The 60,915-nt window shown below is 49.5% G+C and overlaps 3 protein-coding genes across 7 annotated transcripts; 1 reads left to right on the forward strand and 2 right to left on the reverse strand.

Moving 5' to 3' along the window:
* Positions 1-9,354: 9,354 nt before the first annotated feature.
* Positions 9,355-13,016, reverse strand: LOC146272184 (gamma-interferon-inducible lysosomal thiol reductase-like). Of its 2 annotated transcripts, none has more exons than XM_084708242.1 (7): positions 12,701-13,016; positions 12,291-12,473; positions 12,085-12,159; positions 11,699-11,788; positions 11,435-11,587; positions 10,785-10,853; positions 9,355-10,076 (listed from the first exon to the last, which is right to left on the reverse strand). In XM_084708242.1, the coding sequence occupies exons 1-7, from the start codon at positions 12,839-12,841 to the stop codon at positions 10,008-10,010; spliced, it is 780 nt and encodes a 259-aa protein (XP_084564368.1). In that variant the 5' UTR covers positions 12,842-13,016; the 3' UTR covers positions 9,355-10,007. The 2 variants fall into 2 exon arrangements, with proteins under 2 accessions (XP_084564368.1, XP_084564367.1); XM_084708241.1 differs by having other exon boundaries at positions 12,760-13,014.
* A 3,641-nt stretch (positions 13,017-16,657) lies between these two features.
* On the reverse strand, positions 16,658-40,608 carry LOC146272185 (microtubule-associated serine/threonine-protein kinase 3-like). Of its 4 annotated transcripts, none has more exons than XM_084707234.1 (27): positions 40,181-40,608; positions 38,967-39,055; positions 38,423-38,495; positions 37,351-37,371; positions 36,153-36,231; positions 35,440-35,612; positions 35,256-35,331; positions 34,232-34,438; positions 32,912-33,013; positions 30,908-31,055; positions 30,738-30,793; positions 29,467-29,552; positions 28,625-28,833; positions 28,312-28,450; positions 27,806-27,938; positions 24,998-25,163; positions 24,805-24,906; positions 24,461-24,583; positions 24,179-24,300; positions 23,925-24,085; positions 22,641-22,759; positions 21,414-21,605; positions 21,121-21,341; positions 19,062-19,184; positions 18,685-18,821; positions 18,365-18,576; positions 16,658-18,130 (listed from the first exon to the last, which is right to left on the reverse strand). In XM_084707234.1, exons 1-27 carry the CDS (start codon positions 40,273-40,275, stop codon positions 17,205-17,207), a joined length of 4,290 nt encoding a protein of 1,429 aa, XP_084563360.1. In that variant the 5' UTR covers positions 40,276-40,608; the 3' UTR covers positions 16,658-17,204. The 4 variants fall into 4 exon arrangements, with proteins under 4 accessions (XP_084563360.1, XP_084563359.1, XP_084563362.1 ...); XM_084707233.1 differs by having other exon boundaries at positions 18,365-18,579; XM_084707236.1 differs by lacking the exon at positions 37,351-37,371.
* Positions 40,609-52,748: 12,140 nt separating this feature from the next.
* gdf15 (Growth differentiation factor-15) lies at positions 52,749-54,676 on the forward strand. Its single transcript, XM_084707721.1, has 3 exons — positions 52,749-53,034; positions 53,809-53,964; positions 54,048-54,676. The coding sequence occupies exons 1-3, from the start codon at positions 52,749-52,751 to the stop codon at positions 54,650-54,652; spliced, it is 1,047 nt and encodes a 348-aa protein (XP_084563847.1). The 3' UTR covers positions 54,653-54,676.
* Positions 54,677-60,915: the final 6,239 nt, after the last annotated feature.

A 60,915-nucleotide genomic window follows, 5' to 3' on the forward strand; every position in this document is an offset into this window, starting at 1 on the left:
CTTTTATTTACGAGAGTGAGTGAGAGAGAGAGACAGAGTGAGAGAGAGAGAGATAGAGACAGAGAGAGAGAGTGAGAGAGAGAGAAAGTGAGAGAAAGTGAGAGAGAGAGAGAGAGAAAGTGTGAGAGAGAGAGAGAGAGAGAGAGAGAGAGAGAGAGAGAGAGAGAGAGAGAGAGAGAGAGAATAGTTTCCGCATCTCCATGCAGGGTAAGCCTGCATGTGTCTGACCTCTACAGGGAGACTACAACCACTACACCACCACCTCCAGCCCAATACCACTGCCCAATACTAGCTGTGCTCTCTCTATGTGTGTGTGTTTGTGTGCAGGGCATGTCTGGAACAGTGAGTGTAGGCCTCAGCAGAGTTGGTCGTTGGTGGTGTGTGAGTGAAGCCAGCCATGCAGATATACAGAGCAGAAGATACAGAGCACAGAAGTGACGCACACACACCTGACTACAATCCCAGCCCCAGCCTCTAACCCCAGCCGCAGCCTCTAACCCCAGTCCCAGCCTCTAGACTCTAGCCCCAGCCTCTAGACTCTAGCCCCAGCCTTAGCCCCAGCCTCATCCGATTGACTATTCTGGGAGGTGGAGCTATTTTAGGGACCATGGATACTGACACCACTGTCCTGTGATTGTGTCACCTCATTTAACACGTCTGTCTCTCTCTCCCTCCCCTCCCCCTCTCCCTCTCCCTCTCAGCTTACCGGTTTACCCTGCATGGAGATGCAGAAACTATTCTCTACTCTCTCTCCCTCTCCCTCTCCCTCTCCCTCTCCCTCTCCCTCTCCCTCTCCCCCTCCCCCTCCCCCTCCCCCTCCCCCTCCCCCTCCCCCTCCCCCTCCCCCTCCCCCTCCCCCCCCCCCCCCCCCCCCCCCCTCCCCCTCCCCCTCCCCCTCCCCCTCCCCCTCCCCCTCCCCCTCCCCCTCCCCCTCCCCCTCCCCCTCCCCCTCCCTCCCTCTCTCCCTCCCTCCCTCCCTCCCTCCCTCCCTCCCTCCGTCCCTCCCTCCCTCCCTCCCTCCCTCCCTCCCTCCCTCCCTCCCTCCCCCTCCCCCTCCCCCTCCCCCTCCCCCTCCCCCTCCCCCTCCCCCTCCCCCTCTCCCTCTCCTCTCTCTCTCTCTCTCTCTCTCTCTCTCTCTCTCTCTCTCACCTGCTCAACAGCTCATATTGAGTTCCCAGGACTGCCACGCTATCCTGACACACAGTATCAAATAACCAGATAATAATACTGTAGCAGGTGGAGACCATCCTGCTTAGGCAGACACCCCACGTGGGTCTGTGTGTGTGACAGTGTAAGTACATGCATGTCTGTGTGGGTGCATATGTGTGTGCGTATGTGTGTGTGTGTGTGTGTGTGCGACGCTGGATGAATGGTGTCAAGAACCCACTAGAACAACATTCTGGCTCCCATTGTCATAGCAACACATCTGGAATGAAAAGGCTGCTTTGTCCTTACTAGGGTGTGTGTGTACGAAATACTGACAGAAGTTCTGATACTGCTTTATTTGTGCTCTTTTGGAATGTCACTTTGAGTAAAAACATCCTCTAACTGAATAAAAAAATCCCTCAAACCCCTTCACTCGGGCCCAGACGTCCACACACCGCCGGAACCTACAACACTCCAACAACCAGGGGGGTGTTTCCTCTGTTAGCACACTCTTCTACAAAGCAGCATCCAAATCATGTCAAAAGTTCAGCAGGAAATGGAGAATCAGAAGTGCACAGGTCTAACAGTTAGGTGAGCATCAGACAGTCAGGTACAGGTGTCCAGGGAAGCATTAGGAAGCAGACAGTCAGGTACATACCCAATGCAGGAGTGGCGCCGTGTGGAGAAGTTACCCTGAGCAGTCCTCCGGGGGAAACGAGAGTTCTTGTTCATCATGGAGGCTAGCTGGAGTGACTAAACTTGTCCTGGAGACCAGACACAGCTAGTCCAGCTAGTCCACAAGAAACCAGAAACAGCTGTACTAGTCCAGCTATATAGCTACACAGGTGTCTTAGAGGCTGATGGTGTTTCCTAGGAGATTGTTGTCCATCATGACAACAGTCTGATGCCGCTATCCTCCTTGGTATGTGTGTTGGGGGGTGACCCCCACAGGGTCAAGGGAGAAGCGAGGATGGAGAATGGAGGACGGAGGGAATAGGGAGGAGGGAGGGTTCAAGGTGCTGGTAGGCAGATGGTCATAGGGAGGAGGGAGGGTTCAAGGTGCTGGTAGCCAGATGGTCATAGGGAGGAGGGAGGGTTCAAGGTGCTGGTAGCCAGATGGTCATAGGGAGGAGGGAGGGTTCAAGGTGCTGGTAGCCACATGGTCATAGGGAGGAGGGAGGGTTCAAGGTGCTGGTAGCCACATGGTCATAGGGAGGAGGAAGGGTTCAAGGTGCTGGTAGCCACATGATCATAGGGAGGAGGGAGGGTTCAAGGTGCTGGTAGCTAACCCTAACCCTAACCACATGGTCATGCTTGGTCACGGGCTTCTTTCCCTCCCAAGAAAAAGGAATGAAATAAGAAGGTTTACCGGTCAACAAGAAGCAGAGATGCTGTTGGGAACTAGGGGCCCTGGGGAGTGTGCCCCTGCCCCTGCTCCAGGCCGGAGCCCTGAGGAGTGTGCCCCTGCCCCTGCTCCAGGCCGGAGCCCTGAGGAGTGTGCCCCTGCCCCTGCTCCAGGCCGGAGCCCTGAGGAGTGTGCCCCTGCCCCTGCTCCAGGCCGGGGCCCCAGTCCTCTGTGTGATGGTCCACCTCCTCTCAGCAAAGCACCTGAATCCTAAAAAGGCAACAAGCGCTGCGAGCCCAGAGCCGGTCAAAACCCCAGCTCAGAGAGAGAGAGAGAAACGAGACAGAGAGACACACCACCCTCCTCCAGGGTTATCATCCTCCCTAAACAGGAAACACTAGAACACAGGTCTTCCTGCCGCCTCGCGGACTAACCAGAACCCAACCCCCTCCGACACATCCAGAACTTGTTGGAGCTACACTCGGCTCGGTGCCCCTTTTCTCTCTGTCAGATGAAACAAACGGACACTAAAGTATGCTGTCCTCGATGGGAAAAGGAGAGAAAGTTGGAGAGACGAAAAACAAAGTGTTGTAATCCCTGGAGCATGCAGTCTCTTTGAGGTCGAGATCTCTCTTCTCCTCTGTCCACCTCTCTTCGATCCTGCCCTCTTCTCTCTAGAGACTGGTGGGACTAGACCCTGGCCTACAACAACAAACTGCACTGTCCGCAGAGAGAGAGGGAGGGAGGGAGGCCAGAGGGGGAGTGAGGGAGAAAGAGGGAGAGGGGAGGATTCTCATCCAAAAGGAGGCTGCTGAAGATACAGACTCTGTAACCTCTATCCTCTGACCTCTAACCTCTGATCATCTGTACCTTCTAGCAGCTTAATTTGTCACTTTCAATAAAAGCGTCTGCAAAATGAATACAATGTCAAATGTATTCATTTAGCATTAGAATACAATGTCCCCCCTATCCCTCCACCCATCCCTCCCTCCTCCCCACTCTCTCTCCCCTCACTCCACCTTCCCTCCCCACCCAGCCTGCTCGCAAGCTGGCTCAACAACCTTTACTGTAGGGGAAAAATACAATACATGTAGGGAGGGTGGGGGATGGAGAGGGAGAGATGGGCTGAGTGCTGCAGGGGGAGAGGGGCTAGCCTTGATAAAGAGCTCTTATATTTGTATGCAGCTTCTATGAGAGACAGAAGGTTTTCACATAAACGATGCCCCTGACTAGACCCACCAAGTCTGAGAGAAGATGTTTCTAAGTGCCAAGACAGGTTTCTAGGAGGTGAGACAGGTTTCTAGGAGGTGAGACAGGTTTCTAGGTTTGACAGGTTTCTAGGAGGTGAGACAAGTTTCTAGGAGGTGAGATAAGTTTTGTAGGATGTGAGACAGGTTTCTAGGAGGTGAGATGAGTTTCTAGGAGGTGAGACGAGTTTTGTAGGAGGTGAGACAGGTTTCTAGGAGGTGAGGAGGTCCTTCGGAGTCGCTTAGTGGAAAGACACAAATCAGTCAGGATGGACTGTAAGTGCTCCTTTCTGAGGCGCTCGTCTGGAGCGAGACGTGGAGGAAGATGTGTTTAACTCTAAAACCCTAACCCTTCCTGCCATAACTCATAACTCCAGCTGTTTCAGGTTGTCACAGCAAGACGATACATCCCTGGATCAGGAACAGGCCTCCCCTCCCCTCCCCTCCCCTCCCCTCCACAATGGCGGCCAGATCATCCAGAGTCCGATAAATGTAATACTTTCTGCTTAATTAATTGATTAAAAAATGATGTCTTGTTTTTTGTTATACTCAGTCCTGAACATATATATTTGCAACCATTTTCCTAATTGAAACGTTTCTAAAAATCGCTAGTTTGGTACGCTAATATTACAGTGCTGGATTGCACAACAGTCCTGCATTTCTTTGACTAGCATGTCTACAGTTTAAAGTAAACTCCATTAGCAGCGAATTTCGTTTAATATCAGTGCATAACACGACTTGCTTTGGAGATATTGATACTCGCTAGATGACGTACCTGTAACCAAGTGGTGTCCCATTTCTTAGGGCTATGTAGCCCTTACCCCTCAGTTTCGAGGGCCAAGGGCTAGGGGTAAACTAAGGGTAAGGGGTAAGGGGAAGGGGTAAGGGGGAGTATTGGGATTTGGCCTAACTCACTGGTCAGGTGTCTGTCACTGGCATGCTGCAGGCCTGACACTGGACTGAACAGTGGTGCAGTTCCCGATAACGATGGATCTTAGCAACGATCGAGCAAAAAAAAAAAAAAAAAATGGTTTCGAATTTTCGAGAGACATGGCCCATAAAACTAAGACTTGTTGTTCGATGGATTCTAAAATCAACTTAGGCTTACGACACTTTCGGGAAACGCAGCCCAGTCCTGTCTGACAACCGTGACTCCTGAATGACCCTGACACTCTGGACTGAACAGTCCTGTCTGAACGATCATTCAAGTTCAAGTCTTTTATTGTCAGATGCACAGAACAACACAGGGTCAGACTGGGCACTGAAATTCTTTAGATAAGACAACACAAAGCAACTTGGCATAACATGACATATAAGTACTCAGACCATAGGTTACACCTATGATAAGCTAACATATAATATAATAAAACTCCTAACTATACAAAATTATAAACAAAACAGTGTACTAAACCTATAATATACATAGTATCCTATGACAACCTTATAACCTATACTAACGTAGAGACAAGTAGGGTACAATTAGTGCAATATTGCTGATTGTGCAACCAGTAACTGAAAGTGAAAGCCGTAGCTGACCGTGACCCCTGAATGACCCTGACCCCATAATCACAGATAGAGGAGTCTGGAGTCTGGAGTGAGGGCGGTTGGATGGAGAACAGTTGGGAGCATGTGAAACAGTTTAATACTCACAGATGGAGGTTAGAAGTTAAACAGAGTTTTATATAGAGAGGTGGGGTTTAGAAGTTAAACAGACTTAAACACAAAGAGATAGATGTTACAAGTGCAACATACACATAGAGATAGAGGTTGTAAGGCAGTCAGGCAGTCTGGCTTGTCTCTGGAACATCTCCCGTCAACGCTCACCTCGTAACAGCCTTGTGTGTGTTAACAGGAACAGACTATTAACCACTACTTGCTCTTAATCTGGGTTATACATTAGGGTCTCTCTCTCTCTCTCTCTCTCTCTCACACACACCCAAATGTTGATGTGGTGGTGTTATCATGTCAGAGAGCCAAACAGACATCTGTACTGGGTAAACAATGAGATGGGTCTACTTCCCTTCAGCTGAGACACACACACACACACACACACAATACAGTACATATCACAGATCTACACACACATGCAAAAGGCACACATCCTTTCACTTATGACACTAATTCATCTGCTTCATGCTCAAATAACACATTACAGTAAACAACCCAAAACACTGAGAGGGAAGTATGGAAGGTTGCTATGTTGGTACAAAGAACCAGGACCTAGGTTCTGTGGTCTATCCATCTATTGATGGTTCGGCACCGCTGCCAGACAGCACTGTAAACAGCATGTTTGCATGCCAACCAACGAGCTAGCCAGCCAGCAAGCCCACCAGCTAGCTAGCCAGCCAGCCCACCAGCTAGCTAGCCAGCCAGCCCACCAGCTAGCTAGCCAGCCAGCCAGCCAACCAGCTAGCCAGCCAGCCAGCCAACCAGTTAGCTAGCCAGCCAGTCATCTAGCCATCCACCAAGCTAGCCAGTCAGCCAATCATCCTTCTATTCAGCCAGACAGCCAGCTAGCCAGCTAGCCAGCTAGCCATCTAGCCATCCAGCCAGCCAACTAGCCAGCCAGATAGCCAGCCAGCCATCTATCCAGCCAACCAGCCAGCCAGCCAGTCAGCCATAAAAACCAACTTGTATGTGTGTGCATCTGTGTATGTGTGTGTACCTGGGTGTGTGTGCCAGGGTAAAGCGTCTCTGAAGGCCAATGCTACGATTCAGCATCAGCTTCCTGAAGAGCAGGGGGGAGTTCCTGGGTGAGTTCCTGGGGGAGATGCGGGGAGAGGCTGCGGGGGAGATGCGGGGGGAGGCAGAGGATCCCCCCCCGGTCCTGGTCCTGGGCTGGAAGACAGGAAGCCTCCCTCTGCTCGCTGCCTCCTGCTGCTCCTCACTCATGCTGGACTGTGTGGGTGGGTGTGCCTCTCTTCCCCTCCTGACTCAGTCTCCGTCACACAACTGTAGTCAACTAGACCTGGAAGCAGTCTGGTCTCTCAGTGTTCCCAGAGAGAATGGCCGTGGACTGAACCGTAGTGTTGGTCCTCCCCTCCCCTCCTAGTTGTTTACACAGTCCCCAGGCTCTAAGTCTCTCCCCCTTCTTTCCGACTAAATATGGAGGTTAGATTTACAGAGAACCACCCCCAGCCCCCTTTTGCTCTTTCAGACGTTCCTACTCCAGAATAACTTCCTCTCTCCATTCCTCTCGTCCTCTCTCCACTCCCCAGAGTATAAACATTAACCATGCACACTTGCCCCTCCCCCTTTTTTGCCTTCAAGACTACATGCATTGTGATTGTATTAATGCTCTGTTGTTGTTAGGCTACATCCTTAGATATTGTAGGTGACTGTTACTGTCAACAAATGAGAGTTGTTAATATCATTTCACTTGTATTGGTACCGACCACTGAAAGTTTGGTACCATGACGACACTACATGACATCATACATGACATCACTACCTAATGAACTCCTTGTTCAGGGACAAACAAAGACATGAACACTCGGACTAAATGGTCAGACTTTAGGGTTAGAAGAAGGAGAGAAGCATGTGGCTGCAGTCTGAAACACTCAGAGCTGTAGGTGAAGCGTGTGGCTGCAGTCTGAAACACTCAGAGCTGTAGGTGAAGCATGTGGCTGCAGTCTGAAACACTCAGAGCTGTAGGTGAAGCGTGTGGCTGCAGTCTGAAACACTCAGAGCTGTAGGTGAAGCGTGTGGCTGTAGTCTGAAACACTCAGAGCTGTAGGTGAAGCATGTGGCTGCAGTCTGAAACACTCAGAGCTGTAGGTGAAGCATGTGGCTGCAGTCTGAAACACTCAGAGCTGTAGGTGAAGCGTGTGGCTGCAGTCTGAAACACTCAGAGCTGTAGGTGAAGCGTGTGGCTGCAGTCTGAAACACTCAGAGCTGTAGGTGAAGCGTGTGGCTGCAGTCTGAAACACTCAGAGCTGTAGGTGAAGCGTGTGGCTGCAGTCTGAAACACTCAGAGCTGTAGGTGAAGCGTGTGGCTGCAGTCTGAAACACTCAGAGCTGTAGGTGAAGCGTGTGGCTGCAGTCTGAAACACTCAGAGCTGTAGGTGAAGCATGTGGCTGCAGTCTGAAACACTCAGAGCTGTAGGTGAAGCATGTGGCTGCAGTCTGAAACACTCAGAGCTGTAGGTGAAGCATGTGGCTGCAGTCTGAAACACTCAGAGCTGTAGGTGAAGCGTGTGGCTGCAGTCTGAAACACTCAGAGCTGTAGGTGAAGCGTGTGGCTGCAGTCTGAAACACTCAGAGCTGTAGGTGAAGCGTGTGGCTGCAGTCTGAAACACTCAGAGCTGTAGGTGAAGCGTGTGGCTGCAGTCTGAAACACTCAGAGCTGTAGGTGAAGCATGTGGCTGCAGTCTGAAACACTCAGAGCTGTAGGTGAAGCATGTGGCTGCAGTCTGAAACACTCAGAGCTGTAGGTGAAGCGTGTGGCTGCAGTCTGAAACACTCAGAGCTGTAGGTGAAGCGTGTGGCTGCAGTCTGAAACACTCAGAGCTGTAGGTGAAGCGTGTGGCTGCAGTCTGAAACACTCAGAGCTGTAGGTGAAGCGTGTGGCTGCAGTCTGAAACACTCAGAGCTGTAGGTGAAGCGTGTGGCTGCAGTCTGAAACACTCAGAGCTGTAGGTGAAGCGTGTGGCTGCAGTCTGAAACACTCAGAGCTGTAGGTGAAGCATGTGGCTGGAGTCTGAAACACTCACTAACCCTAACACTAACCCTAACCAGGGGAACACAGAAGATTGAAAGGAACATACTGTCTGAGTTATTCAGGAGGTGTACATGTTGGCTGAGAGCTGGATTCCTGTGAGGGCTGAGCTGAGCTGTGAACCCTTTGCTTGACATTGACAGGCTCTTACACCAGTCTGTACACCACTTAGTGTTGTGTTTGTGGTTAGTGTTGTGGTCAGATCTAACAGGCTGGTCTCAGGTCAGATCTAACAGGCCGGTCTCAGGTCAGATCTACCAGGCCGGTCTCAGGTCAGATCTAACAGGCTGGTCTCAGGTCAGATCTACCAGGCTGGTCTCAGATCAGATCTAACAGGCTGGTCTCAGGTCGGATCTACCAGGCTGGTCTCAGGTCGGATCTACCAGGCTGGTCTCAGGTCGGATCTAACAGGCTGGTCTCAGGTCGGATCTAACAGGCTGGTCTCAGGTCAGATCTAACAGGCTGGTCTCAGGTCAGATCTAACAGGCTAGTCTAACAGGCTGGTCTCAGGTCAGATCTAACAGGCTGGTCTAACAGGCTGGTCTCAGGTCAGATCTAACAGGCTGGTCTCAGGTCGGATCTAACAGGCTGGTCTCAGGTCGGATCTAACAGGCTGGTCTCAGGTCGGATCTAACAGGCTGGTCTCAGGTCGGATCTAACAGGCTGGTCTCAGGTCAGATCTAACAGGCTGGTCTCAGGTCGGATCTAACAGGCTGGTCTCAGGTCGGATCTAACAGGCTGGTCTCAGGTCAGATCTAACAGGCTGGTCTCAGGTCAGATCTAACAGGCTGGTCTCAGGTCAGATCTAACAGGCTGGTCTCAGGTCAGATCTAACAGGCTGGTCTCAGGTCAGATGTAACAGTGTCAGGAATGCACTAACACCCAAAAGCAGACTCCTCTAATGTCTTTCCTTCTTTTATTGGAAGTAGAAAATATACAAAAAGCAGACCATCAAAAGCATAACCAAGGAACTCTAATGTACACTGTGGCATGTGAGAAAGACAAAGCACAGAACTAAGAACCCAGCCACTGAAAAAGCACAGAACAAACAAGGTGAAAACAATATGTCCTAATGAGAACAGATTAACAGAACCAAAACCAAGAACACACAGTGAGGGCCTCTGGTGGCCAACAAAGGGTCACAACCCTGACAAACAGGCTGGTCTCAGGTCAGATCTAACAGGCTGGTCTCAGGTCAGATCTAACAGGCTGGTCTCAGGTCAGATCTAACAGGCTGGTCTCAGGTCAGATCTAACAGGCTGGTCTCAGGTCAGATCTAACAGGCTGCAGTAGTGAAAGAATCTTATATCAAGGTTGCAGTACAGACATTTTAATTATGAAAGATACAGTACTTTATTTGCTAATAATTCATACTTTCCCATTATTAACCCTTTATAAAACATCTGATTACAGATTACACAACAGCTAAATCAGCAGCTGGTTAATTAAAGCCAGTTCTGTATGAGGCTATACAGATTAAAAGTGACACGAGGTGTCAGACCCCAAGCACACAAACACTCTTTCTCTCTCTCTCTGGGCGCCCAGGTGTGTTCTAATCATCATGGCAATAGCTCCTGTGTCTCCTAGTGGAAGCGGCTCCGCAGGCCTCGGGCTTGGTGCCCTGGACACACACACATTAGAACAGATCAGAACACTTCCAGCTGTTAGATACTGTTCTAAATGTTCTACTTTTATATTTTCTACATTTTATATTTAAAACTACATGTTTACCCTATACACCTTCCTGCCATAGTAAATTCCTTGTTTGTGCAAATTCACTTGGCAAATTGTTTATACATCAGGTACGTAGTCCCAGGCCTACACATCTGGTACCTAGTCCTACATCTGGTACCTAATCCTACATCTGGTACCTAGTCCTACATCTGGTACCTAGTCCCAGGCCTACATATCTGGTACCTAGTCCTACATCTGGTACCTAGTCCTACATCTTGTACCAAGTCTTAGGCCTCCACATCTGGTACCTAGTCCTACATCTGGTACCAAGTCTTAGGCCAACATATCTGGTACCTAGTCCTACATGGTGCAGGTCCTACATGTGGTACATGGTGCAGGTCCTACATGTGGTACATGGTGCAGGTCCTACATGTGGTACATGGTGCAGGTCCTACATGTGGTACATGGTGCAGGTCCTACGTGTGGTACATGGTGCAGGTCCTACATGTGGTACATGGTGCAGGTCCTACGTGTGGTACATGGTGCAGGTCCTACGTGTGGTACATGGTGCAGGTCCTACGTGTGGTACATGGTGCAGGTCCTACATGTGGTACATGGTGCAGGTCCTACGTGTGGTACATGGTGCAGGTCCTACCTTGTAGAGGCTGCACACCAGAGGGAATAGGGAGGACATGGCCTTGTCCTGCAGGTCATCAGTGTGGTCCTGGAGACACAGGGTGTGTACGTGAGCAGTGCGTGTATGTGTGTGAGAGAGAACAGGGTGTGTATGTGTGTGTGAGAGAGAGAGAGCAGGGTGTGTATGTGTGTGAGAGAGAGAGAACAGGGTGTGTATGTGTGTGAGAGAGAGCAGGGTGTGTGCGTGTGTGAGACAGAAAGAGCAGGGTGTGTGCGTGTGTGAGACAGAGAGAGCAGGGTGTGTGCGTGTGTGTGAGAGAGCAGGGTGTGTATGTGTGTGTGAGAGAGAGAGAGCAGGGTGTGTGCGTGTGTGTGAGAGAGAGAGCAGGGTGTGTGCGTGTGTGTGAGAGAGAGAGCAGGGTGTGTGCGTGTGTGAGACAGAGAGAGCAGGGTGTGTGCGTGTGTGTGAGAGAGAGAGCAGGGTGTGTGCGTGTGTGAGAGAGAGAACAGGGTGTGTGCGTGTGTGAGACAGAGAGAGCAGGGTGTGTGCGTGTGTGAGACAGAGAGAGCAGGGTGTGTGCGTGTGTGTGAGAGAGAGAGCAGGGTGTGTGCGTGAGAGAGAACAGGGTGTGTGCGTGAGAGAGAGCAGGGTGTGTATGTGTGTGTTACCCCATTAATGGTGATCCAGGGGACGTATTGGTGTGAGGGCTTCAGAGCGTCGGTCTTCATGGCGTTCAGGTGCATCAGGCCGTTCCCCAGGTCCCCCTTCACACAGGACATCACGCTGTCCCAGGGCAGCGACGGGGAGTACAGCTGCACACACTGAGGACACACGGGGCCTTAGCTGTGTATGTGTGTAGATACGGCTTTGTGTTTCTGTTCATACAGTGTGTGTGTGAGTTGGTGTGTGTGTGTGCGTGCAGACAAACTCACACTCTGAGCAGCTTTTATCACGTCAGAGGAGGATTCCATACAGTAGATGATCTGGAACGCTGAGCTGGAAGTCAGGTTCATTATACAGGTCTGAGGAGAGGAAGAGAGGGCAGGAAGAGGAGAGGAGGAAAAGAGGAGAGGGCAGAAGGAGGAGAGGAGGGGGAGAGGGCAGGAGGTGGAAGAGAAAAGGGCAGGAGGATAAGGAGAGGAGGGGAGATGAGAGGAGGGGTGAGAGAAGAGGAGGAGAGAACTGTAAATACAGTTTCAATATTCAGTCACCCTTTCAGACATCAATGTAGCCCTTCTGCGTGAGAGCCTCCCCACTTCTGCACTGCACCAATCAGGCAGCAGAATCCTCGGCAGTACAGGATGTGGGAGGGGCTAACCTCCATCATGTTTCCCAGACACTCCTCCTCTCCATGCTGGCAGGTGAAGTGATACATCTTCCCATCAAACGACTCCTGAGGAGCAGACAGGAACTTTATACACAGAACAGAATACACTTCCTGGTCAGGAGCAGGACACACACACACAGAGAATACACTTCCTGGTCAAGAGCAGGGGGGGGGGGGGGATAGGAGGAGCCAGTGACCTTCGCGTTGCCGTAGGGCACCAGTGTGACGTCCATGATGTCCTGTAGCAGAGTCCATGTGGGGAACAGCTCCTGGGTGAGGAAGCCCCTGCAGCCAGGACACAAGCTCTCATAGTACAGCCCCACCTGCACGGCCTGGGACTGGACCATGGTGCTGTTAGCCTCCAGGCACTGCTTCAACACCTGCAAGAGGGGGGGCAGAGAAAGTTGCAAAGTTGTCCTTGGAGTAAGGGACCCGGAGTGCCAGTGTCACACACACAGATTTTTAAAGTTTTAACTTCCTAAAGCAGTGAAGTGAAGTTACGCTTGATCTACACACACACAAAATAAAGACTAAAACAGAAACTGTAAACGTGTTAAAATATTTTATGACTGATACTACTGCTATTGTTAACCAAGCTGAACATTACCGGTAATTTTTGTTTTTTAAAGAATCTCTGTAACGGCCCACCGGATGAATTTAACACACCCCACATTCGATAGCGGCGTCCAAGGTGCTGCACCACTGCGAGGGAGAGTACGAGCAGGACGACCGGGGCTCGCCGAGGCATCGGTCTGCTACCGAGCAGACGGCAACGAGTAGAAGCGGCACAATCACGAGCTTCATCTTTCGGCTCAGGACGAGGAAAAAAGTGAATTCTGGGCTTAATGAGGCTGGTAAAGTACCTGGTGAACCAATGGTCCAATGTTCTGTTTTCTTTAAAAAAAGTTTCTTTTCGATGATTGGTACAAAGTCATGTGACCACAACCGCGTCACTCGTCTCTGGCAACACAGAATTGGAAGAGCGGAGGAGCAAATATCACGGGACTGCGTTATGAGACTTAAAAAATGATTCACCATGTCATCAGACTTGCTCAAGATATCCAGTCTTCTCGTGACAGACTTACTTTGTCAAACTAACTGTGACTAAACTTTGTTTGATGAGGTGGCAATGCTCGAACTAGTCGGGTGCAGGTGTCACGTGAATGATTGGATTATTTATTTTTGTTGTTTGCCACGTATAAAGTTAAACTTACATTATTATTTCATGTTACTTCAATTGTTCCATTGCCATTTTGGTCACTTCCTTTGGCCAAAGTTGAGATTACTTAATTTCAGATGAACTCAACCGAACAAGAATGTTGTTATTTTTAGAACAATGTTCCAATGACGATATTGATACCAAGAAAAAGTTGTTCCAAAGTAAAGATTAAAATCATAGCAGCTATGAGGAAGTTCAGACCAGGAGATCACCTGGAATCCACCCCGGAGAGGAAGGCAACACTCATGCAAATGCTGATTCCCTGTAGAGCTCCACTCCAAGTCAGCAGTTTGAGGTGTGTGTATTCATGTATGTTCGTGTTAGTGTGTGTGTGGCAATGTGAGCATGTTTAGGACTGTGTGTGTGTGTGTCAGGAGCTGGAACTATATCTAGTCAGAAGTTAGGTCCAATATTGGCCAACTGTAAAGAGATCCTTTAGAACATCGAGATGGAGAGAAGGACAGACAAACAGACCAACAGGTGACATAATTCAAGTCATGTGACTGCTGGGTCTGTAGTCATGTGACTTCTTGAGTCTGTAGTCATGTGACTTCTGGGTCTAAAGTCATGTGACTGCTGGGTTTGTAGTCCATGTTCCATGCCATCTCAGCATTACAGGGACTGTCAGACTGAACATCTTTATTGTTGTAAATCACTGCATCCAGCTGAAGAGTTGAGATGTATACTAACCCTACCTGTATAGTGGAGATGTATACTAAGTTAGTATACATCTCCACTATACAGGTAGGGTTAGTATACATCTCCACTATACAGGTAGGGTTAGTATTACTAACCCTACCTGTATAGTGGAGATGTATACTAACCCTACCTGTATAGTACTAACCCTACTATACAGGTAGGGTTAGTATTACTAACCCTACCTGTATAGTGGAGATGTATACTAACCCTACCTGTATAGTGGAGATGTATACTAACCCTACCTGTACCTGTGTAATAAGCAATAATAAGTGCTTGTAGTAGGAATGAATCCGTCCAGTATTAGTCACCTGTCGTTCCTTTATTCAAACAATGTTAAACAATAGAAAACATTGTTAGACAGTACAAACATCTGTCATGTCTGTTCCAGTCAGGGCTGCTGCTGAATAGGGCAGACTGAAGGATGGACAGGTCGCTAGGGGCAACCAGTTAGCAGAACACACTCTGGGAAGTGACTGGCGACACTGATGGAATCAGAACAGACAAAACCTCAGTGCAGAATTCTCTCCATCATTGAGTTATGCGAGTCTGTGATGATGTCCAGTACCACTGGACTAGAACATGTGAGGCTGATGACTAAAGCTCATCTCTAGGGGAGGATGAATGCAGCATGCAGACTCACCCAGACCCCCACACACTGGGGCCCACTTCCCACATCCCCCTAACACAAACTTAGTTCACCAGGGCCACTAACAAGACAGGGACCCCATACCGACCCATCAGACTGGAAAGACGTTAGGAGGGTTTGGTTGGATCTAAACTTTGTCGTCCCTCAAAACTCGCAATCCCTTAAAATATCCCCCCCTTAATGTTTACATCCAACACTTCAATCAACCCCCGGATGGAAACATGTGTTCAGATTTCCCAGTTTACTACTTTGAAACCTGTGTCCAGATTACCAAGTGGACCACAGGTAGAATCCCCCACAACTCAACATTACAATGATTCAACAGTCACGTCCTACCCTAACTCATTCATTCATATCACATCTGTGAGCTGAAGAAGCCCAGTCTTCTCCCTCAGTCTTCTCCCTCAGTCTTCTCTCCCTCAGTCTTCTCCCTCAGTCTTCTCCCCCTCAGTCTTCTCCCCCTCAGTCTTCTCCCTCAGTCTTCTCTCCCTCAGTCTTCTCCCCCTCAGTCTTCTCCCCCTCAGTCTTCTCCCTCAGTCTTCTCCCCCTCAGTCTTCTCCCTCAGTCTTCTCCCCCTCAGTCTTCTCCCCCTCAGTCTTCTCCCTCAGTCTTCTCCCCCTCAGTCTTCTCCCTCAGTCTTCTCCCCCTCAGTCTTCTCCCCCTCAGTCTTCTCCCTCAGTCTTCTCTCCCTCAGTCTTCTCCCCCTCAGTCTTCTCCCTCAGTCTTCTCCCTCAGTCTTCTCCCTCAGTCTTCTCTCCCTCAGTCTTCTCCCCCTCAGTCTTCTCCCCCTCAGTCTTCTCCCCCTCAGTCTTCTCCCCCTCAGTCTTCTCCCTCAGTCTTCTCCCCCTCAGTCTTCTCCCTCAGTCTTCTCCCTCAGTCTTCTCCCCCTCAGTCTTCTCCCTCAGTCTTCTCCCCCTCAGTCTTCTCCCTCAGTCTTCTCTCCCTCAGTCTTCTCCCCCTCAGTCTTCTCCCCCTCAGTCTTCTCCCCCTCAGTCTTCTCCCTCAGTCTTCTCCCCCTCAGTCTTCTCCCCCTCAGTCTTCTCCCCCTCAGTCTTCTCCCCCTCAGTCTTCTCCCTCAGTCTTCTCCCTCAGTCTTCTCCCTCAGTCTTCTCCCCCTCAGTCTTCTCCCCCTCAGTCTTCTCCCCCTCAGTCTTCTCCCCCTCAGTCTTCTCCCTCAGTCTTCTCCCTCAGTCTTCTCCCTCAGTCTTCTCCCTCAGTCTTCTCCCTCAGTCTTCTCCCCCTCAGTCTTCTCCCTCAGTCTTCTCCCCCTCAGTCTTCTCCCCCTCAGTCATCTCCCTCAGTCTTCTCCCTCCATCTTCTCCCTCAGTCTTCTCTCCCTCAGTCTTCTCCCTCAGTCTTCTCCCCCTCAGTCTTCTCCCCCTCAGTCTTCTCCCCCTCAGTCTTCTCCCCCTCAGTCTTCTCCCTCAGTCTTCTCCCTCAGTCTTCTCCCTCAGTCTTCTCCCTCAGTCTTCTCCCTCAGTCTTCTCCCTCAGTCTTCTCCCTCAGTCTTCTCCCTCAGTCTTCTCCCTCAGTCTTCTCCCTCAGTCTTCTCCCCCTCAGTCTTCTCCCTCAGTCTTCTCCCCCTCAGTCTTCTCCCCCTCAGTGTGCCTCAGCAGTGAAAGGTCAACAAACCCTAGAGGAAGCCTCCTGGTCCAGATGCTAAGTGCTTGCTCGCTCTGCTGGACTGTTGGCAGGTTGCATGATTTACAGCCCCTAGCATCTGCGTCTTACATGCCTGTACCTGTTAAAGTAGTTGCTATGACAACTTCATGCAGTGGCACAAGGGGCTGGTTAACTAGAGCAGAAAAGTGGATATACAACCTTTAACCTTTGAACTTGTAATCCCTGGTTCCCCAGAAGACGCAGTCATCCATGTTGGCTTGCTAGCTATGTTGCTATTTAGTGAAAGGCATAGAGCAGGTTTGCGCTATTTACATTAACAACATCTCAGGATGGGAACCACATCTTTGAAGAAAATAAAAACCAAATAAAAATAAAACCAAATAAAAATCAATTCTTTTTTTCTTCTTTGACCACAATGAATCATTGTTCTTTCATTTAATAATTATAATAGTTTGTTTTCAACTTGTAATATTCCCATTAGTACTATAGGATGGTTTGTGCAATTTCACAACAACGGTCAAAGAAATATGGCTGCATTTTCAGGGCCCCAGAAAAACAAACCCTAAAAAGCATAAAACATCATAAATAGGTTTCTTCATAAAAAAGGATACTTACAAAATCCATTAGATCCAGGTGGGCATGTTATGACCCTCAAACCAAAGAAAGCCAAACACAGGAGCAGGAAAATAACTCACTTTGGCACAGGAACTTTCTTTTCTACAATGTGGTAGTTACAGTGGGATGGCTAACAGGGCTCACAACATGCCAACTGTCACATGGTCCTTCTTGACAGCCTGGAGCTACCTAACCCTAACCCTAGTCATGGTCTGGGATCGGTAATGTTAGGATGTCCAGATAAGCAGGACCATGGAGCTTAGAGAGAGGAACCAGTCTGATATCTTCTGCACCTCCAGCCCTCCACCTCTAGAGGGGGTCCTTCCCTCGGGGCCAAGGTTTCTGGGACGAGCCCTGCACTCCTCTCCCCGACAGCTCCGGGCCAGACTCGAACTGGGCTTGGTTGATCCAGGAGGCCTTGTAGCGTTGCTGCCTGGGACTCTGACGCTGTCGGGTGGGCAGGGTGGGACTCTGGGGCAGGGTGGAGGTCAGGGTGGGACTCTGGGGCAGGGTGGAGGTCAGGGTGGGACTCTGGGGCAGGGTGGAGGGCAGGGTGGGACTCTGGGGCAGGGTGGAGGGCAGGGTGGGACTCTGGGCCTCTTGGTTGTCGAAGCTGGCCTCCTGCACAGCTTCCTGCTTCTTAAAGGAGTCCCTCCTCTCCGTGAGGGCCCGCCTCCTCATGACCACCACTTCTCCGGGCCCGCCCCCCTCCCGCATGCCTCTCGGCCCCCCCAGGTGGAACCGCCCCTGGTGACCGTGCTCCCCCACACACATGAACCCCATGGCCCCTTCCTCCCCCCCCTCCTCCTCCTCCAGCCCCTCCCCCTCAGACAGAGGCACCTCCATGGTGTGGTGCCGCGTGGCGTATGCCTTCTTGTCGCCGTGGTAACCCCCCGACAGCTTCTCGGCGGACTGGACCCTTTTGAGGAGGGGGGAGCGGGGGGGCTCAGCGCTGCGGGGGCGGGCCGCATGGCGCACCAGGGTGGGGGGGGACTTCCCGTGGAGGCTGTGGAGGCCCTTGGAGAGTCCCGGGAGGGTGGAGGGGGAGCACTGGGGGGAGAGGGGCTGGGGAGGAGGGATGCAGGCCAGAGGAGAGGGGGGGATGCTGCTGGTAGACTTGCAGCGCCCCCCCTTGCTGTAGCGACCCATCACATGGAGTGAGCTGGGGCGGGGCTGGGGGGCGGGGGAGCTGGGGGAGCTGGAAATGGGGGAGGAGCTCTGGGGAGAGTTTGAGTCTGCAAAAAAAACAACAGAGGACAGATTATTGTGAAGGGCTCTAACTTTCCTCTCTTTCTCCCGCTCTCTCTCTCTCTTCCTCCGTTCCTCTCTCCCTCTGTCCAACTCCCTCCTCCTTCTCTCTCTCCTTCCTTCTCCCCCTCCCCCTTCTTCTCTACCTCTCTCTCATTTCATTAAGGGTCTGAAGGGTGATAAGGTCTTCTAGACTGTGGAAGCGGTGCTGGAGGCCTCACCTCCAGAGTGGTCGGGCGCAGGGGAGCAGCAGGGTGTGGACGGCCCAGGGGACAGGCTCTGGGTGGGGGAGCCAGACAGGCTGTCGCTGGAGGACACGGACGGCTGGAAGCCTGAGGAGAAGCTCCTGCTACTGTGCATGGGAGGAGCAGCACCAGCAGGAGGAGGAGCAGGAGAGGTCTGTTTGGACAGCTTCTTCCAGATACTGCGTCTCCTACTGGGAAGATGGAGACGAGGATTCAACACCCTGACTCCTCCCCCTACTGACCCTAACTCCTCCCCGTACTGACCCTGACCCCTCTCACCCTAACCCCTCCTCTACCTGTCCTGTCCGTCCTTCTTGCGGCTCTTCTTGCTGCGTCGAGCCATCTTGGCCTTGTAGCTGGACTTGCGTGCGGGTCCAACCTTGATGGAGGTGTTCTCTAGAGCTGTGGTTTGCAGTGTCACCTTGGTACCACTCTAAAGAGCAACAACAGCAACAGTTAGCGCTCTGGACATGCCTGTTTCATAAAGGACATTTACCGATAAAGCCAGGCTTATCTTAGTTACTTTCCCTGACATAAACCTGGCTTATTCGGTAAACTTGCTTCATGGAATAGGTTCCATGGCAACAACAACAGTTCGCTTATACAATAACGTAACAGTTGCCGTGGTAACGCTCTGCAGGTCAACAACAGCAGCAGTTGCCATGGTACGTACCTTCAGCAGCAGCTCCACCACCTCGGTGTGCACCAGCCCCTGGACAGACTCCCCGTTCACCTGGGTGATGAGGTCACCAGCTCTCAGCCCCGCCTCCTGGGCTGGGCTGCCATCCTCCACACACTGCGCACACACAACACAGTTTGTCATTTTGCAAATGCCTTTATCTAAAGCAACATACATGGTCAGAGATGGCAAAAGTACACACATCCTTCACTCAGGTAGAAGTACAGGTACTCGTGTTTAAAAAGACTCTGGTAAAAGTTGAAGTATTGAACACACTCAAGTTAAATTACTTCAGTAAAAAGTAGACATTACTACTACTTGTTAGATCTCACATCATATTAGTACAATAATACAAAAAGACACAATAGACACACAGTGCATTCGCCAGGAATCCTTTTTGACACCGACAATTTCAAACATCTTCCTCATACCGTATTTTTCTGAAATAAAGCAGCAGCCTGTACCCCGATTTTACAGTTTTTTGTCGTTGTACGGCTTATATTTCGAAGAGGCGCATAGCCCTGTTTTAGAACAAAAAAGCGGCTTTGTCCCAAGATCTCTACAGACCGTGTAGCTAATTTAATGCTCAACACTTGAACGGGCGCTTATTACTTGAAAGAGTAATTATTCACTGTGTCTCAGTTACACTATCTGGGCTTGAAAATACAGTGACTTGCTAAAGCAGGCCAATGGCTAGTAGAACATAACTAACATTTCATAATAATTTCAGTAAATCTAATAGCTGCAAGGCCCAGTGAAATGTTATACAGCTAGCAAACTAACGTTAGCTAGCATTGTTAACGACATTGGCTAATTCAACTTCGGTTGTGTAACCGAGCTCTTTGTAGGTTCATTTGAGATATAATTTGATATGGTCGTGTGGACAATAAGACACAGACGGGGTCTCTTTTCACAACTTGTATTTCACTTCTCTATTCGAACAGCCCTCACTGACTTCACGTAATGCTTAGGTCAGCATCGTGCCTAGGCAACTCCCGAGGGACAAAACACCCTTTTCCATTGAACATAGAAAGGTCTGCCACAGTAGACTATCCTCAGGATTTGCAAGCTAGCTAAACTGACACTATATCTAAAATAATTTTGTAGACATGACAATGGATTTTGCCACTAAATGAGTGACTTGGCTTAAAGTCTGGATATACTATCCACAACCGAAGTGTGTTTCACAATGCTGTAAGATTGCCTACTCTTGCATTGCTTGGTATTGTAGCGACAATGCTATTGGTACCCAGAATGCCCCGCGGCAAGATGAAAAGATACGCAGTTAAGGGCATTAGCTTAGTTAGATAAGCACTGTTTGGAGTTCTAATGTTGTGTTCGTTCTGCTTTTATATATGCAATGCTATGGTCTGTAGTTTAGATAATTTGAGTTTTCACCCTGATTGTGAATGTTGTCTAGTTAGATGGTTATCCAACCTGTCCAATGTGAAAGGGTTATAGCGGAAGTAAACAGAAGGCTTATAATCCAGTGTGGCCTAGACACTGATTTTCAGTTCCCATTCTGGTGGGATATGGTTTATAGGAAATGTGGCTTATTTTCTGTAAAATACCATATATGACCATCGGTGATGAGGAATGTCTCTATTCTCAGACGTGTCCACATCGCTAACTCCCTCTGTCTCCTCCATAACATACCTTTTTTTTCCCCAGTGAAAGGAGATTAGAGAGGGGGAGGAGAACAGAGAAACCAAAAATGAGTAGATTAAAGCAGAGCACAGTACAATAGAGTAAAAAGTAATCATATTTTTTTTAATGGCCTTCTGCCTTTCTCCATGGTTGTTTCGTAGACTAGCTTACGTTTGTTGTGCATGCATGTACAGCATAGGATTCCAGTCCAGGAAAGTTTTTTTATGCACCAGAAACAGAGTAAAGTTTAACCCCATCTCAGCTAGTCAGCTGAGACAAGATGAGGCGCGTTTGACATTGGCCGACTTCATGCAACGCCGCAGACGACGCCGGCGCTGCATGAAGTCAAACGCACCTATGGTTACCAACCTAACTCTGACTCAACCATACCATGTGACCTACTCACCCAAACCATGTGATGAACGGTGTAGATGTCGCTGTCTCCCATGTAAACCCTGATGGCTCGCAAGGCAAAGCCGAACCTCCTGCCCTGGCTGAGGATGACCAGGGGGGGGCGCAGGCTGCAGCCCAGCGCCAGCTCCCTGCTGGGGGACGAGTCCCGAGAGGACGGGTTTGACGACAGCGACAGGGAGGACTTGGGGCTGGTGGGGGGGCCGCCAGGGTCGTCTGGGGAGAGGAGACGGTTAGGGACCAAGTTACCCGGGATGATGACGAGAGAGAGGGGGAGGAGCTAGTTACCCGTGGTGATGACGAGAGAGAGGCTGGAGACGGAGGCGGACTTGGGGACCTTGCAGCTGGCAGGGGGGCGGGGCTTCTCTGGCGCATCCAGCTGGTGGGTTATGCGTCTGGACGCTCCTCTCCTATAAGACGGCCGCGTTCCAGTGCTGTTGCTACGGAGACGGATCCGACGTAGGTTTGACACCACACCGTCTGAGGAGAAGGTGGTTACACACTGATGTGTCTGTGTGTGTATACATTTGTGTGTGAGTGTATGGACCAATCATCACCTCCCATGGCTCTCCTACCACTGCTACGCTGACGACACGCAGCTGTACCTGTCGTTCCCCCCGACTGCTCGCCGGTCTCCCAGCATGCGCAACCCGCCCTCTTCAAAGGATTCTGAACGCAGCGGCACGCCTGGTCTACAATCTACCCAGATGCTCCCGCGTTACCCCCCTTCCTCATCTCTCTCCACTGGCTACCCATAACGGCCCGCATCAGATTCAAGACCCTCATACTGACCTTCTGAGCAGTGAACGGGACAGCACCCAACTACATCAAGTCTCTCCTGCAGCCTTACATCCACACCCGCTACCTACGGCCTTCTTTAGACAACCACCTGGTGGTCCCGCCGCTCAAAACCGCCCGGTCCCAACACAAGCTCTTCTCCTGCCTGGCCCCTCAATGGTGGAATCAACTCCCCACCTCCATCAGAGACATAGACGGTCTCTCCACCTTCAAGAGAAGGCTCAAGATGCAGTTCCGGGAGTACAACGGTACTTAGGAATGGTTTGCTGAAACCAATGCTAGTTTCCTCAAGGATCACAATGACTCTTGCTTAGAGACTTGTTGCTCTTGTTGGTTAGTGGTAACTGATTTAAACTGTTGTACTCGCTGCGAAATATTCTATTTTAGTTAATCGTATTTTTATTTTTACTGTTGCTTGCTTTTCTACAGGTACACTTGCACTTGCCGATTCATGTAGTTTAATTGTAACTTGCTTAACTACATGCTCTTATGGTTCTTCCCTTATTATTATTTTTTAGTTGTGCACAATGTGTGTTCTTGTTTTGGCTACCCACAATGCTTTGGGGCTATCTTGTTGTTATTATCAGTGACCTATGCACTTTGTAAAGCTCTTTCTTGGAGGTCGCTTTGGATAAAATCGTCTGCTAAATGAATACATGTAAATGTATGTACATGTGTGTATGTACGTGTGTGTTTGTATACATGTGTGTGTCTCACCGTCGTCCTCTGTAGAGAAGGAGAAGCGAGGCATGGTGTCCAGGCTCTGGGTGCTGTTCATCAGCAGGGGGCTGGAGGAGCGCTCCGAGGAGGCGCTGGAGGAGGCTCTAGGGCGCAGGCTGGGGGGGGGGGGAGGTTAATATGATTAATATCTGCTCTCTGCCTTTCTATTCTCGAGGGCTGCAACAAAGTTTCGTTGAGTGCGGAGCAGAGCGGAGGTAGAGGAAAGGCCATCGGAGAGACGTTGTTGAGTAACGTTATGAAACACATGGCGGAGAAATCAGTACGACCTAAGATATCCAAGGTGTGGGTGCATTTCACACTAAATATGTCGAAAAGGTGTGTTAATTGACCAGGGTGAAGTTAGTTTCATATTTGACATTGGTCTCACATTCGGAAGCCGCTACTTTGCAGCGTTGCGTTAGGGACCGGGTGAAAACTACCCATACCATTTTGAAAAATAGACTTTTACAATATTTTTATGAATATAAAACCTCAAACAGACACCAGAGTATCTTAACAATGTCTGGTATACAATCTACCACAGCCTTTACTTTTTCAATGAAGTTTCAAATAAAATTATAGAAAATCACTAATCTTTGAAAATAGCTTAATCCTTGCTTATCTTAACTTTTTCGAAATTGTGTGCCTGTTTGTGCACATTCTGAAAACATTTTGCACTGTGAATTTGCACTGTCAGTTCTGTTTTTGAATAAAGGGTTGGAAATTAATGCTTTTATGTTTTTAGGTTTTTGATCCGATTCAGCAATTAATCAAAAAAAGAATCGACAGATTAATCGATTACTAAAATAATCGTTAGTTGCAGCCCTACTATTCTCCCCCTTCTCGTCTTCCCCCCTGTCCCCTCCTTTTCCTCTCCTCTCCCCCCTCCTCTCCTCTCCCCCTCTCCTTTCTTCTCCCCCTCTTCCTCTCCCCCATCCTCTCCCCCTCCTCCTCTCATCTCCCCCTCCTCCTTTCTTCTCCCCCTCTCCCCCTCTTCCTCTCCTCTCCCCCTCCTCCTCCTCTCCCCCTCCTCCTCTCCCCCCCCCCCCTCCTCTCCTCTCCTCCTCTTTTCCTCCTCCCCTCCTCTTCCTCTCCCCCCATCCTTTCCCCCTCCTCCTCCTCTCCCCCCATCCTCTCCTCTCCCCCTCCTCCTTTCCTCCCCCCTCCTTTCCCCCTCCTCCTCTCCTTTCCTCTCCCCCTCCTCCTCTCCCCCTCCTCCTCTCCCCCTCCTCCTCTCCCCTTTCTCTTCTCCCCCCCTCCTCTCCTCTCCCTTCCCCTCACCTTCCCCTGGGTCCGTCCGTCCTGGTGCCGTGCTTGTGTCCCTCCCCAGGAGAGACTCCGAGCCCCCGCTCCTCCTTCTCCTCACTGTGGCTGCGCTCCGAAGACGACAGGCTGTGATTGGACGGAGTGGACGTGGACAGGTACTCTGTGCTACTGTACACCTGGGGGAGGGGGTGTGAAAGAGGTAAGGGTTTAGACAGAGGTAATACAGAGGTAATTTAGAGGTTATGCAGAGGTCATGTGTAGGGCGTGACCTTGCTGAAGCGATGGGCCACGCTGGAGAACTGACGCAGCTCTCTCTGGGAACACGGCTCTTCATCGTTGGTCTCCTCGTCATCCTCTTCAGAACCCAGATGACAGTACCGCTCTGACCGCGCTGAGCACACACAACACACACAACACACACACTGCTTTGTTAACAAACTATTTAAACTTCTATCAACTTGTGACTTCTCTTCAAACCAGATTCATGACAGTCTGAAACCTGATTATCCTGTGTGCGTGTGTGAGAGAGAGAGAGAGAGAGCGCCCCCTACTGTCAAAGTAGCTGGTGTCATCCTCTGTCTCCAGCTGAGGGACGAACTCAGCCTTCTGTCTGAGCAGGCCAGTCCAGTCCAGCCCCAGAAAGAACACATGAGCCTTCACCTCCCCTGTCCCTCCTGCAACACACACACACCATCACTGTTCATTTGAACACAATTCAGCCAGCCAGCCGCCAGCCAGTCTGTCAGTCAGTCAGTCAGTCAGTCAATCAGTTCAGTCATCTAAGTAAGCAGTCAGCCAGGTGAACAGTCAGTCAGGTGAACAGTCAGTCGGGTAAACAGTCAGCCAGGTGAACAGTCAGTCAGGTGAACAGTCAGTCAGGTGAACAGTCACCCACCGGTGCCGAGGCGCTCTAGAGGACACTGCTTCAGCAGCCTGGTGATGAGGTCCTGGGCGTTGGCCGGCAACGCATCATCCCCATCTGGCCAGATGATGTCATCTAGAACACATACCATAGCAACTCGTTACCACACCAACACCGAAAAAATTACCTTGACAACAGAGCTGTAGCAGAGAGAAAGAGTGGTTACCGTTGACGACTTGTCCAAACAGCTCTTCAGGCGTGTCTCCAAAGAAGGGTACGCAGCCCACCAGGAACTCATACAGGATCACCCCCATGGACCACCAGTCCACCGGCTTCCCATAGCCCTGCCTCAGGATCACCTCTGGGGCGATGTACTCTGGGGTCCCACACACCTGGAGCACAGCACACTGTAACCACACTGTAACCCTAACCCTGGAGCACAGCACACTGTAACCACACTGTAACCCTAACCTAGCACACTGTAACCCTAACCCTGGAGCACAGCACACTGTAACCACACTGTAACCCTAACCTAGCACACTGTAACCACACTGTAACCCTAACCCTGGAGCACAGCACACTGTAACCACACTGTAACCCTAACCCTGGAGCACAGCACACTGTAACCACACTGTAACCCTAACCCTGGAGCACAGCACACTGTAACCACACTGTAACCCTAACCTAGCACACTGTAACCACACTGTAACCCTAACCTAGCACACTGTAACCACACTGTAACCCTAACCTAGCACACTGTAACCACACTGTAACCCTAACCTAGCACACTGTAACCACACTGTAACCCTAACCTAGCACACTGTAACCACACTGTAACCCTAACCTAGCACACTGTAACCACACTGTAACCCTAACCCTGGAGCACAGCACACTGTAACCACACTGTAACCCTAACCTAGCACACTGTAACCACACTGTAACCCTAACCTAGCACACTGTAACCACACTGTAACCCTAACCTAGCACACTGTAACCACACTGTAACCCTAACCCTGGAGCACAGCACACTGTAACCACACTGTAACCCTAACCCTGGAGCACAGCACACTGTAACCACACTGTAACCCTAACCTAGCACACTGTAACCACACTGTAACCCTAACCTAGCACACTGTAACCACACTGTAACCCTAACCCTGGAGCACAGCACACTGTAACCACACTGTAACCCTAACCTAGCACACTGTAACCACACTGTAACCCTAACCCTGGAGCACAGCACACTGTAACCACACTGTAACCCTAACCTAGCACACTGTAACCACACTGTAACCCTAACCTAGCACACTGTAACCACACTGTAACCCTAACCTAGCACACTGTAACCACACTGTAACCCTAACCCTGGAGCACAGCACACTGTAACCACACTGTAACCCTAACCTAGCACACTGTAACCACACTGTAACCCTAACCCTGGAGCACAGCACACTGTAACCACACTGTAACCCTAACCTAGCACACTGTAACCACACTGTAACCCTAACCTAGCACACTGTAACCACACTGTAACCCTAACCTAGCACACTGTAACCACACTGTAACCCTAACCTAGCACACTGTAACCACACTGTAACCCTAACCTAGCACACTGTAACCACACTGTAACCCTAACCTAGCACACTGTAACCACACTGTAACCCTAACCCTGGAGCACAGCACACTGTAACCACACTGTAACCCTAACCTAGCACACTGTAACCACACTGTAACCCTAACCTAGCACACTGTAACCACACTGTAACCCTAACCTAGCACACTGTAACCACACTGTAACCCTAACCCTGGAGCACAGCACACTGTAACCACACTGTAACCCTAACCCTGGAGCACAGCACACTGTAACCACACTGTAACCCTAACCTAGCACACTGTAACCACACTGTAACCCTAACCTAGCACACTGTAACCACACTGTAACCCTAACCCTGGAGCACAGCACACTGTAACCACACTGTAACCCTAACCTAGCACACTGTAACCACACTGTAACCCTAACCCTGGAGCACAGCACACTGTAACCACACTGTAACCCTAACCTAGCACACTGTAACCACACTGTAACCCTAACCTAGCACACTGTAACCACACTGTAACCCTAACCTAGCACACTGTAACCACACTGTAACCCTAACCCTGGAGCACAGCACACTGTAACCACACTGTAACCCTAACCTAGCACACTGTAACCACACTGTAACCCTAACCCTGGAGCACAGCACACTGTAACCACACTGTAACCCTAACCTAGCACACTGTAACCACACTGTAACCCTAACCTAGCACACTGTAACCACACTGTAACCCTAACCTAGCACACTGTAACCACACTGTAACCCTAACCCTGGAGCACAGCACACTGTAACCACACTGTAACCCTAACCTAGCACACTGTAACCACACTGTAACCCTAACCTAGCACACTGTAACCACACTGTAACCCTAACCCTGGAGCACAGCACACTGTAACCACACTGTAACCCTAACCTAGCACACTGTAACCACACTGTAACCCTAACCTAGCACACTGTAACCACACTGTAACCCTAACCCTGGAGCACAGCACACTGTAACCACACTGTAACCCTAACCTAGCACACTGTAACCACACTGTAACCCTAACCTAGCACACTGTAACCACACTGTAACCCTAACCCTGGAGCACAGCACACTGTAACCACACTGTAACCCTAACCCTGGAGCACAGGACACTGTAACCACACTGTAACCCTAACCTAGCACACTGTAACCACACTGTAACCCTAACCCTGGAGCACAGCACACTGTAACCACACTGTAACCCTAACCCTGGAGCACAGCACACTGTAACCACACTGTAACCCTAACCCTAACCTAGCACACTGGAACCACACTGTAACCCTAACCCCACTGTAACCACACTGTAACCCTAACCCTAACCTAGCACACTGGGGTTAAAGAGAGGGAGAGGGAGAGAGAAAGGGGGGGAGAGAGAGAGGGGAAGAGAGAGAGAGGGAAGAGAGAGAGACCTGACCTGTTTGTCGAGGAACTCCCTGGTGTCCTTGGCGATGTGTCCCTCATACAGGTTGGTGGTCATGTTCATCAGGCCCATCTTAGACAGACCGAAGTCTGTCAGCTTGATGTGTCCCATGGAGGTGATCAGCAGGCTGCACACACACACACACACACACACACACACAGTCACACAGACACACACACAGTCACACGCACACACACACAGTCACACAGACACACACACAGGCACACACAGACAGACAGACAGACAGTGAGCCATGATGAGTATTTAGTCCTTTTTGTTGTCATAACATGCCTCACCATTAGACACCCTTAGTGATATCCTAACCCTGACCATGTGATATCCTAATCCTGACCATGTGATATCCTAACCCTGACCATGTGATATCCTAACCCTAACAATGTGGTACCCAGCTGGCCATGGAAGTTTTTGAAGCAGACATAAGTGTGTGTGTGAGTGTGGTGTGTGTGTATCTGTGTGTGTGTGTGTGTGTGAGAGTGTACTTGTCAGGTTTCAGGTCTCGGTGCACGATGCCGTAGTTGTGGAGGTACTCCAGGGCCAGCACCGTCTCAGCAAAGTACATCCGGGTCATGTCCACTGGGAGGGGACCCATGTTCTTCAGCAGGGTGGCACAGTCTCCACCTGGGTGGCAAGGGTCAAGGTTAGAGGTGGGGGGGGTCAGGGTTAAATACAACTCAGCCTTAACACACACACACAGACAGCCTGAACACACACACACACACAGCCTTAACACACACACACAGACAGACTGAACACACACACACAGCCTTAACACACACACACACAGCCTCCTACCTTCCACGTACTCCATGACCATGCAGAGATGCCTGCGGGTCTCGAAGGAGCAGAACATGGAGACCACGAAGGGGTTCTCAGCGAAGGTGAGGATGTCCCTCTCCACAAAGGCCTGCTGGATCTGGTTCCTCAGCAGCAGGTTCTGACGGTTGATCTTCTTCATTGCGAAGCGCTGACACGTCTCTCTGTGTCTGACCAGAAACACAGCCCTGCAGGGGGGGGTGGAGGGGAGTGGAGGGGGAGGGGAGTGGGGAGTGGAGGAGGAGGGGAGTGGGGAGTGGAGGAGGAGGGAAGGGAGGGGGGTGTGGAGGAGGAGGGAGGGGAGGGGGGTGTGGAGGAGGAGGGAGGGGGGAGTGGAGGAGGAGGGAGGGAAGGGGGGAGCGGAGGGGGAGGGAGGGGGGAGTGGAGGAGGAGGGAGGGAAGGGGGGAGCGGAGGAGGGAGCGGAGGGGGAGGGAGGGGAGGGGGGAGCGGAGGAGGAGGGAGGGGAGGGGGAAGCGGAGGAGGGAGCGGAGGAGGAGGGAGGGGAGGGGGGAGCAGAGGGGGAGGGGAGTGGGGAGTGGAGGAGGGAGGGGAGGAGGAGCGGAGGAGGAAGGGGAGGGGGAGCGGAGGAGGAGGGAGGGTGGGAGGTTCATGGTTTTGCAACTCAACTAAACTAAGAGCTAACTATCATACACATAAACTCTCTGTGATAAAACAGAGTTCCTCGAAAAGCCATTCATGTCACCATTTACTTCAAAGAATTTTGATTACTAGGAGCAAAAGTAACAGGAACAAACAAACACACACTCAAACTCAGAACACAGACACACTCACACACATACACATACACACACACACTCACCCATAGGCTCCGTTGCTGATCAGTTTGATGGTGTCAAAGTCGCTCTCCACAGGCTTCCTCCGAGGGGGGGTGCCCACAGCCCGACCCTGCGTATCAACACACACACACAGATCAACCCAGAACTACCTGTCGGCTCTAACAAAAGCTGACATCTGTAGCGTCTGTAGCTGTGTCTGGTGTCTGTAGCTGTGTCTGGTGTCTGTAGCTGTGTCCGCCGTCTGTAGTGTCTGTAGCCGTGTCTGTAGTGTCTGGTGTCTGTAGTGTCTTGAGCTGTGTCTGGTGTCTGTAGTGTCTGTAGTGTCTGTAGCTGTGCCTGGTGTCTGTAGTGTCTGGTGTCTGTAGCTGTGTCTGGTGTCTGTAGTGTCTGGTGTCTGTAGCTGTGTCTGGTGTCTGTAGTGTCTGGTGTCTGTAGTGTCTGGTGTCTGTAGCTGTGTCTGGTGTCTGTAGTGTCTGGTGTCTGTAGTGTCTAGAGCTGTGTCTGGTGTCTGTAGTGTCTGGTGTCTGTAGTGTCTGGAGCTGGGTCTGGTGTCTGTAGTGTCTGGAGCTGGGTCTGGTGTCTGTAGTGTCTGGAGCTGGGTCTGGTGTCTGTAGTGTCTGGAGCTGGGTCTGGTGTCTGTAGTGTCTGGAGCTGTGTCTGGTGTCTGTAGTGTTGGGTGTCTGTAGTGTCTGGTGTCTGGAGCTGTGTCTGGTGTCTGTAGTGTCTGGTGTCTGTAGTGTCTGTAGTGTCTGGTGTCTGTAGTGTCTGGAGCTGTGTCTGGTGTCTGTAGTGTTGGGTGTCTGTAGTGTCTGGTGTCTGTAGCTGTGTCTGGTGTCTGTAGTGTCTGGTGTCTGTAGTGTCTAGAGCTGTGTCTGGTGTCTGTAGTGTCTGGTGTCTGTAGTGTCTGGTGTCTGTAGTGTCTGTAGTGTTGGGTGTCTGTAGTGTCTGGTGTCTGTAGCTGTGTCTGGTGTCTGTAGTGTCTGGTGTCTGTAGTGTCTAGAGCTGTGTCTGGTGTCTGTAGTGTCTGGTGTCTGTAGTGTCTGGTGTCTGTAGTGTCTGGTGTCTGGAGCTGTGTCTGGTGTCTGTAGTGTCTGGTGTCTGTAGTGTCTGTAGTGTCTGTAGTGTCTGGAGCTGTGTCTGGTGTCTGTAGTGTCTGGTGTCTGTAGTGTCTAGAGCTGTGTCTGGTGTCTGTAGTGTCTGGTGTCTGTAGTGTCTGGTGTCTGTAGTGTCTGGTGTCTGTAGTGTCTGGAGCTGTGTCTGGTGTCTGTAGTGTCTGGTGTCTGTAGTAGCGTACCTCTGTGCTGGCGCTGGGGGCGTGGCTGGAGCTGCTGTGTTCCAGGTGGACCACCTCTGTGGAGAGAGCAGGAGGTCAGAGAGGAGGAGAGGACGAGGAGGAGAGAAGAGGAAGTCAGTGAGGAGGTGAATGAGGAAAGGAGGATGTTAGTGAGGAGGAGGTTCGGTCACCTTCCAGGGGATCTCGGGTCAGGCCCAGCTGGCTGATGATGTAGCGAGGGATGTCAGCCTTGATGCCCTGGCCCTCCCTGGCCTGGCCCTCCCTGGCCTGGCCCTCTGCCGCCTCCAGACGCTGGTAGAACTCCTCAGGGTCAAACTCCTGCAGAGGAGCAGAGAACTGGTCTACAGGTGGTCTGTGGGTGGTCTGCGGGTGGTCTACAGGTGGTCTGCAGGTGGTCTACAGGTGGTCTGCAGGTGGTCTACAGGTGGTCTGTAGGTGGTCTGCAGGTGGTCTGCAGGTGGTCTGCAGGTGGTCTACAGGTGGTCTGTAGGTGGTCTGCAGGTGGTCTGCAGGTGGTCTAGAGGTGGTCTGCAGGTGGTCTGCAGGTGGTCTGCAGGTGGTCTACAGGTGGTCTAGAGGTGGTCTACAGGTGGTCTGCAGGTGGTCTAGAGGTGGTCTAGGGGTGGTCTGCAGGTGTTCTGCAGGTGGTTTAGAGGTGGTCTGCAGATGGTCTAGGGGGGGTCTGCAGGTGTTCTGCAGATGGTCTAGAGGTGGTCTGCAGGTGGTCTAGGGGGAGTCTAGGGGTGGTCTGCAGGTGGTCTGCAGATGGTCTACGGGTATGTAGGTAGGTATTTATACTGAGGAGTGATATTAACCAATTCAACTTACTTACATATGGAAATGTCAAAACCTCCCAGAATCTGTGATCAATAAGTACTTATTACAAAAGTCCTGTTCACTTCCTGTATCTATGATATCTAAAGCAGGTAACACAAGTCAGTTGTGGCGTCAGTCTTTCAGCCAATAGTAGGACTTAACCTCACCTCATCCGTCTTTCAGCCAATAGCAGGGCTTAACCTTAGCCAATAACAGATAAAAGGGCACTCGTGCATGCAATCAGTCTTTCAGCCAATAGCAGGGCTTATACCATGGACTGGGTGAATACTCGATTCTGATTGGCTGCAGGGGTGTCCATTATCCGGTGATATACGGACACCTACGTAGTTGCGGCAAATCTGTCTGTTCACCGTTCTAAATTATTTTGCTGGCTACATTGTATATGAGCCTGTACAAAGTGTCTGAAATAAGTAACCATAACAACAGGGACGCAGTCCTCCATTTATAAGCCTCCATTTACAATTTCGAAAGACTTTAACAAGCTGACATGTCATTACAACAATGAGTGACTTCAATATTTCATTTAACCTATCTGCAAAATGTTACTTTTCTGAATTTACTGTGTCAGTGTCACGTAACCGCTCATCTCACATCCCATTCGTTGTTCACCTCGCTAGTCAATCTGCTGCAGACGGGCTGCGGCCAGTAGCCCCTCTACACATGGCCGATTATTTTTTTGTAAAAATCTTTATTTGATTTGGGAAAAAAGACATGGCTGGATAGCTGGCTAGTCTTGTTGTCAAACATATTGTCAAATTATATTTACTGTTTGTCAACCGTACACAATGTCATTGCCTTTGAATCTTGCTAGCATAACGTTAGCTTTCGGGCTAATAGCTCAGCCAAAGGAAATTGAGCGGACTAGAAATATCAGAGTTGGTTAAGGTTAAAAAACGTTAGATTTATATTGCAAAAAGCATGAAAACATAAATTAATGTTTGTAAAAAAAAAAAACGGTTGGCAAGTGACCATGGTATAAGCGGGCTAATGCCCTTCGAGGTGTCCAATATCACCTGATAATAGACTCCGCGGAAACAACCACATCCGCTGTGTGTCGGACGGTTCACGCCTCCGCATCGTCCATTATCAGGTGATATTGCTACACCTCGTCGGGCATTATCCCTTACTTAACCTCACCAGACACTCCAGCAGGTGTGCCATGAAAAAGAAAATATATATTTATATTTTTTGATCATTTCTATTAGTTTTTCTATTTTTGGGGGCCCCTGTCAGTCAGGGCCCTTAGAATTGTCCTAGCTTTTCCCCCCTATACGGCGCCCCTGCGTGCAGGTCATCAGTCTTTCAGCCAATAGCAGGGCTTATATTATTAACCTCACCAGACACTCGAGTAGACGTGCAGGTCTAGAGATGATGATGAGGATCCTCTTCACCAGCTTGATGATGACGCTCACCTCCTCGCTGTCCGAGCGCTCGTACGCCTGGCGGGGGAAGGGCCGGGGGGGAGGGGCCAGGACGTTAGCTCATCTGGAGTATGTTCACATTTCATTAATTTGTCCAAAGACACAAGCAAATAGTGCATATAGAAACTTCAGCAGCAGATTAAGGATCAGAAGTGCAGAATTCTACCAGTGTTTCGGTGGTCAGAGTCTAGGAACAGTCTGTATTTACCAGACACAATGCAAACAAAGAGTAGAGATGATGGAGGTCTATAGGAGCCTGGCTCTGCCCTCCTATGTACTTCTGCTAAATTTTAATTTTGCTTCTGTACTGCGTCTGGGCTTGAAATATATTGGTCAGATGTCTCCGGTAAACTTTTTACAGGTCCAATCAGCGAACAGAGGGAGTGGCTGACAACAATAACGTTGATGTTGTGCCCTAGTTTGAGAAGTAGTTCCGTAATGGCGGCGGAGAAAGATGCGAGCGAAGCCATCCGGTCCGTTGTGGTAATGCTGCCAAATATCCAGAAGTTAAAGCCGGAGCAAGAACAATCTCCGTTTGTGGTGAAGGAGGTGGCTAAGGCGAACGCTAGCGATTGGTTATGGCAGATCCAGAGTGGCTCTGGGCATTTACATTTTACATTTAGTCAACGCTCTTATCCAGAGCGACTTACAGTAAGTACAGGGACATTACCCCAGAGGCAAGGCCGGGAATTTGGCATGGCCGGGAATCGAACCAGCAAACTTCTGAATAATAACCCGACCACTCAGCCATTTGACGCCTAGATTCAATAGTTTTAAACTTCAACAGAGTACCCGCCTTCAAGGAAATTAACGCTTGTCAATGGACTGAGCCCAGACTCTCTGTATAAATGCAATGTGGTTAGCACCACATTGCATTTGGTTAGCACCAGGCTCGGTCTATAGAAGGGTACAGTTATCACAGAGAACATGGCCTCGGCATCTCTCCAATGGAACGGTTTGGGTTAGGGTAACAGATCATTATGTAAGGGATCCTGCTGGATCGTTATCCTGACATGCAGTACAGGCTGACAACACAGCAGGGAACCAGTCACCACCACTGCCTCAGTGCAGTGCTCCAGTGTTCCAGTGTTCCAGTGTTCCAGTCATGAAAACACAGCTGAAGTGGAGGGTGGAGATGTATCTAGAGCATGATCCTGTTGATTAGGATCTAGGTTGTTAAGAGGTGCCCTACCTGCTTGTTATTATGAGGATGATGGTTGTTAAGAGGAGCCCTACCTCGTGCAGCAGCTTGTCCAGCTTGTCCTGCAGCTCCAGGAAGTATCTGGAGGAGATGAGGCCTCCATGGGCCGTGTCCAGGCAGTCTCTGACCAGCTCCACCAGCTGGTGCTGGATGAAGCCAAGCACGCCGTCCGCTAGCGGCAGCACCTCCCGTGAGCTCTCCTCCAGCACCGCCAGCAGACGAACCTCCATCTGCGCCGTGGCCTGAGACATAACTTTATTAACCTGACAGGCATGCCCGACACACAACTTTGTTGACCTGACAGGCTGGCCTGACAGCTGGCCACAAGGGAACAGAAGGAGATGTGGCGAGACAAGAAGGAGATGTGGAGAAGCAAGAAGGAGATGTGGAGAAGCAGGAAGGAGATGTGGAGAAATAGGAAGGAGATGTGGAGAGGCAGGAAGTAAATGTGGAAAAGCAGGAATGAGATGTGGAGAAGCAGGAAGAAGATGTGGAGAAGCAGGAATGAGATGTGGAGAAGCAGGAATGACATATGGAGAAGCAGGAATGAGATATGGAGAAATAGGAAGCAGATGTGGAGAAGCAGGAATGAGATGTGGAGAAGCAGGAAGAAGATGTGGAAAAGCAGGAATGAGATGTGGAAAAGCAGGAATGAGATGTGGAAAAGCAGGAATGAGATGTGGAGAAGCAGGAATGAGATGTGGAGAAATAGGAAGCAGATGTGGAGAAGCAGGAGTGAGATATGGAGAAATAGGAAGCAGATGTGGAGATGCAGGAAGGAAATGTGGAAAAGCAGGAATGAGATGTGGAGAAGCAGGAAGGAGATGTGGAGAAGCAGGAATGAGATGTGGAGAAGCAGGAAGGAGATGTGGAGAAGCAGGAATGAGATGTGGAGAAGCAGGAATGAGATTTGGAGAGGCAGGAAGGAGATGTGGAGAGGCAGGAAGGAAATGTGGAGAATCAGGAATGAGATGTGGAGAGACAGGAAGGAGATGTGGAGAGACAGGAAGGAGATTTGGAGAACCAGGAAGGAGATGTGGAGAGACAGGAAGTACACACCTTGGGGAAGCGTTCCTTGTACACGTGGTTCATCATGACAATCTCGTTATCAAATGAACCACACGGGCGCCCGGGACTGAGAAACACAGACCTTAAATTACTGTCCTGGATATTAAAGTAATTGTACTGAATCTTCTTGTTTTATACAGTTATTATTCTTGATGGTCTTGTATAATAAAGTTACCTGAGGCTGCGAGAACGCAGTCTGGGGGGCGGGGCTGAGGTGGGGGGCGGGGCCGATGACTCGTCATCAGCTACACTCTCAGAGCTGCGGAAGTGCTTGAACAGGAAGTGGAGGTCGTCCACAGTTGGCTGGTGGGGAAGCTGGTGAAGAAGCTCCTGGGAGGAGGAAGAGGACTAGAGAAGAGGGGGAGGGGAGGGGAGGGGAGGGGAGGGGAGGGGAGGGGAGGGGAGGGGAGGGGAGGGGAGGGGAGGGGAGGGGAGGGGAGGGGAGGGGAGGGGAGGGGAGGGGAGGGGAGGGGAGGGGAGGGGAGGAATACAGTGTGAGATTAACAGGCCTCTGGTCTAGGTGAATATTAAACTTGTAACAGCAGGGGCTTGTTCAATAAAGCAAGCTAAGAGAAGTGGGGATTAAAGTCTGAATAACTGACAGTCAACTAGTCAGTCAACCAATCAACCAGTCAGCCAATCAACCAGCCAGTCAGCTCTGTGTTAGATGCTTTGCCCTGTCAGAGTTACATGCTGGGAAATTGTACAGCAGAATGCCAGAGACTGCATGCCTCAAAGGGTCATTTTTGTGCATTCTGGTCAGAGTGTGTGTTCTGGTTAGGGTGTGTGTGTGTTTGTGTGCTCTGTTCAAGGTGTGTGTGTTCTGGTCAGGGTGTGTGTTCTGGTCAGGGTGTGTGTCCTGGATAGCGGAGCACCCTAGGTGCTTACAGAGACTGAGGAGCTTGGGGGGTTGCTGCAGTAACCAGACGAGGGGACAGAGGCCACTGACCACCTCCTTCCATCCGCCCTGAAACACACAACACACAACATCACCACACACTAACCCTAACCCCGCAACACAAAAAACTACTAATCTACAACACACACAACATCGAGAACAACATCAACACATACAACATAAACATCAACATCAGTAAACATCAGTAAACAATGACAGACTCTCAGCATGCAGCGTCAATGACTGGAGGGTAAAGGAAATTGAAAACGTACGTGATTTAAAACGTCTCGGGTTTTCTAAGCGTAAAGGCTCTGCTACACCGAGTGTTTCTAAGCGTAAAGGCCGAGTGTTTCTGTTCTCACCCTCATGCATGTGTGGAAATGCACACCATGCAATAATTCGAATTTGAATATGTTGTTAAGAGTTGTGTTTATAAATAGTGTTTATAAACAGTGTTTATAAAGTGTTTATAAACAGTGTTTATAAATAGTGTTTATAATCAGTGTTTATAAACAGTGTTTATAATCAGTGTTTATAAACAGTGTTTATAAACAGTGTTTATAAATAGTGTTTATAAATAGTGTTTATAAACAGTGTTTATAAATAGTGTTTATAAATAGTGTTTATAAATAGTGTTTACAAACAGTGTTTATAAATAGTGTTTATAAATAGTGTTTATAAATAGTGTTTATAAACAGTGTTTATAATTTATAAAAAGCTTTATAAATAGTGTTTATAAACAGTGTTTATAAAGTGTTCATAAATAGTGTTTATAAATAGTGTTTATAAATAGTGTTTATAAATAGTGTTTTGCAGTTAGTGCAGTATGAATGAGAAAAGAGTTTCATGGATTTTTGAGAATGTGGTAATTAAATGCATTTTGTGTGAAAGCAGTGAAAAACTATTCACAGTTTGATCCACGTACACATCCGTTTTGCTCACTGTGTGAAGAGTTTTGAAAACGTGGCTTGACCAATGCATACAAGTCATCGAAAAAAACTGACCAGAAGTGTTCAAGTGCTTTTATACATCCCTAGTGTTGTAAAATACTGGATGTAATATGCATAATAATTGTGAAACCGTGATTATTCCTCAGACTATAACCTTACCATCAAAATCTATAATCGTTGCATCCCTCCACCTGACTGTACATGTGACAGAGTCAAACAGGAAGAGAGAAGACCTTACCTTTCAGTACGAGCCAGGTGGCTGGGGGAGGAAGATGGAAAGTGAGACAGACAGACATCGCCTTGGTGTCTGTGGTGTGTGTCCTTCCTGCCTCTATGTATTCATATCCGAATGGTGTCATCCACAAACATCCACACCAACTCACACACTCTCATACACACACTCACTCTTACACACACACACACACTCACACACACAGCCATGCTTGTTTTCCAATACTGTCTGTGCCAGGCTCCCCTCGTACCCCTCCTCCTCCTGTACCCTTCCTCCTCCTCCCTGTACCCCTCCTCCTCCTCCTCCTGTACCCCTTCTCCTCCTCCTCCTGTACCCCTCCTCTTCCTCCTGTACCCTTCCTCCTCATCCCTGTACCCCTCCTCCTCCTCCTGTACCCCTCCTCCTCCTCCTGTACCCTTCCTACTCCTCCCTGTACCCCTCCTCCTCCTCCTGTACCCCTCCTCCTCCTCCTGTACCCTTCCTCCTCCTCCCTGTACCCCTCCTCCTTCTCCTGTACCTTTCCTCCTCCTCCCTGTACCCCTCCTCCTTCTCCTGTACCTTTCCTCCTCCTCCCTGTACCCCTCCTCTTCCTCCTGTACCCCTCCTCCTCCTCCTCCCTGTACCCCTCCTCCTCCTCCTCCCTGTACCCCTCCTACTCCTCCCTGTACCCCTCCTCCTGTATGTCACTACCAATACTTTTGGCCACAACTGTATACCTATGTTGAGTCATCTATATTGTGAGGTAATGTATCTATGTAGTTTTACAATATATATGCTGTGTCATCTATACAATTAGGTAGTGTATATATGTAGTTTCAGAGTGTATCAATGCTGAGTCATGGTGTCTGTATAATGAGATATGAGTTTATGCAGTGTCATGGTGTATTCAAGATGTGAATGCAGTGATCCGATTGGACGAGAGGCACCGATGAGCGAAAGCATAAATACTGCAGTGCAGCACTGGTCAGGAGAGGGGAGGGAGGACAAGGAGGAGCTAGATGTGTGTGTGGAAGGCGAGGTGTGTGTGTGTGGAAGGCGAGGTGTGTGTGTGTGTGTGTGGAAGGGTGTGGCGTCTCACCTGCGAGCAAACTGGAAGTTAGCTGAGGCGGAGGTGGAGACATTTCTCGGGCTGTCCGATGGGCTGCTGCCAGCTGAAAGACACACACACCCTGGATCAGTTCTACTGCACACACACACAGAACATACACATACCATGATAATCATAGGGCAGTTTAAATAGAAAGCAACTTGTTTAATGAACCTCATCTTCAGGCCTGCAGCAACACCAGTAAATAACTGCCTGTGCACTCAAACACACACACACACACACACCAGGCCTACAGCAGCTGTACCACAGAATAGCTCTGACTGTCAGCTGCTGCAGAAACAGCTCATAACACAGCATCATGTGGTCAGATGTGTCTGGGGCTGCCTGTGTGTGTTTGTTTGTGAGAGTGTGTGTATGTGCCTTTGTCTGGGGCTGTCTCTGTGTGTGTGAGAGTGTGTGTGTGTGTGTGTGTGTGTGTGTGTGTGTGTGTGTGTGTGTGAGTCTTATCATCAGACTAACGAGTCTGCTGTATTTACTGTCTGTGGGGCGTGCGAGCACAGTGGAGACTGGGTACCTGTGGTGAGAGGAAGTGGAGAGAGGGGTCTGGAGAGAGTGGGTGAGGGAGTGCCAACTGCCAGACTTCTCCTCTTGTTGTTACGGCAACTGTGGTGAACACAGAGGAGAGATGAGACATCTGAATGGTAGGTCAGCTGACTGATCACCTGACTGGCCACTTGACAAAGCAGGAAGTTAAAACCAGGAGGTCCAACCTGGATCCATATGTGAGGGAGGAGCCGTTTAGCGTTTTATTTTTAAGGAGTGACATTCAGCAACCATTTAGGGTTCTGTTGTTATAGGTAACGAGTTACCACAAGTCCCAGGAAGTCCAAACTCCTGCATTGTGATGATGTTGTTATCTGAACCTTGATGTATTCAACCTGAACCTTGTCCCTCTGTCTGTCTGTCTGTCTCATTAAGGGTTAGGGTTGAGTGCTGGTAAGTCAGGATCGTCCAATCAGAGCGATGTCTAACTCTGGATGAGTTCAGATGATGACAGGCCCTGAAGGATCTGGGTCACCATGACACCAACATGTCAACAGAGACAGGAAGACACAGATAGAAACCCCAAACCCCCTGCCGATTAGAGGCCAGCAAAGGCCCAGATCCTTGTAAAGCAGGCAGGGGTAGAGAGGCCACTGAAAAAGCTGTGGAGAGCAGTGATGTCACACCCTCCACACTGTGTGAAGGAGTGGATATCATGTATCAAGTACAAGAACGTACTGCTATTTTATAAACGGCTGGTCGCGCGTGTAGTCAAGCCTCTATTCATAACTAGGCCTACATAGATGAGATGCATTAGGACACTGTGTCCATTAAGCACCGCTGGACGTAACACACAATCTCCACAACAATAACGCTCAGTCCGCCCCGCCACGTTCCAGAGTCGGAAACAAAAAGTGGCCGGATGTAGTCTGCGCGATGCGAAGTGAATGAGTGTGAAAACAAGACGAGAAACGATGTTAATAATAAACAAACGCTGGCGTGTGTTTGTTTTAGTTGCGAATGACTAGCCGGTCTATGATCAACACTTTGTTGTTCTAGCCGTTGAAACATCAGGGTCAGAGAATTACACAATGGCTGCGACAGAAACAGATAGGCTATCTGAGATTAGCTAGTATTTCGCATTATTTCACCTTCATTGTGCTGTTCGTTATGCTGTTGGCCAAACAATTTTGCCATAGGCCCTATATCATTCCAGAGACTTAAGTTAATGGAACATCAGGTTACCTTTTAGATCGTTTCATCATGGCCCCAGTTACAAAACTAGTTTTGTAGCTAGGCAAGACGGTCCAATAGTAGTTCTGATCCGACATGATTGTCATGGGCGATGTGGGGTAAAACTTGGTCCAGGACGATAAGATAAAGTCTTAAAAATGTTCGGAAACGTAGCTAGTCACAAATCCATCACAATGTCCTCGACGAGACGTCCCAGTCTGTCTCCTGCAGGATCGTCACAAACTGGCCCCATTTCCATGATGACTACTCCGGTCGACTAAACAACCGCTAAAGCCATTGTCGTATTATTGAATTCCTCTGATACAACTAAACGTTTTCTCGTCTTTCAACGGACGCTAGCCTCTTTATCGCCATAACGTTTCCAGTGATACAAAGTTTCCAGCGGCAGACACAGCGCAGCGCTGTCAGCGGAGCGGAGGAGGGACGGAGGGGGGAAGTTGTCATAAAGGATGTAAGTGCTCATTATGTACAGCGATCTCAGTATGATCGTGTGGTTGGCAGGAATTCCCACTGCTCTGCGGGAAAGCTTTCCAGCCTGCACACTGATTTATTTCCGTACAACATCAGGTCTCACACTAACTACCACTGCTAGAAACGAGGTCTAAGTAGTTATAGGGCTACTGTAGGGGTCGGCTATAGGTCTACGTCTACCGTGCTTAACCCTAACCCATCCTAAAGCCCAGGCTAACCCCTAACCCAACATCCTACAGCCCAGGAACTCCTATAGAAATCAGGGGGCTTGAACACAGCCTAGGACCAGTTAAATGTCGTTCTGTTGACATTTTGAAACAGTTAGCGTCACCCCGCCACCCAGCCTAATTTTTGGTTCCCATCACAGCTAGACATCGTTTCAGCTCCTGCCTCTCTGCCCCCGGCGCTGGATAACTGGTTGGGGCAGTGGAACTGCATCTGCTTGGCTAGGAGACATCCTGCAGAGAAGCTGTCACAGGAGTGGCTCAAGACCGTGTGCAGGGAACATGACTGGCAGCGGCTCTCTCTAACACTGGAGTACACAGAAATACTATAATACTAATGGAGTACACAGTAATACTTTGTAATACTACTGGAGTATACAGTTATACTATAATACTACTGGAGTATACAGAAATACTATAATACTACTGGAGTATACAGTTGCACTATAATACTATTGGAGTACACAGTAATACTCTGTAATACTACTGGAGTATACAGTTACACTATAATACTATTGGAGTATACAGTAATGCTATAATACTACTGGAATCTACAGCAATACTCTGTAATACTACTGGATTATACAGTTACACTATAATACTATTGGAGTATACAGTAATGCTATAATACTACTGGAATCTACAGCAATACTCTGTAATACTACTGGAGTATACAGAAATACTATAATACTACTGGAGTACACAGTAATACTCTGTAATACTACTGGAGTATACAGAAATACTATAATACTACTGGAGTACACAGTAATACTCTGTAATACTACTGGAGTATACAGAAATACTATAATACTACTGGAGTACACAGTAATACTCTGTAATACTACTAGAGTATACAGTTATACTATAATACTACTGGAGTACACAGTAATACTCTGTAATACTACTGGCGTATACAGTAATACTATAATACTACTGGAGTATACAGTTATAAATATACAGATTATATATACAGTTACATATACATAAATATACAGTTATAAGTATACATACTTGAACTTAAACTAGAACTTATACTACTGTATACTGGAGTATACAGTTATACTCTGTAATACTATTGGAGTACACAGTAATACTCTGTAATACTACTGGAGTATACAGTGCCGCCGCTAGCCATTTTGGTGCCCTACGCATAATTCCTTTATGATTCCCCCCCACAGCTGCCCTGTCAATGCATCCACATTCTGTGTTTGATATTAGGGATGTAACGATATCAAAATCTCACGGTACGATACAATTTCGATATTGACCTCACGGTACAATATTTATTGCGATATTGTGGAAAAGCTCACGGTAGTGTTAAATAGCTCACGATAGTGTTTGTGATGATAATAGCAAAAAAAATACTGACATTTAAAAAAAGTGTGAAGCGCGTGTCCTTGCTATTCTCCGACATGCACTCTAACAATCACTGCTGAAAGACGGCCTATTTTTGTCCTATTTTCCGTAAAGCAATACAGTTAGGCTACTTAAAGTATGTTCTATTAATGGCAGAAATATGCCAATTAATAATTGACATAACAACTTATTGTAAATGGTCAGTAGCCTAGCCTATCGATCAAGGTACTCGAAAGCATGTACACTGTCGGCTTCATCTGATCTTGATAGGCTAAGCATTCTTTAGCAAATAATAACAGTATACCCACTGTTAACTAAAACTACTTCAGCATAATAATGCACCTAAAATACAAACGTGAGCAAGGGCAGCAATCGCTATCGAATCAACAGGCATGCAATTCTGCTAGCAGGGGAAGAATACAAACAACGAAAATCACCAGTTTAAATTAGCAATAACTGTAGACTAATACAATAACAGGCTTTAATGAACTGAAAACACAAGTTATACGACTTACAGTTCTCAAAGACGCACACACGCAATCTCAACTGCGCTGTGAAGCGCGTGTCCTTGCTATTCTCCGACATGCACTCTAACAATCACTGCTGATAGACGGCCTAAAATCTTGTACAGCCCTATTTCTGATACCGTGGCGGCAGAAATGTAGCCGTGGCGGGCCGCCACGACAAAATCAACATAGGGGAAACACTGATGGTTGTTGTGACGACGCAGCGCAAAGGATCATGGTCTATGTAGTTAACAATGATTTGTTCCGCGGGACTGTGTTTATTCCTCTTGCTTTTTGACGGACACCTGTCCTTTTAATATTGTAACCCAACCACGACGATATCGAGACACGTTTACCACCGCGATAGCGCGATATCGTCAATATCGTTACATCCCTATTTGATATGATGCTAGTTACGGAGTTAATGCGAGCGCGCATAGCGCGTGAGCGAAATTTTGGGGCCTTAATTTGAGTGCATAATAGTTTTTGGAGCATAAACAAAATATGTAAAATAAACAGCCGTTTTTCAATTGGTAAAACCTTGCAGGTGATGTATTTTTGTCTCTTAATTTTTCAGCCCCACCCTTACGTTTCTTAGCATGGTTTTCCAAATTAATTATAAACATTTAAAACTGAAAGCATACAGCCAAGGAGCTCTCCACCCTTATTACTCTTTTAAAAACTATTTGATCAATCAAATATAAAAGCATCATAGAATGTACAGTAAAGTAACATCTAGCTGGCGTCAGTTATTTCAAATGCATAGATAATGTTTAACAGTAAAATCTAAATTTAGTTTGCACCTAACATATTTGAGTGTGCTAAAATTAGCAATAACGTCAGCTAGTTCGAGGTGTATGCCTAGGCTAAACTATAAGTTAGCAGCACATTTTCCGTATTTAACAATAATTAAACATGGACTTACCTGAAAGTGATGCACGGGCATCATCTCGCAGTTTATTTCTTTTTCTGCCCCTGACTCCTGTTGTCTTTTTGAGGCCATTTTGGAAAAGTTTACCGAGCCTACTGTCAAAGTTTGCGCGTTATGGGAGCGGCGGCACTGGGAGTATACAGTTATACTACAATACTACTGGAGTACTCTGTATACTCTGGGGGCTGGACTCTCTTTCACTCTGGAGTTGCTCTTGGTGAGAGGCGTCGAGCTGGGGTGGGAATACTTGTTTCCCCTCGGTTCGGCGCCTGTACATTGGGGTTCACCTCGGTGGACGAGAGGGTAGCCTCCCTCTGCCTTAGGGTGGGGGGACGGGTCCTCACTGTTGTTTGTGCTTACGCACCAAACGGCAGCTCAGAGTACCCAGCTCAGAGTGTGAGGGTCTGCTGGGAACGGCTGGCAGAACCCTCTGTCAGAAGGAGCTTCAACTCCCACCTCCGGGAGAGCTTCGATCATGTCTCGGGGGGGCCGGGGACATTGAGTCTGAATGGGCCATGTTCCGGGCCTCCATTGTGGAGGCGGCTGACCGGAGCTGCGGCCGTAAGGCGGTCGGTGCATGTCCCGGCGGTAACCCTCGAACCCGGTGGTGGACTATGGAGGTGAGGGATGCCGTCAAGCTGAAGAAGGAGGCGGAACGCGGCTTTGACGGTCGCGGAGGCAAAAACCCGGGCATGGGAGGAGTTTGGCGAGGCCATGGAGAATGACTTCCGATTAGCTTCAAAAAGGTTCTGGACCACCATCCGGCGACTCAGGAGGGGGAAGCAGTGCACTGTCAACACTGTATATGGTGGGGATGGTGCGCTGCTGACTTCGACGGGGGACGTCCTGGATCGATGGAAGGAATACTTCGAAGACCTCCTTAATTCCACCAACACGCTTTCCGATGTGGAGGCAGAGTCTGGGGACATAGGGGAGGCCATTCTATCTCTGGGGCTGAGGTCGCTGAGGTGGTTGAAAAGCTCCGCTGGCAGACCGGGGTGGTGGTTCCCCTCTTTAAAAAGGGGGACCGGAGGGTGTGCTCCAACTTTAGAGGGATCACACTCCTCAGCCTCCCTGGGAAAGTCTATTCAGGGGTCCTGGAGAAGATGGTCTGTCGGATTGTCGAACCTCGTATTCAGGCGGAGCAATACGGTTTTCTTCCTGGCTGTGGAACAGTGGACCAACTCTATACCCTCCGCGGAGTCCTGGAGGGTTCATGGGAGTTCACCCAACCAGTCTTCACAGTTTTTGTGTATTTGGAGCGGTTCGCAACCGAATGTGAAGCGGCTGGGATGTGAATCAGCAGCTCCAAATCTGAGGCCATGGTTATCGACCGGAAAAGGGTGGAGTGCCATCTCCGGGTCGGGGAGGAGATCTTGACCCAAGCGGAGGAGTTCAAGTATCTCGGGGTCTTGTTCACGAGTGAGGGGAGAATGGAGCGCGAGATCGACAGGCGGATCGGTGCGGCGTCCGCAGTGATGCGGGCTCTGCATCAGTCCGTCGTGGTGAAGAAAGAGCTGAGTCGAAAGGCGAAGCTCTCTATTTACCAGTTGATCTACCTTCCTACCCTCACCTATGGTCACAAACTATGGGTAGTGACCAAAAGAACGAGATCGCGGATACAAGTGGCCGAAATGAGGGGTGTCCGGGCTCTCCCTTAGAGATAGGGTGAGAAGCTCGGTCATCCGGGAGGGGCTCACAGTAGAACCGCGAGCCAGCTGAGGTGGCTCGGGCATCTGATCAGGATGCCTCCTGGACGCCTCCCTGGTGAGGTGTTCTGGGCAAGTCCCACTGGGAAGAGGCCCCGGGGAAGACCCAAGACACGCTGGAGGGACTATGTCTCTTGGCTGCCTCGGGGTCCCCCAGGAAGAGCTGGTGGAAGTGGCCGGGGAGAGGGAAGTCTGGGCTTCCCTGCTTAGGTTGCTGCCCCCGCGACCCGACCCCCGGACAAGCGGTAGATGATGACATGACATGACATGATGACATGACATGACTACTGGAGTATACAATTATACTATAATACTACTGGAGTGTACAGTTATACACTGTCATACCACAGGAGTATACAGTAATAGTCTGTAACACTACTGTAATACACAGATAATCTCTGCAATAATACTGTAATACACAGTAATAATGTATATTATTCTGTAATAATGTGATGCACAGAAAACATTAATTCAGTGATACTGTGTAACACAGTGTTACTCCATAGTAGTCAGTTTTACAACAAAATGTACTCTTTAATACTCTGTACTAATCTGTAATACACATAATCCCATTAATAATGTATAGAGTAATACTCAGTAATACTCTGTAAAACCACTATAATACACAATACCCCAGTATTAATCTGCATTTACTCAATAATACTCTAATACTTTAATACTATGTACTAATCCTACAAAATACTCTAACTCTGTGCAGTAATACTTTGTAATACTGTGCAGTTATACTCTGTAATACTGTGTAGAAATCCTGTAACACTATGATACTTACATGTTTCCTCTGCGTGGAAGACTCAGTTCTTTCTGCAATAGAGAGACCAGCATCAACAACATTCATTCCAGATCAAGGAAAGACCACCCCTGGCCCTGACCCAGACCCTGACCCAGACCCAGACCCAGACCCAGGCCCCGGCCCAGACCCCGGCCCAGACCCAGGCCCAGGCCCAGGCCCAGGCCCAGGCCCAGGCCCAGGCCCAGGCCCAGGCCCAGGCCCAGGCCCAGGCCCTGACCCAGACCCTGACCCACACCCAGACCCAGGCCCAGGCCCAGGCCCAGACCCTGACCCTGACCCAGACCCAGACCCAGACCCAGACCCAGGCCCAGACCCAGACCCAGACCCAGGCCCAGGCCCAGGCCCAGGCCCAGGCCCAGGCCCAGGCCCAGGCCCAGGCCCAGGCCCAGGCCCAGGCCCAGACCCAGACCCTGGCCCTGTTTCATATTGCAGCAGCATTCCCCCATGCTTAGAGACCAGGGGCCTCATTTATAAAGGATGCATACGCACAAAAAACATGCCTACGCAACCCTCCATCTGTTTATAAATTGTTGCATTCTGAGATTTTTCCTTTTTGTGGCAGACTTTATAAAAGAGCCCCGAACACACACTACCGTCCACAACTCTGACAGCTACTTTGTGATTGGTCGTCCCTCCACAGAGTACACACACTGTAGTCATGTTTACAGGCCTCGCATAGCAACCTCATAGCAACCTCCTCTTCCTCCCCTCCTCTCTCTCTCTATCTCTCCCTTCCCCTCCATCCTCCCCTCCTCTCCTTCCCTCCTCCCTTCCCTCCCTCCCTCCCTCCCTCCCTCCCTCCCTCCCTCCCTCCCTCCCTCCCTCCCTCCCTCCCTCCCTCCCTCCCTCCCTCCCTCCCTCCCTCCCTCCCTCCCTCCCTCCCTCCACAGTGACCTCTCTCTCTGGTCTCTTTTGTTCACTCATGCGCAGGTGAGATGTTCAGTTTGAGCCTCATTTCACCTACCTTCCATCCTCCTACCCCTTCTTCTCCTACCCCCTCTCCCCTAACCCCATTTGCCTTACCACCCTACCTCCCTGCCTCATCCGCTCTCAACTGAAAGGGAAGAGAAATATTGGGGGTGAGATGGCTGAGTGGTTAGGGAATCGGGCTAATAATCAGAAAGTTACTGGTTTGATTCCCGGCAGTGCCTTGATGGGCAAGGCATTTCACCCTACTTGCCTCAGGGGAATGTCCCTGTACTTACTGGTAAGTATGTCTGGTAAATGTACATTTTGTGTCTCTAATTTTGTGGATGTGTTGATGGATGGAATGTGTGTGTTTGAGTATGTGTACTTACCTTATCTCTCGAAATATGTGTGTTGAAACATTGATTTCAGGGATTGGAACAGACTAAACCTTCATCAAAACAGGTTGAATCGAAAAATAAACAATAACACTTTCAACCAACAGGACTTGATGAATCAAACAAGTGTGGGCGTGTGGCGAACGGCTGTCTCCGTCACCCTTAATGTCCCTATCACCACGACAACTGGTCACTTTCACGGTCAGGAACTGAGGACCGTAAAGAAGGGATCGATAACCAGTCCATTACCATTTCAAAACAATACCGGCCTACCGGCGTGTTTTTTCATCTAGAGCTAGATATTTAAGTGAGAATTATTTAGTAGCCTACCGCAGAAGGCGAGGGTGTAAACAGATACGCCCCTGTAACATCAAATAGCCTAATCTCGCTTCATTACTGAGCATACACACACCTTCCTCGCAACAACGCGCTCGTGGGCCAGAACGTCTCTGCTCTTGCTTTGTTACATCGGCATCTTCAACTAGCAGACAGAGCCGAATTGTGTGGGTCTTACCTGCAACCCGCGGCGTCTCAGAATGTTTGGTTCATCCATTGTGAATGGCAAAGCACATCAAACGACAAGCTCCAGCCAATTCAGCCCATACTGCGCCCCGCCACCTTGTGTCTCGCGTGTCTCAAGTCAACAGCGACACAAACGACCACGTCCCAGGGGTCTGGTTTATCAGTCCTGCGGTCTCCTGATCGGTTCAGATTTTGGAGTGAATTAAAGGGAGGGGCGCCGCTGTCCCCAGTGGCTGTGTGACACACACGCATGCGCGCACGCACACACACGTTGAGTCCTTCTGGTTAACGTGACATTCATTGAGGAATACAGCCTCCGCCACACAGACTCGTGGATGCAAATTTCGCTGTTGAGACACTGTCTAACGTCCATCACACGGAGATAATGGTCACCATCATAACCTAACCTATCCTTTACACTGCGTTCAGGCAGGAGGGTAGGAGGAGACGAGGTGAAGGTGTGAGGGACCAGCGGTCTACTTGGTTTGGAGTCAGTGTGTGTGGGTGTCAGTCTCCAGAGGACACCAGCAGCACCAGCAGCTTGTCTCTCTGTCATGTGGTCCTGGTGTCTGATGACGTCAGACTCTCTCAATCAGTCCTTGTTTTGCTGCTGCTCAGTCTGTATTCTGACTCACTCTGACTCTCATTCTGACTGACTCTCATTCTGACTCAGACTGAAACTGACTCTGTGTGGCCCTGGCTGTCCATTTCTCTGCCTCTAGCTGTGTCCCAGTTCTTCTGTGATTTGTTTTGTGGAGTTTTAGTGTTGTTGTATTATGGTTTAGAGGCAGAGAAAGCTGGCAGTGCCCCTGTCTGTGATTCAGGTCAATCACAGATGAAACAAGCTTGTTAAAGAAACCAGTGATGCGTCTAAATCTCTTTACCTCCTCCATGCTCTCTATCTCCCTGTTTGTCTCTCCTCTCTCCTCACTCTCTCTTTCTCTCCTCTCTCTCTTTCTCTCTCCTCTCTTTTCTCTCTCCTTTCTCTCTCTCTCCCCTCTCTCTCTTTCCCTCTCTCTCCTCTCCAGGTCCAGGGTGCAGGATGTCAGTTGGCTGAGCGGTTAGGGAATCGGACAAGTAATCAGGAGGTTACCAGTTCGATTCCCGGCCGTGCCAAATGATGTTGTGTCCTTGGGCAAGGCACTTCACCCTACTTGCCTCGGGGGAATGTCCCTTTACTTACTGTAAGTCGCTCTGGATGAGAGCGTCTGCTAAATGACTACCTGTAAAAGTCCGGATGACCACCAGAGGGAAGCATAGAGCCTTTTTGGCCCGGTACCATGAGAAGCGATGGCATGGATGATTAGAAACGAAAGTGTATGTATGTATCTGTATGGATGACAACATGTTACCCTGCATACATCCTTGCCCTCTATATCATGAGATGTTTTTCAAATGTTGTGTGTATGGGTGTGTTAGAACTCAGCCAGCCAGCCAGACAATCAGCCAGCCACTCAACCAGCCCGTCAGTCAGCCAACATGATCACACTTGAACACCTTTGACATACTTTGAGCTGGCAGCAGGGAATTCTTCTGGTCACATGTTTTTTCTGCATAGTGACTCATTCCCTCTCCATCCACACTGGCCAAGACAGACAGAGTGGCAGACAGACAGACAGACAGACAGACAGGCAGGCAGGCAGGCAGGCAGGCAGGCAGGCAGGCAGGCAGGCAGGTAGGCAGGCAGGCAGGCAGGCAGGCAGGCAGGCAGGTAGGCAGGCAGGCAGGCAGGCAGGCAGGCAGGTAGGCAGGCAGGCAGGCAGGCAGGCAGGCAGGCAGGCAGGCAGGCAGGCAGGCAGGCAGGCAGGTAGGCAGGTAGGCAGGCAGGCAGGCAGGCAGGCAGGCAGGCAGGTAGGCAGGCAGGCAGGCAGGCAGGCAGGCAGGCAGGCAGGCAGGCAGGTAGGCAGGTAGGCAGGCAGGCAGGCAGGCAGGCAGGCAGGCAGGCAGGTAGGCAGGTAGGCAGGCAGGCAGGTAGGCAGGCAGGCAGGCAGGCAGGCAGGCAGGCAGGCAGGCAGGCAGGCAGGCAGGTAGGCAGGCAGGCAGGTAGGCAGGTAGGCAGGTAGGCAGGCAGGCAGGCAGGTAGGCAGGTAGGCAGGCAGGCAGGCAGGCAGGCAGGCAGGCAGGCAGGCAGGCAGGCAGGCAGGCAGGCAGGCAGGCAGGCAGGCAGGCAGGCAGAGAGGCTGGTAGGCAGGCAGGCAGACAGACAGGCAGGCAGGCAGGCAGGCAGGCAGGCAGGCAGGCAGGCAGGTAGGCAGGCAGGCAGGCAGGCAGGCAGGCAGGCAGGCAGGCAGGCAGGCAGGCAGGCAGGCAGGCAGGCAGGCAGGCAGGCAGGCAGGCAGGCAGGCAGGCAGGCAGGCAGGCAGGCAGGCAGCAGGCAGGCAGGCATGGCAGGCATGGATGCAGGTAGGCATGGCATGGCATGGCATGGATGCATGGCATGGCATGGCATAGGCATGGATGGCATGGCATGGATGATGGACAGACATACATACATGGCATGGCATGGCATGGCAGGCAGGTATGGAATGCATGGCATGGCATGGCAGGATGGCAAGACATGGACATAGCAGAGCAGGCATGGCAGGCAGGCAGGCAGGCAGGCATGGCATGGCATGGCATGGACAGACATGGACATGGCATGGCATGGCATGGCAGGCATGGCAGGCAGGCATGGCAGGCAGGCATGGCAGGCATGGCATGGCATGGCATCAGGCATGGACTGGCATGGCAGGCACTGCATGGCATGGCATGGCATGCATGGCATGGCAGGCAGGCAGGCAGGCAGGTAGGCAGGCAGGCAGGCAGGCAGGCAGGCAGGCAGGTAGGCAGGCAGGCAGGCAGGCAGGCAGGCAGGCAGGCAGGTAGGCAGGCAGGTAGGCAGGCAGGCAGGCAGGCAGGTAGGCAGGCAGGCAGGCAGGCAGGCAGGCAGGCAGGCAGACAGACAGACAGACAGGCAGGCAGGCAGGTAGGCAGGTAGGCAGGCAGGCAGGCAGGCAGGCAGGCAGACAGACAGACAGACAGGCAGGCAGGCAGGCAGACAGACAGACAGACAGACAGACAGGCAGGCAGGCAGGTAGGCAGGTAGGCAGGCAGGCAGGCAGGCAGGCAGGCAGACAGACAGACAGACAGGCAGGCAGGCAGGCAGGCAGGCAGAAAGAGCCATATCTGCCAGTGTGTATCTCAGTAGGTGAAGGCCAGGAGGAGGGCTGGGAGGAGGGCCAGGAGGAGGGCTGGGAGGAGGGCTGGGAGGAGGGCTGGGAGGAGGGCTGGGAGGAGGGCTGGGCCACCAGAGGACCAGGAAACACCATAAACACAATCTCACTGGTGATATTGCGGACACACACACATACATTATATACAAACACAGACACATACACACACAGACTACACAAACACACACTATACAGACTACACATACACAGAGACACACACACTAACACTACACAAAGTACATTACACACACACTAAGCACATGTAAACCAAATACACACACACACACAGTACAGACATATACACAACGTGACACACGTACAAAGACACACACACAGCCAGTACACACAACCACCCTCGTTAACACACAACAATGAAAACAAACACACACAGCATGTATTGCAGTGAATGTCATCACTTTCTGCACTACTTGTCTTTTCCACATGTCTCTCCATGGCTCTCTGTTCCCGTAGCAAACCTGCTCTGTGTCTGGTAGATACAGACTGTTTCTTCAGCCTGCTCTGTGTCTGGTAGATACAGACTGTTTCTTCAGCCTGCTCTGTGTCTGGTAGATACAGACTGTTTCTTCAGCCTGCTCTGTGTCTGGTAGATATAGACTGTTTCTTCAGCCTGCTCTGTGTCTGGTAGATACAGACTGTTTCTTCAGCCTGACCACCACAATACTGTTACAACACTGCCCTTCTGATCCTTGATCTGCTGCTGTACTTTCTACATGCACATACATTTGTATGTGGCGTATAATAAAAGCTTCTGTTATATGAATATAATTTATAAAATAAAATGTAAGTCATGATGACTCAGCTGCTTCTGGGAGGATGACATCACAGGAACGAACAACTCTGTGGTGATGACATCACAGGAATTTGATAACTGTGGTGATGACATAGCAGGAAATGGATAACTGTGGTGATGACATCACAGGAAATGGATAACTCTGTGGTGATGACATCACAGGAAACAGACAATGCTGGGTCCTTCTGGATGTCCCAACTCTAAGAAAACCATGAATGACGGAAAGAAAGCCTGAAAACGCTCCATCTGGTGAAACTTGCTGTTTACACTCGACATGTTAAGATTACAAGACACCTGTTAGCAGACACTTTTATCCAAAGTGACAAATACAATGCAGACACAATGGAATTTCAGCAGTTCTGACAATGTTTTAATGGTCAGAGTCAAGGAACTGTATTAAACAGACACAGTGCAAATGAACTGCATTTTATAATAGACAAGATAACAAATAGACACCGGAACAAAACAAGTATACACAGTCATAGTTAGCTAGCTAATATACAACTGTTATACCAAATCAAAACATCATTGAACACACACTGCATGTGCCACCTACAGTGATTACTGTATGATGCAACATGTGTCAGTGACAAGGGGACAGGGGCAGCTCACCTGACAGCAGAAGGGAGTGGCCAGGCACCTGTATAAATAAAAGCATGTCAGGAATTTCATTCATAACATTGAGAACCATAGAGAGCAGGTATGCAGAGATCCCTGCTCTTAGCTGGCCTTGCCCTGCTCCTCTCCTCCAGGCAAGGGGAGAGCTGGCCACGCCAGGCCCAGAGAGAGGCCCCCGGGCTGGGCTTGGAGGGAAGCCAGAGGGCCCTGCTGCTGGAGGAACTGAAGGCAGGTTTGCTAAATTCCATGGGCCTGGAGAAGGAGCCCCAGGGGAGGCCAGGGGGGAGGCTGAAAGGGAGGCCAGGGGGGAGGGATGGAGAGATGAGGAGGATAAAGCAACTCTACCAGGAGACACTGACGGAGCTGAGAGGTAACAGGACTGGGAGAAACCAGCAGCACTCACAGACAACATCCACCCTGCTGCTCCCAGACTCTGGTGAGTCTCTCTCTTCCCTCCTTCAGGACTCCCTCTCCTCCCTCTCTCTCCTCTCCTTCAGTACTCCCTCTCCTCCCTCTCTCTCCTCTCCTTCAGTTCTTCCTATCCCCCTATTCCTCTTATCTCTCCTCTTTTCTCTTTTCTCTTTTCTCTTTTCTCTTTTCTCTTTTCTCTTTTCTCTCTCTCTCTCTCTCTCTCTCTCTCTCTCTCTCTCTCTCTCTCTCTCTCTCTCTCTCTCTCTCTCCTTTTCTCTCTCTCTCTCTCTCTCTCTCTCTCTCTCTCTGTCTCCTTTCTCTCTCTCTCTCTCTCTCTCTCTCTCTCCTTTTCTCTCTCTCTCTCTCTCTCTCTCTCTGTCTTTCTCTCTCTCCCTTTCTCGAAATACCTACCACACTGGTTTGGCTATAAATACCAACCTTACCCAACGATGTTCCAACTTGCTCTCTTTCCTCAATTCTGGTTCAATGTGCTTCTGTGTAGTTTACGTCTCTCCTTCTGATATATAATAATAATGTGCACATTATTGGTTCAGGTTATGTGCTGGTTCAGGTTAGACAGATATGGTCAGACAGTGTTCTGGTTGTGCTTAGACAGTGTTCTTGTTTGATAGTGTTCTAGTTTGACAGTGTTCTGGTTCTGTTTAAACAGTGTTCCAGTTTGACAGTGTTCTAGTTTGATAGTGTTCTAGTTTGACAGTGTTGTGTCCCCCAGTGTCCCCGGTGCCCTCGTTGGACCCAGAGCTGCTCTGGTACCAGGCCGTGTTCCAGCACAGACCCAGCTTCAGGACGGGCCTGGGTCTGATCCAGGCTCAGCTCAGACTCTACACACACCTGCGGAAGGACACACCTGGCCCTGGCCCTGGCCCTGGTCCTGGTCCTGGTCCTGGTCCTGGTCCTGGTCCTGGTCCTGGTCCTGGCTCTGGACTTGTGGTCCAGGTCCAGGTGTATGAGAGAAGAAAGCTGAACGATACAGCAGCCAGACCACCAGGGCAGCAGCCCCCCCTGAAGCCGTCCGGTCCGGGGGCTGCCAGTGTGGATGTGGGGCGGGAGGTGCGGAGGTGGTGGGCGGGGCCAGGGGGGGGGAGCTGGTGGTAGAGATGGGGGTGCTGTGGGCCGGGGGGGAGGAGGGGGGTTCTAGGCCCCCCATCCTGGCCCTAGAGCTGGACTTGGCACCTACTAGGCGGGGCCGAGGGGGCCGGGGGGGCAGAAGGAGGAGGCGCTCCAGTGGGGAGCAGAGCTGCGAGGAGGAGGGGCTGTGCTGCAGGAAGTCCATCAGTGTATCTTTCGAGGAGATTGGTTGGTCGGACTGGGTGGTGGCGCCCCCTGGCTACACCATGAGGTACTGCGGTGGCTCCTGCCCCCATAACTACCGGCCGGCCAGCATGCATGCCCAGGTGAAGTCCCGGCTACACCGCCTCTCCTGGGGCAGGGCTCCCCAGCCCTGCTGCGTGCCCGCGGGATTTGAACCGCTGGTGCTCATGCACTACGACAGCAGAGGAAAGCTGAAGCTCAGCACCTTCAGTGATCTGCTGGTGACCAGCTGCCACTGTGCCTGACAGACTGCAGGGACGCACTGCATATCCAGCTGCCACTGTGCCTGACAGACTGCAGGGACGCACTGCATATCCAGCTGCCACTGTGCCTGACAGACTGCAGGGATGCACTGCATATCCAGCTGCCACTGTGCCTGACAGACTGCAGGGAAACACTGCATATCCAGCTGCCACTGTGCCTGACAGACTGCAGGGACGCACTGCATATCCAGCTGCCACTGTGCCTGACAGACTGCAGGGACGCACTGCATATCCAGCTGCCACTGTGCCTGACAGACTGCAGGGACGCACAGCATATGTACATGGATACATGTATATCTTGTATATATCTACAGAGAGAGATGTTCTGGGACTCTGACAGACTCTGAAAGACACAGAAGCAACACTACACATGTTGTTTTATAAAACTAGTTACTGTTCACAAACTCTGTATTACAGGAGGTCATATGATATTCCTAGTCCTGTGATATCATATATTTACATTTATATTCACAGACTATATATTTATTTTAAATTATCATTTATTTAATGTCTTTCACATGAAGAAGTGTATTTCTATGATTATTTTGTTGTTTAAATGTGTATGTACTGTAGGAACCAGGTCAGGCGTATGACTGAAGATACTCTGCTTGTTAAATACATTTCAATTACACAAATAACAAACACCAAATTACACAATTATATGCTACAATATTGATTGATTGCGTTTATGTTTAGTTTTTTTCTCTATTAACTACAGCAAGGAAATCAGAGACAAATTTCTTTACTATTTATGTTTATGTTAAAACATCATTAAAGCTTCTATTTTTTCTCAGTCAAGTTGTGTTAAAGTGTCAGTTATGCTTCAGTGAGCAGGATTCAAAACATCCCATCAACTCAGACTGGCGGGTTAAGGAGGCACACCAGCAACCATGACAACAAAATATGCTTGAAGGTTCAAACTCTGATTGGCTGTGTCCTCCAAGGAAAGCTCTAATTGGCTGTAGAAGTGTCCTTGAAGCTTGCAGACCCTAGCCCTGACCCCTGGCCTTGACAAGCCCGACTTTGGGGATGTCCTTCCTCAGTAAACTAAGATGTGTGGCCGGTTTACAGGCTCTTACACAGAAATATGCTTGGTTACCAAAGATACCAGAGATTATGAAAGATACAGTGAGATAATGAAAGATAATCTGAGATATGCAGTTTGTGTTCATGGAAAGAAAGGGAGGTTAATAAACACAGGTGTCAGTGATAACCAGACATGCGGTCGTCAGCGTTTAATTTGGATTAATAAGAAAAAAATGTACATTAATATCATCATTTTATCTAGAACAAACATCATCTTAGCCTAGTGAAACATGCGGGAAACCAACCATTCTCTCTCAAGACATGTAACTACTGAAAGCCAACATTTATAAGACATGTAACTACTGAAAGCCAACATGTATAAGACATGTAACTACTGAAAGCCAACATGTATAAGACATGTTACTACTGAAAGGGTTAGGGTATAAGACATGTTAACTCCATCTCTCATAGAAAACACCTCCATCTCTCAGACTAAAGGCCTTGTTGACCCCCTGCTAGGAAACCCTGGTGGTGTGTGTGTGTGTGGGGGGGGGGGGGGGCATGGGGGGGTAATTAAGTGTAGGCACAGTGTGGTAAACACAGGCAGTATCCATGGTTACTTAGTGTTGTAAAACTAGGCCATGCCTTCAGTTCATTGTGTCTGACAATGAAAGTGTGTCAAAGTTCACAACCTGCTATATATACACTAGCCTAGTCCTACCAGACTCTCGTACATTTTTACAGAGAGCCTGGGATTGCTCCATTGACAATCGTTAACCTCATTGAAGGCAAGTACTCTGTTGAAGTTTAAACTATTGGATCTGCTGAGAGCCACTTTGGATCTGCCATAAGCAATCGCTAGCGTCCGCTTTAGCCAACTCCTTCACCACGAGCTAGCTAGAAAATCAAAATTTTCCCAAACCCCGTGGGTTAAATATTGTTCTTGCTCCGGCTTTAACTTTTGTATATTCGGCAGTTGCCACAACGGTCCGAATGGCTTTGCTCGCATCTTTCTCCGCCGCCATTACTGAACAACAACTCAAACTAGCGAACAATATCAACGTCATCGTTCTCAGCCACTCCCTCTGTTCGCTGATTGGGCCTACAAAAATGTTGTTTCCAAAAACCGACTAATACACTGAAATCCCAAACCTACTACAGAAGCTAAATGAAAATTCAGCGGAAGCACGTAGGAGGGCAGAGCCAGGCTATATATACACATGGAGACATTCACATTTTGACCCCTTCCTGTGTGTTTATGAGTATGTGAGTTTGTGCTCATAAGTGTGTGTGTTCGAGTATGTCCTCTCCTCTCTCACTTCCTGTCCTCTACCTACTCACTAATCTCATCCTCTCCTATCTGCCCTCCCCTCCCAGGCTGTCTGGCTTGATATACAGGTCTTCTGGGTCTCCTGAGGGAGGCTGCATCTCCTGCAGAAAGATAAGTTGTTACTGTAGATGGTGCTGTCATCACAGTGCAAGTACAGCTTCTTCTCCATCTCCAGGTGACCCCTTCTGCTAGACACACACGTGGACTGGCCGAGGCGGGGGGCCCCGGCTGGGGGGCCCCCGGTCGAGGGGCCCTGGTCGGGGAGCCCAAGGGGGACTGAGTTGCCGGCAGAGCCTCCAGTGCTGGCAGTAGAGCAGCGCAGCCCCCCCCAGCATGAAGTGGAAGATGATGGCCAGACCCGCCGAGGGGTGGGGCGGCGCATCCAAACACCCCATGATGAAGTTACCAGAGACAGGTCGCATTCAAACTCATGATGACCTGCGGACGGAAACAAGAAGAAATGTTGAATGCCATCTTTGACTTTACTGACCTGAAACTCCATCAACTCCACCCTCTACAGCTACACCACCAACACCAGCCCTAACCCTCTGCAGTTGTGAAACACCATCAACATCCACCTCATTCTCTCAGCAACAAACACCATCTCTTCCCAGTAAGAAACAGCTCCAGAGTGGTCCAAGATGGCGCCGATGATGGCAGCCTCAGCAAGCTGGTGCGTCCTGTTTTGTCTTGTTTTGTCTGTTATTCAGTGTTCTGTCAAGACTTTCGGAGTTCTCTGACAAGAGACGAACTTCTTAACATCAGGGAAACAACTCCTGAAGATTTATTTCCCACTTTTCTGCTCCCAGCGGCAGAATTAGTGGGTATTTATTACATTACATTTAGTCATTTAGCAGACGCTCTTATCCAGAGCGACTTACAGTAAGTAGAGGGACATTCCCCCGAGGCAAGCAGGGTGCCGGCAAAACGAAGGGCGGTGGTATTTGTTTTACATCAACAGTGGCTGGTGTGTAGATGTGACAGTGATTCTGCAACATTGTTCTACGGATCTGGAATAGTTTTTTATAAACTGTAAACCCTTCTACTCGCCTTGCGTTGCTCATTTTGGTGGGAGTTTACATGGCACATGTAAGTCTCTCTGGATAGGAGTGTCTGCCAAATGACTAAATGTAATGTAAATGTAAATTCAACCTGCAAAAGACAATGATGCACTTCTACACAGCCATTATTGAGTCCATCCTCACCTCTTCCATCACCATCTGGTACGCTGCTGCCACTGCAAAGGACAAGAGCAGACTGCAGCGTATCATCACACTGCTGAAAAGGTGATTGGCTGCAATCTGCCTACCCTAGAGGACCTGCACACCTCGAGGACCCTGAGGCGAGCGAGGAAGATTGTGGCCGACCCCTCCCACCCTGGACACTCCCTGTTCCAGCTACTCCCCTCCGGCAGACGGCTGCGGTCCATCAGGACTAAAAAAAACTCACTCCATAAGAACTGTTTCTTTCCATCTACTACTGGCCTCTTCCACAAGGCCAAGGACTCCCACTGACATTTATTTAACTATTAAAAGTCCATCTGACACCTATTGCACTATACGCACAAACCACCTTTATCTCAGTATCTTATTTGCACTATGTTGCCCTCTCATGCTGCTCACTCATATTCTTCTTGTTATTTTTATTAGGGCTGTCAAAGTTAACGTGTTAATAACGCGTTAGCGCAATCTCACCTTAAAGCGACAAAAAAAAATAGTGCCGTTAACGCAGATTTATTTTTGACCATGGGAATCACCTGTTGTCACATGACTTTGACTGCCGACGGTAGCTGAATGATGGAGATTGGGTTTTTAGATGGGAAGTTCCATTTCAAAAAGTTGCGAGACAGCTTGGTTGACCAAACTAAAGCTGTGAGTACAGATTGTCAGGAGTTTAGTTATCGCCAGAGTACTTCCAGCCTAAACTATCACTTCTAAAACTTGTTGTTCCCATCCTTGATTGTGATTGGCTATATCGCGTTCCATGCCGTTGTAAAATCCAGCATAACCTCACAGGTTGTCCTCATAACATTCTTTAACGTTCCATATTACTGGGCATCGAATATTTCAAATGGAAAAAGACGGCAAAGATGTCCATCTGGCTGTTGCGTGGCAACGATTTATGTAGGAACTATACTTTGTAGTAGCGGAAGAATGACGGTTTATTTTGAAACTATTTTGTTTCTAATTGTTTTTATTGATGAAACCATATCAAATATTTGTAGTAACAGTTTTAGAAAAGCAATAAGCCCCGCGAGTCCGTGGTTTACGCTGATTTTAGAACAGGAAAGGCGTTTTCTCTAAGGTCGTCTTCTTGAAAGACGTCTGTGATGAAAACTTCTTGGAGAGAAAGTTTATTGTGAGCTAGTTTATGCTCTTCTCTAGCGAATTCAGAAACGTGAGTTTGTTGTCAGTGCACTGACTGCCACAGTTTAGTGACCTAGAGTAGTACATTGTAGTTTTGATTGTACATAGGCCTACAGTTTGTATGGATCTTTTTGTTTTCAATTATGTCAGTCTTTTTGTTTATCATTTTTCACATTGGATTATACACTTGGTGGTGGAGAAATGAATTCACAAAACCAGAGCCTTGTCTATATCGCAGGGGTGTCAAACTCATTTTCACCGATGGCCACATCAGCATTATGGTTGCCGTCAAAGGGCCAGTTGTAACTACGATGTAACGTCAGTAACGATGTAAAAACATGGTGTTTTTGTTGTAGCTTTTGTGAACATAGGGCCTATTATGCTGCAATTGATGTCCGCCTTTTAATTCTTGGACAATCTGCTGTTCTTCATGGAGGATAAATGTGCATATTTTTCTCAGTGTTTGGTGACAAAATGCAAGAGCGCATAGCGCAAGAGCAAAACTTGTTTGCCCTTTATTTGAACGCAGAATAACTTTTTGAGCTTTATGTAAAATAAACATTGCCGTTTTCCAATTGGTAAAACCTTGTCTAGTGAAGGTGATGTCTTCATCATTTCTGGCTCCAAATTGTCGACAAGGGAAGCAGAAACATGCTAGCTTGGCTGAGTACTCTAACCAAGTTCGAGAGTGATACCAACTTGGGTTGAATGCCCGAGGACCTTGGTTGAAAATGCACATGGGGTACGTTCGCAGAACCGGCTGCATTGGAGTGCTGTCATTCAAACCATGCTCGCCTTCACCCAGTTAAACTTTGCGTTTAACACTGATGTGCATACACTGCTTTCTAGAGGCGGGATGTCGTCACTTTGCCGTAACACAATCGAAATGCGTGGTGAGAGATGTCGTTTATGGTCAATGCACGCTGTAAAGCAGCGTAGACTTATTTCAATAGCCCATTAAGCTTCCGCGGGCCACATAAAATGACGCGGCGGGCCTTGAGTTTGTCTTTAATATAATATTATGTGACTGCACCTGCTGCACTCATCGTCTGACTAGTGACAGCTGGTAAGAGTGTCACACGTGTGATGAGAGGTGGGAGATAAACAACGACGATTTCTAACTTACAAAGACGCAACAAAGCAACGTGTTTTCGACAAAAAACGCTTCTCCACCTACTGTTCTGGCGGTGAATTGTTTTCAGCACCCCCAAAGGCAACAGAAATGCTAATTAATCCGTCCTATCCGGCGGCCCGCCCATCCGTAACGGAGTCAGAGTACCATACTGGCACCTTAAGGCCGATTTATACTTCTGCGTTTTTACGCACACGCACACGGGGAACGCCCTCTCCTTCAAGAAACGCCCTCTGCGTGTCTTCGCAGAGCCCTCGCACAGCTCTGCGTGCGCCTCCTGATTTTCCTGACTATCCGTCTGTCCGTGCGTCTTTTTACGGATACCCCTTGGCTATGATTGGTCCGTATTGCGTCAGGGGTGGGGGGCGGGATTGCCGTGACCAACAAGAGA

The sequence above is a fragment of the Hypomesus nipponensis genome, chromosome 10, assembly GCF_054491055.1.
Source record: "Hypomesus nipponensis isolate SF chromosome 10, ASM5449105v1, whole genome shotgun sequence".
Taxonomy (NCBI): domain Eukaryota; kingdom Metazoa; phylum Chordata; class Actinopteri; order Osmeriformes; family Osmeridae; genus Hypomesus; species Hypomesus nipponensis.

Excerpts from the sequence above, each read along its gene's own strand:
- LOC146272184 (XM_084708242.1), bottom strand. The coding sequence starts at position 12,841 with ATGCCTCGGCGAGCCCCGGTCGTCCTGCTCGTACTCTCCCTCGCAGTG. Across the intron at positions 11,789-12,084 it reads GTCTGGGAAACATGATGGAG|ACCTGTATAATGAACCTGAC; the intron begins GTTAGCCCCTCC and ends TCCTCTCCTCAG. Across the intron at positions 10,854-11,434 it reads CCTGGATCACCATTAATGGG|GACCACACTGATGACCTGCA; the intron begins GTAACACACACA and ends CTGTGTCTCCAG.
- LOC146272185 (XM_084707233.1), bottom strand. The coding sequence starts at position 40,275 with ATGACAATCATGTCGGATCAGAACTACTATTGGACCGTCTTGCCTAGC. Across the intron at positions 35,332-35,439 it reads CTGCGTTCTCGCAGCCTCAG|TCCCGGGCGCCCGTGTGGTT; the intron begins GTAACTTTATTA and ends TGTGTTTCTCAG. Across the intron at positions 18,822-19,061 it reads TGGTGGAGCTGCTGCTGAAG|AGTGGTACCAAGGTGACACT; the intron begins GTACGTACCATG and ends GTTGCTCTTTAG.
- gdf15 (XM_084707721.1), top strand. The coding sequence starts at position 52,749 with ATGCAGAGATCCCTGCTCTTAGCTGGCCTTGCCCTGCTCCTCTCCTCC. Across the intron at positions 53,035-53,808 it reads GACACTGACGGAGCTGAGAG|TGTCCCCGGTGCCCTCGTTG; the intron begins GTAACAGGACTG and ends TGTGTCCCCCAG. Across the intron at positions 53,965-54,047 it reads TGGCCCTGGCCCTGGCCCTG|AGAAGAAAGCTGAACGATAC; the intron begins GTCCTGGTCCTG and ends CAGGTGTATGAG.